The 72,089-nt window shown below is 47.4% G+C and overlaps 2 protein-coding genes and 1 long non-coding RNA gene across 3 annotated transcripts in view; 1 reads left to right on the plus strand and 2 right to left on the minus strand.

The window, feature by feature from the left end:
* The first annotated feature begins 18,128 nt into the window (after positions 1-18,128).
* Positions 18,129-21,141, plus strand: LOC133905237 (alpha-1,3-arabinosyltransferase XAT3-like). The gene is made up of 7 exons (XM_062347004.1): positions 18,129-18,735; positions 18,801-18,872; positions 18,975-19,082; positions 19,171-19,296; positions 19,375-19,464; positions 19,603-19,692; positions 19,825-21,141. The coding sequence occupies exons 1-7, from the start codon at positions 18,555-18,557 to the stop codon at positions 21,006-21,008; spliced, it is 1,851 nt and encodes a 616-aa protein (XP_062202988.1). The 5' UTR covers positions 18,129-18,554; the 3' UTR covers positions 21,009-21,141.
* Positions 21,142-55,874: 34,733 nt separating this feature from the next.
* Positions 55,875-57,854, minus strand: LOC133887456 (uncharacterized). Its single transcript, XR_009903577.1, has 4 exons — positions 57,123-57,854; positions 56,855-56,958; positions 56,702-56,775; positions 55,875-56,088 (listed from the first exon to the last, which is right to left on the minus strand). It is a non-coding gene; the product is annotated as an uncharacterized LOC133887456 (long non-coding RNA).
* An 8,465-nt stretch (positions 57,855-66,319) lies between these two features.
* Positions 66,320-72,089, minus strand: part of LOC133905317 (CDP-diacylglycerol--serine O-phosphatidyltransferase 1-like) — a 6,079-nt gene continuing 309 nt past the window's right edge. The window contains exons 1-14 of the mRNA XM_062347114.1: positions 71,725-72,089; positions 71,411-71,533; positions 71,149-71,333; positions 70,883-70,948; positions 70,556-70,615; positions 69,998-70,088; positions 69,275-69,329; positions 69,107-69,186; positions 68,869-68,985; positions 68,692-68,776; positions 68,070-68,161; positions 67,253-67,506; positions 66,825-66,913; positions 66,320-66,738 (exon numbers count right to left, since the gene is read on the minus strand). The exon at positions 71,725-72,089 is cut by the window's right edge and continues 309 nt beyond it. Of these exons, the coding sequence (XP_062203098.1) occupies positions 66,611-66,738; positions 66,825-66,913; positions 67,253-67,506; positions 68,070-68,161; positions 68,692-68,776; positions 68,869-68,985; positions 69,107-69,186; positions 69,275-69,329; positions 69,998-70,088; positions 70,556-70,615; positions 70,883-70,948; positions 71,149-71,333; positions 71,411-71,434 (1,326 nt within the window). The 5' untranslated portion in view covers positions 71,435-71,533; positions 71,725-72,089 and the 3' untranslated portion in view covers positions 66,320-66,610. The remainder of the gene's footprint in view (positions 66,739-66,824; positions 66,914-67,252; positions 67,507-68,069; positions 68,162-68,691; positions 68,777-68,868; positions 68,986-69,106; positions 69,187-69,274; positions 69,330-69,997; positions 70,089-70,555; positions 70,616-70,882; positions 70,949-71,148; positions 71,334-71,410; positions 71,534-71,724) is intronic.

The following is a 72,089-nucleotide window of genomic DNA, read 5'->3' on the forward strand; positions in this document are numbered from 1 at the left end:
AAGGTGGCTAGCAGCGCCCAGGGGAGAGTCCAGCACCAGCACTAAAAGCATGTCCAGCTGGCTATAAATAGTAAAATAGGAGAGACCCCATGGCTGGATCTCTCTACTACTTAAAAAAGTTGTAAGGCGTGTTCCATCCGCCTGAACAATTCCTTTGCCGATTCCTCTATCCGCGTCCTTCGTCCGTTTGTCCACTTGTTCGCTCACCCAATTGGACGACCGTGCCTTCATCCGCTCGCCCGCTCGGGCCACCCCTCCCCTTTCTCTCACCCCCCTATGTCTTTCCCGCCGCTGAGCACCCCCTCCTCCCGATCTCTCTCGTTGGCCATGCTCGCCGCCCAAAGCCCCCTGCCACTCCCAGAACGTGCAGGTGAGGTGCGGTGAGCCGGTGAGGAGCGTGTTGGATTTGGGTCGGGGGGTGCTAGGGTTTCGCCACCACTCCAGGACTTATGCCTTCCATTTGCCCCGCCGGAGGAGGAAGCAGAGAGCCACTGCGCACAGTGCCCCCACCACCGCCGCTGCTAGCACTGTCCCAGACGGCTCAGTCCCGGCGGCAGGCACCACAGAGGCCACATCGCCGAGTCCAAGATCCCCCACCTAAACTCCCCGCCCCATCCCCAACTCCTCCCCAAATCCTCAGATTCGCCTCCTCCTCTTCACCCTTGCGCTGCGCCTCCACACCACACCCACCCCGCCCCAGATCTAGATGTGCCGCCACCACAACTACCTCCTTCACCACCCGAGGACCAGCAGGGCTGCGGCGGTGGCATGTCGAAGTCGGTGCTCCTCTCCTACTGCTACGTCGTCGTCTGGATCTTCCTCTCCTTCACCGTCATCATCTACAACAAGTACATCCTCGACCCCCAAGATGTACAACTGGCCCTTTCCCATCTCGCTTGACGGCGAGGCACGATTCGATGTCCGCGGGGTTGCGCTGCACCTCGCTGCCGTCGCCTTCGAGGCCACATGGCTCGTGCTCATCCAGATCTTGCTCACTTCCAAGGGTATCTCACTCAACCCATCACCTCGCTATATTACGTTGCGCCCTGCTGCCTATGCTTCCTGGTTGCTGCTACCATGATCAGTTTGTGTATGTCTTCTCGTCAGGCAAGTTTTACCAAGAAACTCCATTGACGCTACAGTTAGAAGAGAAGGAAGATGGAGCTTCTCGGCATCATCCTAATTGTGTCTCTACTCCCACTTTTTGAATCTGATCGTTAAGGTTATTCACGTGCCTATTATTTGTGTATTTCATTACAATAAGCTCTAAAGGTTTCTGAACTTTAGATGGATATTAAAGAAATATCTTTTTTTTCCTATGCCACTAGCAAAGGGAGGCTTAACACAGTTGAAAAACTAATAGCACAAGGTGCAAATGTCAACAAAGAAAGACAAGGTATGTACTTTGTACACTTTCAACAATCTAAAGAAGATATGTGTGTATGTGGCCTGCTTTGGTGGTAGAACTCAAATGTGAAAGAGGTAAAAGCTTATATGACAGGGTCTTGTTTATTTTTGGACACAAGATTGATCATGGTAATGATATAAAGTATGATGTTTTCAACAATTATTGTTTTTTGTTAAGCATTTGCTTTAGTAGAATTCTTGTCCTGTAGAATCTGTTTGCATTTCCGTAAAAGCATTTAGTGTTTGCTCTAGGAACCGCGCGCACAACTATCCTCCCATTGAGTGCAGCAGTGCGGCTCCATGTGTGCTGCACGAGTCACACTGAGTGAGGACATGAGGCTATCTTCAGGGTTTTGTGAGCAACAACGGCGATGATCACGGAGACCACCCGGGTTAGGTGCTCTAATTCGTGGCCACTGGCTAGTGGCAGCGAAGCTATAGCTCTTATCAGGAATTGAGATGATATTATGTGCCTCAACAATTTTTACATGATCATAATTGAGTGTCCAGCAGGTAATTTTATATCATAGTTCTATGACGTCATTGCATACCGATACAGTCAAATTAATTTTTACTCAATGATCATGTAATATCTTTTTGTTCTTTTTCTGATAATGACCATATTAATATGTGCAATGGAGCCTGAATCAAGCTTGCAAATTTTGCCCATATTGATTCATGTACTACTACTTCAGGCGCTTTATCTTCTACATTCCGCTTTGGGAGAATATGTTGCTGGTAACTAAAATATTGAAGATGTGAAGCGAATTTTTTGAACTGCTGCATGGATATTTTTTATGCAGGTAAAATGAAGGAAAGAAAATATATGTTTTCAATAAACTGTCATCTATTACTTCTCTAGCAACCTCAATGCGGAGCTTGAGGTCACCAATACTGCTTTTTTTTTCCAACACTTAATGGCCTTTGCAGTTCTATTGAGCTTGATGTGGAAGCGCAACACGGCATCGGACACATAGATCGGTTGGGCCCAGGCTTTTTGGACGGCCTCAAGAAAACCCAGAACGGCTGTCCAGGAAGACTTGAAGTGGAAGGAAGTTGAGTGGTGCACTAGCGCTTCCCCCGTTAGAAGAAGTGGCACGTGGTCTGAGTTGCTAGAGGAAAGCGCTTGAAGGTGCGTGGTAGGGAAGAGGACATCCCAACTTGTGGTACACAGGAATCTATCGATCCTAGTCATGGTCGGTTGGTCCTGCTCATTACTCCAAGTGAATCTCCGGCCATGGAGTTCTATATCTTTTAGCTGGAGATCATCTATCGTGTTCCTGAAGCTTCGCATGAGACGTAGATTCAGCCTCTAATTATTTTTGGCCATTGCTGAGTAAATTATATTGAAATCCCCCGCAATCAGCCACTCTTTTTTGACAGCTGGTCTCAACTCACTCAATTCCCTTAGTAACTCTAGCTTTTCTATGTTTGATTGTGGCCCATAGACCGACGTCAAAGACCAGGAGAGTCTGTCAGCCAACATCGTCAAGCTAACTGAGATAGTGTGATCTATGGAATGCGGGTGCGAAAGAGTGAAAAGGTTCTTGTTAGTGGCGATCAGGATGCCACCGCTAGCACCTCTCGCAGGCAACTGAGCGAAATTGTCCACAAAAGCAGGGTCTAGGGTGTCAATGATCAGGCTGCTACTCCAAGCTTGGATTTTGGTTTCTTGGAAGCAGAGAACTATTGCCACACATGATGTGATAAGATTTTGAACGCTGGAGCATTAAGGTCGCGGACATTCCAACACAATATTTTACAGTTGTGTTATGACATGGAGTTCACGGAAGCCCACTGACAACAAGTTAACACTGAGGAAACATAGGTACAGAGTAGTGGAGTAGCACATCTTGGTCGGTCCGGTGATGAGGAGTGGAAAGCAGAGCCAGACTTTGCAAAGTCCCCCCCCCCCCCTAGGCAAAAGCAGATGCCAAACCGTAGAGCGTTGAGTGTAGGCTGAGCATGGAGAATGCTGAACTATGCCATGCGGGATGTCCCTAGAGTACACAGGCACAACACAGAATAGATAACACGAACTGAGATGCCATAGGAATAGAAAATACAACCACAACATGGGTCCAACACACAAAGAAGCTTCTAAAGATGGGTGATGGACTAGCCGTCGCTTCATGGCGTAGGTTGACGATGACAGGGGTGCTGGATGAAGAAACATTCATGTTGTGCCACCCGCCTTCGCGACCGGCTCGACAGGCACGATCTTGGTGCCACCTTTCTTCTTTGGCTGCCAGTTCCCTCTCTCGACGAGCACCTTGATGACCTCACATGCCTCCTTGGTGAGCGGTTGCTGGAATTTCTACATATAAGAATTCATACGATCAGGTACGGTTAGCTAGGCGGGCTCCAGAACTCCAAGCCATTTAGCCATGACTTCTTGGGCTAGCTGGAGATGATCTTTGCCTTATGTGGCTAGCTTGTTGCTGCATCTTCAAGTGGCAGAGGTGTTCGATTCAGTGGGGATGGCGGGAGCAGAGCAAGTGGAAGGAGCTGGACGGAGGATATGGGTTGAAGAGGTGCGGTGATTGAAGCAATGAACTCAGAAATGGCAGAGACCTCGGTTGGTACCTCCGGCTGTGTGCTGGGAGTTGCCGCGCAGGCCTGCTGTCCATCACCCTTACTAGCCTCCACCCCAAAGACGACGAGGTCTCTGCATGTCGTACCAAAGACAACCATGTCACGTCGAGGGTTGAAGGTGTAGGGGAGGTTGCTGGGGAAGCCGGTAGTAGGTTGTACTGGGAGGGTCGTCGGCTGTTAAGACCTATAAGAGTGGGGATTGAAATAGATTCATCAAGCATTGGGTCGTAGACATCAAGCCATGCCGAGGGAGAATAGTTGAGCGTCGTGCTTGGGGAGACATCAAGTCGGGCCACATCACCTCTTGGAGTCAGAGACCGGTATGCAGGATGGTGTGACGAGCAAACTGTGGAACAGGTGATGCGAAGGAGACCTTCTTGCACCATTGCTTCTTTTGGACACCTTGCTGGCGATGGCAAACAAGCCTTCGCAGAGGTGAGGCAGACAACAACTGCGCAGCACTGTTCCTGTGGCGCTCGTACCGCCCACGATGCTCCCCAGCTTGGACGGCACTGCCCTTGTGGCAACAAGGCCTCGAAAGCTGAGACTAGAGGGAGCGGCTGCAGTTTCGGCGGGGACTGCATCGGTGTCGATCTTCATCTACATCTCTATCCCAGTCACGGCGGTCGTCACCATTGCGCTGGTAGGGACAGTTGGAGATGTGGTCCGCCTGCACGCCCCTGTCTGGAGCATCGTACTACAAGTCTAGGACCCTTTTCGAATGCCTACAGCTGCAGTGCGGGTCAGGGTGGTTGTTGATGAGGAAAGCTAGGTCATGGATGACCTCCAAGTGGATGAAGATCCAGTAGGTCTAACCTCCCTTGCGATCGGTTGGCTTGTCATGGTGGATCTCCACCTATGGTAGGGGAATGGAGGTAGGCGACAGCTCTCGGCCTGTGATTGAGATGGACAACCAAACAACCTTTTGGATGAGGCTAGAGTTGTTGTACCAAGCCCATAGATCATAGGTCCTAGTGCGCTCTCTCCTCCTTGACTGCTCCTCGACATAGTGAAGACTGCATCTACTCCCGATGACTAGAGCCGCCACCTCTTCAAACCACGTGTGAGCCAAGAGACCTTCAATGCGCAAATGCACATGGAACTCCCAACAGGTGGACTCCGTGTACCTGCGCTCACTCCACACCGCAAAGCAAAAATCCCGACCGCTGTAAGGAAGCCAGTGAGCATTGACAATCGCGTCCCTGGCGTGTCTGCTATTGAAGATGATCATGAAGTCCTCGGGGTGGTGCTTCACGTGCTGACACTCATGAACAGCAACGCCAAATTCTGTCATCAGGGCATCGGACATGATGTGGGGGTTCGTCTTCGGTCAGCTTCCGGCTAGCCAGTAGACTGTGGCTCTATCCAGAAGCATGTCCTTCCACCTCTCAATGTTTCCCGTGGCTGAAATCACCGCAAAATCTTCCAGCAGCCTGGCCACCGGGTCACCAGGGAAGCTGGCCATCACTGGGAAGGGGTGAGGGACATCGGGTCGGTAAAATGTGCTTAGAGGGGTGGGTGTGGCGCTGAGGGATGGAGGTGTAGGCTGGCAGCTTTGAGCAGGTTGTTGTGGCCTGTGGAAAGGCTTGGGAGTTTGCTACCTACAGTCACTAGAGTGGTGCCCAAAATGATTGCATCGCTAGCATCTCGTTGGATCACGACAGGAAGCAAGCTTGTGATCGGTTGCAAGGCAATTGAAACACTTCCCTTGCACTCTTCTTAAGTAGGAGGTCGATTGCAGGCGAGACTTTGGAGTTACAGCAGAGCTACAGGCAGGTAAGGGCTTTGAATGTGCACTTTCCTTTCGCCACCTAAATCTTGCTTTCACCGTGCTCCATTCCTCTGAAGCAAAAGCACTCTCTCGAGCCCATCACCCTTCTTCAATGGACGTAGCATGAGAAGACCTTGCATGTGGCTCCTTTCTGCAGTGACGCGAGTAATGGAGCACGTCACTGTGAAGGCGTTGAGGTGGAAGCAAGGATCCATGGAAGTAACTCTGATGGTCAGCATGGCTTGCCGCACCAACCAGCTTTTGCCTGTTCTGATCTTGAAAGCAAGCAGCCATATCCCCATTGTCACTGCAATGAAGGCGAGTTATTCGAACAGCTGTAGAATACTTTCCCCACGGCGGAGTGAAGACATCTGACCTGGAAGGTGTTTCTGTTGGGCTCGAGGACAGAGCAAATGCGCCACATAGGCTGGATTTCCTTAGAGCATCAGGCTTCCTCGTATCCTCTGTACCTAAGGAGTAAAAACCTCTTGAGAAGGAGGGACTTGACCTACAGGTATACCTCTATCCCCATCATTGTAGCTTTTGGGAGCGAGTCCATCAGATCTTGGAGGAGGGCTTGTCGGGGATGCAGAACTCACTTGAAAGCCGTGGCTGGAGGTGCCAGGGTGGGGACTCGGTCCTTTCACTACCTCTGTGTAACTGCGGTGGATCTACTCTCTAGATTTTGGCTGTGGATTCTGCTCACCAACGCTTCGGCCCTGGCAGCCTATGTTTTGGGCAGTGGATCTGCTTGCCAGAGGGACTTTTGCTTGGATCTAAAGGTTGTTCGGTCGATTTGAAACGGAAGAGGCGGAGGGAACACCAACCTCAGCGAGAAAGGCTTCATTTAGCTAAGAGTGGAGGGAAAGAGAGAAAAGAGGGGTTCCTTGCACTGGGGAGGAGCAGATCTGCGCAATGAATGGGGAGGATGGAGAGGATTTGGAAGGGAGAGGCGGGATCTGTGGATTTTTTAAGGAAAAAATTGGTGTTTGGGTGTTGTCGCCTTAGGGGTGCTCGAGGGAGCGCAGCAACAGTTCCATCAATGGTTTCATAGTTTTGCCCTAATCAAAAGATTACTGCTCCATTCATCATGTTCCACAACAGTGAATTAATCAAGTGTTGTACGATGACGATGTACATACCTGAGCCGACGGATGAGCGCAGGGTCTTGGCGGTCGGCGTGCGCAAGAGGCGTTCAGGTTCACTGCATGACATCAGGAGAGCAATGCACGTTCAGAATTCAGAAATGAGGCACACAGATTCGTAGAATATCAATGTGCATGCACGACCGCACAAGTCGAGGCCGAGGGGGAAGTAGTAGCACTTATGGGTGTTAGAACAAGACGGCGCCATAGTGGCGGGAGGAGAGGAGGAAGACGAGGAAGACGAGGAAGAAGAGGAAGCCGACAACAACGTACAACAGCATGAAACGCTATTACGACTCCAACAACTGCGACAACCTGCTCCTCCCCTGCTTGTTGCTGCCGCCTTCTAGGGTCCGACTAGCCCGGTGGATGCGTATATTTTAAGATATAAGTGTGTTTGATTGCTCGCATGTATTATTTTAGTCTAGTCTGGTAGATGCAAATGTACGTCTACGATCTGATTAGGATAACAATATGATCTGATAGATGCAGGCTCCTGTTTTCGTTCATACTGTTAGGCCCATTTATTAGTATCATAAAATCTTCATACGAATAACTGATCATAACTTTAACCCTCGCATCCGCTCATGCGATCTTAAATTCGATCAACTAAACAGAAACTCATATCAATCTATCCAGATATATACAGCTAATTAAATACTCTTCTTTCCAATAAATATAACTCTCTTTAATATAATTTTCCCCAATCTATTTTTAGGGTTCATACAGAAAACCAACCACAACCTATTAGTTTCTTGTCTTAAGAAGCTCCGAGCATAAGCTAGCTTCGTCCAGTGCTATGTACGATGCAAAAGAAGTACTACCGATTGATACAATGAAAGTCAGAGCAGAGCTTAATGGCATCCGATCGAAGAACTAGCTATTTCTGTCTCGTTATAGTAATATCTTCCCTAGCCTAGCAATAAATGAAAGTCAGAGGAGAGGATATCTGAGCTGCTTATCATATCCTACTAGTGGAGACCGGCGCGTCTTGCACGCCACTGGCAGAGAATAAAACTGGTAAAAAGCAAAGTTTAGGATGTTAATATACCAGTCAGTGTTATACCGCTAAATTTTAATTTAGGCTGATTATAGTGTGGATCGTAAAATATATGATAAATATGAGTGTATATTTTTTTCGTTTTTTAGATCGATAGGTTTGTCTTGTTACTGATTCGTATGGTACTATAGTTGTGTCTTGTCTTAGATGGTAGGAGTATACATTTTAGCGATGATATGAAAGAGTAGATTAAGCAAATTCACTATTTGTTGTGCTGGTTATGGGTATAATAGTCTTTTGTTTCTTCAAAAATTAGTGATCTTCTGTTTCTCTAAAAATATTAAAACTTTTGTACGTGTTTTATAATTTATATACATGCAATTTTAATGGGATTCACTCAAAAAGTCTACGTAAAATTTAAACTAAATTCTTTCAAAAAATATTACTTTTATAACTTCTAACAACTGTTAGGGCATCAAATAAAATTCTAAAAAATCTAGGAAAACACACTTATATTCTTGTTATGTGATGAACTAATTTCTAAAATTATTTCAAGCCCTAAGTTATATGGTAAAAAGTGAGTTTATCTATAATACTCTATTTATATTATATGATAAAAATGCATCATTAGTTGACTAGATGTTGCTATGAGCGATGATCTGTGATATAGTATTTGTGAGCGAAATGTTAGGATAGTTTAGGAGCTACTTGGGAAGCTAGTGAACTGACCTTGAAACATGTCTTAGCTGGTTGGAACTGATCTAGAAACTAGTCTAGGTTGATCGAAACTCGTCTAATTGGTCTTAAAATGGGTCTAACTGGTTTAGGACTTGTTCTAAACCGGTCTAGACTAGTCTAAATCAATATGCTATAAGTGATGATTTGTGATATATTATTTGTGGACGAAGTGTCATGGTAGTCTGTGAGCTACTCGAAAAGCTAGTGAAGTGGTTTTAGAATAAGTCTTGGCTGGTCAAAATTAATCTAGAAATATGTCAGAACTAGTGTAGAAATTAGTCTAACTGGTCTAGAAACTAATCTAACTGGTCAAGGACCTGACCTAAACCGGTCTACACCGGTCTAAACCAATCTAGCTGGTCTATTCTAGACTGGTGTAGAACCTAATCTAAACCGATCTAAACGGTTCCTAACGGGTTTAGACCAACTCCTAGACCATCTAACCAATTTCAAGACCAGTTAGACCAACTAAAACAGTGCATAATAAGCAAGCAGAATAAATTGCAACAAATGCAATGAACGTCAAAACGTAGAGACAAGCAATTGAGCAAGAGGAACAGAAAAAGTTTTTTGACATCCAAAGAGCACAAGCCATAATTACATTTCTTGATGAAAGTACCATGGATAGCCAAAATTCGGAGGCATATATACAGGTACGCATACATATACATAGGCATATATAGTGCTACTAAAATAAAAGGCGAGTAAAGACTCCACCACAACCAACTGTTTGCCCGCCACTAACAAAACAAGACTACTGAAATTCTAAAAGGTTTCGAGTGTTCCATAGATTGTAAAGATAGGCGAGTTTGATCATACATACGAGCGAAACCTGCTCCTATTTTCTAACTTGTATTCTCAGCTGGTACTGGTCCAATGTAATTGAGACCAAGAAATTCTTCTGTGCCAACTGATGAATCGAGCAGGTTAAACATCAGATAGAGATTAGCACATTCAGAAGCACAAATATCCTAAATATGAGCAAGCAAGTCACAATAGAGAACTAGGAAGCCCAACCATGCACCAGTGTCTAAGGGACCAATAGAAAAGCCTGCCTCAACGGTCACGGTGTACAGAGCGGCGAGGAGGAGAGTGTCGATGCAGCCCTCTAGTCCCGGAGTAGACGAAGTAGTCGAGGAGGAGACTGCTACATTGGCAACAAGGTTGAGCTGGACGAATGTGATAGAGGGAGGTGGAACCAGCGGCCTGGAGTGGCGACGCCTATGTCCGAGAGAGCATGGTGGCGATGCTCGAAGAAGTCGATGAGGAACACCCGAATGACGTGATGAAGACTAGTGCGTCGATGACTAAGGCGATGATGCATTGAGAGAGGCGGTGTCGATGAGCCGAAGTGTCATGGATCACGAGAACAGTGATGAAGGGCGACGGCAGGATGCTCCGTTCGACCGAACCACGCCTGGGAGGGCCCGGCGGAGCTGTGGAGGCTCAGACCATGGGCGGCAGCACTGCAGCCCGAAGGTGACACAGCGGCAGCCCCAGTTCTCGGGAAGAGGGTACGTGCGTACTTGAGGAGGATGGGAGTCATTGCCAATCAGCCAGGAGGAGCTGCGTGTGATCAGCTGATCAGATTGAGGACGTGTGAGGCGGTCGTAGTGGAGGCATCCCGGTTGGTGGAGGCGAAGATGTACTGGCGTGGAGCGCCGTTTGGACAAGCTAGGCACTGTGCTCCCATTCATGCCGCACAGGTGGAGACGGGGACCAACGTTGTCAGACCAGTGGTCTAACATGGTCGGAGGTGGTCGACGTGGTGAACCAGTAGGACCCGTGGAGACGGGGATCGGCAAGATGCATAGAGATGAGGTAGCTTGTGCATAACCCGTGGAGACCAACGGGAGAATGGGCAGGCGGGTGCATGTCCGGTTCAGCGGTGCCGAGTGAGGACCAGGTTGATGGAGGCATGGACAGCCGCGCGACGAGTCGATGAGGTGCGACTTGTCAACACGAGGCGCAACGTGTCAACGCAGGACGAGCTTTGGTCGAGGACGCTCGAGAGACAGGCGACATGGTCCAGGACGTGCGGGAGACAAGCGCGACGTGGTCGGAGGAGGTAGCTGGGCGCACACATGAGGTGGACGTGCCACATGGTTGGACATGCCGCACGCCGCACGGGAGGCGTGTCCAGACGCGTGGACGGAGGGCGGATGGATTAAGGCGCGGAGATCGATGTGAAGTCAACGAAGAGCATTTGGTTGTGCCGCACATGGGTGGAGGAGCCGGTGTTGCCATGCCGGGGTCAAAGTAGAGGCGCGCGAAGATCGACGGGCGACGGGCGATGCAAACCGATTTTTATCGGAAGAAGCAAAGAGAAACGTCGATCAACGACCGGTAAGAGAGAAAAACTTGATCAACAAATCGGTAAAAGACTCTCTAAGGTGGCCAATCAACACGAGCGGCGCCGTCTCCGGCAGAGATCATGGAGATTGATCTTTCTAGGGACACGTAGTGCGGAAACTGGTAGCGGCTAGGGCTGATAAGGAAAGGTGAATAATTCACTTATTTTCCAACGGAAATGACAACTGTAGAGAGAAAATTACAAAGTGCCAAAAAGGCATCCGAATTAGCTTCCGACGTAAGTCCAGATCGGAGAAAAAAAATGACAACTCTAAAGAGGATACTACAAAGTGTCAAAATAGACGTCCGAATTAGTTTCCAACACGTCCAGATCTGAGGAAAAGAGATAAGAACTCTAAGATAATCGCAATCCTATAGACCAAGTAATAGCTTCATGGTAGAGTCACGTTAACTATAAACCTCAACCTCAACATTCTCAGTGTCCTTGGCCGTATAAAAGCATCAGCATCATGCGTATCTGAGCCTCTAGACCATCTCACAGTCGGAATTGCTAATCTGCGACGGGGATGCCCATCGCACAAAGCCTAAAGACTCCGACACTCCGGAGGTGCATGCTTACATTACATTCATGGAGAGTTATCTGAATTCAAAACACTCTCGAAACTTTGCCCCATGAGGAGCTGAAGTGGGCCCATGAGTTGCCATGGGCATGCTTCACGTCATGTGCATGGCCAATGAGTAGTCAACTAGCCACGGCCTTGGCAATCGGTTTTTTTTATTCATCGACCCGTGCATCATGCCGATCAGTGACATGACGAGCAGGGATTGGCCGGCGGGGGATGATTGAGTGGGTTGGTGGGATGGAATTTAGGCATTTTACAAACCTTAAATGCTTTTTCCCTCTCAAACTGGAGGTCCAATTTGAAAACCGGAAGAAACTCATGGTCTTTGCACGTAAATAATGCAACAAAATAAGATATAATATAGATATAATTTACTTTTTGAAAAATTCAACATCTCGAACGTGTATTTCTTCAAATACACTACTTCAACAAATCTCAAGCAAATGTTGAACATGTTATGACAAATTATTGAACATTTCTTTTTAAAAGGTTGAAGTTCGTATTTAAATTTTTTGAATCAAGTCTTTTGATTTTAATTTGCAAAATTTCCCACAATGAATCAAGTATAAGGTTTAGAAAATACCTGGCTTATTGGACCGCGCCCAGTCTACAGTGGGCCGAACCTGGGCTGACTGGTCTCACTCTACCGATCGGTCCACTGCCATATACGTGGCCTCTCGACATTGGCTTGACGTGGACCATGGCCGCCATGTCATCACTTTTTTTCCTATTCTTTTTTTTCTTTTCCATTCATTCCCAATTTGCTGACAGTCATTGCCCACTTTGCAAGGGCATGAATGGGGCCACTTTGCTCCCTCTCACTGCAGTTGAGGAACAGAAAACATACTATCAATAGTTTGTGTCTTTGTGATACAATCGATGCTAAATTTGTAGTTCTATGATATGCAGCTTAAATATGTAGTTTGCAAAATTTACTTAATAAAAAATGGTAAAGAAAAAAGAACCAGAAAGAGAGAGAAAAGTGCAAAAAGAACTAGGGGATGGAGAGGAAGGAGAGGTATGATGGAGGGGGAAAAAAGAGGAGGGTGACTAGAGGAGAAAGAAGGAGATGAGTCCCATAGCAGTCTAGTGGTCCAGCCTTGACCCGCTCACTGGGTGAATACATGAAGAGATCATATGTGAATTAATGGATGTATATAGAAGATGTGTATGTCCAGGTGAGGTCGACGGGTTTGTTTGTAATCATACAGCAGATAGCAATACAAACATTGTGATCATGCACGCACGTTATTATGCAATAAAAAAACATGCACAATGGAATATACCGTAGCACTAGCTTAGCAAGCGATCAACGAGTTCCTCCAACAACAAGAACATTCCAAATTCTGGTATATTTGGATTTTCTTCGGCGATCGGTCAAGTTGTTCATTATTAATCGTTCAAAAAAAGTTGTTAATTGTTAAGCCGCCCCAGCTGATCTAGCTATGCCACCAAACGACCAGTGACAAAGATGTTATTGAGTTCATGCTATGAACACGGTTCGACACAGTCGGCAGTAGCATTAATTTGTAGTGTGTGTGCTACAAAAAAAGGGAACGAATAATTATAGTAATGCATGCAACCAAGTTGAGTCGAATCAATTGGCTTGAAAAAAGAAACGAAGAGAATTTACTCAAAGCAATTATCGATTGATGGAGTCTAAAGTAAAAACAAACAAAAGCTGGTACGTAGTACTGTGCAATATGAATTTCCCAAGAAACATTTAATTTTGGGGGAAATTTTCCAACAGGGCAATAGTGGTGCTACATACATGTCTAGCACATAGATAGACCTTTCTGCATTCCCCGACCACTAAATAAAATAATCAGAAATGGAGCGAGCGGAGAGGCCAAAATTTTTTGATAAAAGGAAATATAACATCCTGTCTCCGTACTAACAGAGGGTAAGACGTCAGTGACATTTATATATATATATATATATATATATATATATATATATATATATATATATATATATATATATATATATATGTAAGCAAGCACTCGTGTTGAGTTTTAGACTTAAATTCGAGTGAATAAGTTCCACCGCAACGACCTTAATCATAGAGGTCAAATAAGGATGATTTGGATGTTAAAAAAAACTCGATTACGGAGACAAGGCATCCCTCAGCTTTGTCTTGACAGGAGAGTATTGAACCCTTTAAAGAGATACTCATACAACTTGTGAGCACCTATGTTCAAGCTCGGGTGAAATACCTTTTAACCGAAGGTTCTACCAATTGAGTGATATCCCTCAGTTCTCAGGATGATTTGGATCTTGCATGTTAAAATATACGGATACATGGCTTATGTAATATGATGGTAATACTAATGATGATTTGATAATTAAAAATTTACTAAAAATACGAGTGTACCATCATACATATATTTGTTACCTTTTGTTGTAGGTTTAATAATCACCATGAGATAAATAAGACATATAAAGATATTTTAGGCAGTTCATGTTCTACCTAGAAACTATCATCAGATTAGGAATGAATTCTCCAGATAATACAATTCAGGAAGTTTACGTTTAAGACTCCGAGTATGGTACACCTCCCTAACCCGACCATATAAGGAGGGACGGAGTCTAAGAGGTGAAGGAGAGAAGGAGGAAGAAGAAAGGAGGCAGAGGTTAGATAGAAAGCAGAGACAATCTATTAAGATCTATAATAGATTTAAATAATGATCAAATTCATCTGACAAGAGTTTTAGGATCTATAATATGAGAGAACTCGCTGAGATTCGTAGCAGTAGATCTAAACACACCCTTATTGTAATTATCTTCTCATGAGATTAGATCCCATTACAGCTCTAGATCCAAAATTTCTTAGAGCTGGTCAAATCTAGCTTCAAGATCTTAGATCTGGAGCTATGGGTGGATTGAGGATATTTAGTTGAGTCATCTAATTTTTATTTTAAACTAAAAATAAAAGTTTAAACTATTTTATATTATCATACAAAACTCCAAATCTAAGGATCTCAAAGCTAGAGCTGCCAAATAGACTCTTAATAAAGACAACACATGACCTAGTATTATTATCTAAGACTTAAATATGTATAAAATATCATGTCTTTTTTCAATATGCACAATTAATAAACATGTATTCCTACATTAAATAAGCAGTGGCACAATCGATTTTACTAATAATTAACTGATACAATACTAGTGGTTAGTGCTGCGTCACTATCTGATCTTCCCTGGACAAGAAAGAATATCACTGTCCTCGGGTAAGGACCACATTCATAATTCATGGCAAGGCGAGGCGTGTGTCTAGGCGTCGTGATGCACGGAATCTGTCCCCTTGTTTGTCCATATTAAAACACGGAAATTTTACAGAAAAACAGAATAAAACCCTTCAGAATTAATCTAGGTCTGCAACATTGTCTTGCTCGTCGAATCATCTTGCTCGTCGCGGTCTATAACATCTTTCATATTGTCTGCTCTGTGACCAGACAGATGAAAAGGTGCAACACCTATTCACGGTGTGTGTTTTTGTCAGAGAGGTGTAGTTCAAGGTGCTCCAATATGTCGACTTGCATAATTTAGCATCATATGGGCTTGAGTGTGTCTTCCATGATTGGTGGCGGAACCCGTAGCGCCGAGCTTCCAAGGATATTCTTAAGGGATTCATTTTGTTGGTTATCCAGTGGCTTAGTCCATTTAGAAGCTCTGTAACTGTTGCATCTTTGACCGTGTCCTGGGGTGACAATACTTCTGTGAGATATTTTTGAGGAGGCTCGTCTATAGGGGGAGTGAAGGAGTTGCGTTCACTATTAGCGCGAGCGTTCTGTTCGGTGTCGTTCGCTTTGTATGTAGCTCGTATATAACAAAAACCTAATTTGACTGTTGGTGCGGTAATATAATCAGACGGCTCTTTTTCTAAATATAATAATACATAGCTCTTATGCGTGTTCGAGAAAAAAATTAATCTAGGTAAAAAGAAGAGCTTAACATTTATCGGCCAAACATATATATACACACATATACTCCACGTCTATTCTGTATTTTTCCGTGTATGTTCTGTAAACACCGGATTTTCTCAGGAATAAAATGAGTATCTTAATGGAACACAGCACACAGCGTATGCATTCGTGTTTCGTTGCAATTTCCCGTTCGTTCTGTGGCTTGTGGCTCGATAGAGGAACGTGTTGGGGAGCAATCAGACGTTGCCACCGAGTCTGAAACGTGCATGTCAGGATGTTATATCACTTGGACTTTCTGTTAAGCCATACCATCATTTTGACACTTTGGAATCTTGTGTTTAGAGTTGTTCTTTTCTTTTGAGATTTGGACGCTTCTTATCGGCACAGACTGGTTGCTGATCCTATACTTGACACTGTCGGTACCGGAGAGAATGCAAATACTCATGAAGTCATGATCCTATGGCGCATTTGGCATGTGAGAAATGATATTGTACACGGCAAAGCCCTGCTCCGATACAAGCTTCTGTTCAGTTAGTTCATTGAGAGCTACCTGAGCTCACTATTCATGGTTCGAAAACAGTCAGATTTAGAGATTGTGGAAGCTAAACAGTTGGTTGGACAACATTGGCTCCTCTCTGACACAACAAAATCCTCTTTGGCACCATCATCTCTACCTGTTCCTAAATGGATTTTGCTCCGACTCCTGGATGGGTTAAACTTAATGCTGATGGTTCCTTCGTGTCGGCAACGGGCGATGCAGGAATTGGCATGATATCTAGAACGTCATTTGGAAGCGTTATTTGCCGTTCTTGGAGATTTCTGTTTCACTGCTCAGATGCTCTTGAAACTGATTCAGGGCCATGCTAGAGGGACTATGCATGGTTGGCTTTGCAATGGTCTCATCTTCTGGTTACTGTGGAGACAGACTATTTGTCGGCGATTCATATGGTCGATTCAACTACTGAAGATCGCTCCAGGTATTCCTTCCTGCTTCGCTCCAGGAGATTCATATTGAAAAAATGTAATAGTGAGATTCATATTGAAAAATGTAATTGTTCACTCGGTTATGTGTTTGAGTCACTATCCAGACTTTATACCAAAATTGATCTGTGAGGATTGTAATAACCTCTATCCTGGGCAGTACATCTCTCTATTCTGTCAAAAAAAAGTCCGCTTCGTGTGCTTAGATAGTTTTTTTTTTGTGGTTTGTCCTTCTTTTTCTGAAAGTCTTTTGTCAGTAGATAGTTAAACCTTGTTTCAGTGAAGTTGTCAAGCACCCAGCTACTAGTGGCACAAGAGTCCGTCACCATACGTATAGTATTGCATTATTTTTTTCAACAAATAATTAGTACAGCATTAATAGTTCCTTTAAGAAAATAATTAAGATGCGGACTGACATAGAGTACAGTAGCAAGATAAGCTGAGCCCGTCGGGCTCAAACCCCAGGCGCCGCACATTTCCCATCAAATAGCCTCTGTGAAGGGTCCGGTTCTAAAAAAAGAAAATAATTAAGATCATATGGTATCTGCCAACTAATCGTAAGAGTAATGGTCTTCTTGTTCGGTTGTCAGATTGAATATTCCCAAGAGCTTTATTTATGAATATATTTACCCCATTTGGCACTATCGTTCATTCAATATGGGTTTGGTGGATGATACTACTAGTTGACACTCAGAATCGATCGGGACAGACGACGCAATTAGTACTAGGCAGAGTGATTTGCAAGTATTTGACCCCATCAATTGATCAACCGTCTCATGCGGTGCACATTGATTTCTGCATCTATCTTACTATCTATGCACCCCTCGTTGACAGTATATTTGGCTTGACGAGGTAACGTGGAGAAAGGAGAGATGAGGAAGAAACTCATGATCTTGGTATCAAAGTCACGAAGGGACTCTTGAGAGAGAAAGCCAACATGCCATCCACCACAGTACAGTGCAAACTGCAAGAGAATCACATGGATTTTTTCAACAACAAAAAAAAAAAAAGTTGGCCTCGAGAAAAAGATGCATGGGTTGGTCGTTATGTTAGGTAGAAATGAAATTATTTTCATAAAAAGAAACATTTAATCATATACATGTTATATATACATGTACAGATTGTTTCTGTACTTGGTCTGCGTTTCAGTAGTCGGAAGCTGGAGAATTGACTACAACAGCATGTACGTGTTTGGATAGGGTGATTCAGGCTCTATTTACTCGGCATGGTTGGGGTTTTAGACAGCAGATTTTAAACCCACTATATTATTCTGTATAAGGTTTTGTTTACACTTTTTGTTTATAATATTTTATTTTTAGTGCTTTAGTTTGTGTGCGTCTCAGTTACGCAAAGACTAAAAGTGTATTCTTATACAATTATATAATCTTAATGTAATGATGAGAGTTAATAAAAACTCTTTTTATTGAAAAATATCTAGCACTATGTGTGGGCTAGAGAGAGGAGGAGAAGAGAAGAAGAAAGAAGAATATGTTTGTGTCATGCTCACGCATCAACCTCGAGGCACGCACTCACACTAAGGCAGGCAGCGCCTGGTCCATGGCCATCGGTCCAATCAACACGACGCGAGCGAAAGAAAAGAAAAGAAAGGTTCGACTAGGCTGGCAACATTCGAGTTGGATGCGTCGTCACCAAACGGCGCCTCGTGCACGCACCGCGCGCGGCACAAAGCACGGCCGCGCACAGGCCTAGAGAATATAAGCAGCTCTGCTCAGCTCAGCCTGCATTTAATTTTTATTCGTAGCTAGGGGCTAGGCTACTGGCAGAGCAAGTTGTTGGATCGGAGGACTTCACTGGCGGATCCGGATCCTCTCTTGCGAAGTCAGAGGCGAGCGGTAATCCGTGAGGCGTGGATATTTTTGAAGTCATCGTGAACTCCAATCTCTCTAAAGTCAGAGAATCACGATTCGCCGCTGGCTATCTAGTCGCCCCCGTCTTCTGCATCGTCACGCTGTCGGAGGAAGATTAAGCTCTGAGCTTTAGGGGAACAAATAAACTAGACGTGCGGTTTGTTTTGCGTGCGCGCGCAGGCCGGCCATGAAGGGCGGAGTAGGCGACAAGGCCGGGAGGGGCGGCAGGCTGCCGCCGGCGCTGCGGCTGGAGTCGCAGCGGTTCAGGCTGCTGTCCATCGTCGTCGGCTGCTTCCTCTTCTGCCTCGTCTTCCTCCTCTCCTCCCGCCCCGACGCCACCGCCTTCGTCATCAGCCAGTCCAATCACGGTACGTACATTCGGCGTGCTTCGCAAGCCCGTTGCTTGCTCTCAACTCTGAACATGTGTATGCAGTGAGCCCCAGGGCGTCGTTGGAGGACGCGCGCAGGCCGGCCGTCAAGACGCTGCGCTCGTCCGCCGGCTTCGGTACGTGCGTCGTCCCACGATGCAACGCTAGCTTGCTTGATTTACTCGCCGTTGATTGTCCTTTCCTTAGACTCGCCGGCTCAACGTGCGCTTTTTGATCAGGTCGGGATTTCCATGTGGACATCCTGCCGGCGCAGCAGGGACAGGGGGAGAGCCACGGCCACCTGCGGCAGAGCGTCGAGCAGAACAACGACAAGGCAGTCACAGAATGTACGTTGCGAATGGTGCCAACCCAAACGCAAACTAGTCCTTGCAAGAATATTGGTGATGAATTGTTGTCTTGGTTTTTCTTCTTCAGGGGTTAGAGACACGGTGATCGTGGAGGAGAGGAGCGACGTCGAGGGAGAAGCAGAGCCAAACGAGGCAGAGCGTGGCAGCAATGCCGCTGCCTCTACGTCAAGCTCCGACGAGCACGCCGCACCAGGTACGTTACTCATGCGGGGACGAGGCCTGTTCCACAAGTGCGAGGGCGCGAACTTGACTAGCTTGTGGAACCCAGCAGGTGTCGAGAAGGCGGCCGAAGACGATGCCGTGCGGACCACGGCCGCGCAACCAGCCGTCGAAACGACGTCGACTCGGCTCGACCAGCCAGGTGAGTGAAGGCTCCCTGAGCCTAACTGATAAAGCCACCATGTCGTGCACGGCGAATTCCAAATCCAACGGACAGTAACACTATGTGCGATGTAATGTGATGTACTGATGTTTTTGTTTTGATTTGTATCTTGTGCAGAGGAGAAGCACCAAGTTGGCGGTCAGATCAAGCTCCAGGAGCAGCCAGCTCGGCCGCGGCAACAGCAAGAGGAGAGCAAGGAATCAACACGTACGTGCAAGGAAACGGCGAAAGCAACAATGCCGAACCAGTCCATGTCAACTAATTTAATCATCGACTTGTCGAGCAGTGCAAAACTGTGGAGCCAACGAACTAACAAACGTGACATCACGACGCATGCAGGCCCCGGGGACCAGAAGACGCGGCCGCCGTTGTGCGACTTTGCGGACTTCCGCTCCGACGTCTGCGACTTCGCCGGCGACATCCGCATGGACGCCAACGCGTCGGCGTTCGTCGTCGTCAACCCAGCGGGCGGCGCGAGCGGCCAGATGACGCACAGGGTCCGGCCGTACCCTCGGAAGGGCGACGAGACGTGCATGGGCCGCGTTACCGAGATCACGGTGCGGGCGACGGCCGACGCGGCGGCGGCGCCACGGTGCACGAGGACGCACACCGCGCCGGCAGTCGTGTTCTCGATCGGGGGGTACACGGGCAACATCTTCCACGACTTCTCCGACGTCATCGTCCCGCTGTACAACACCGTGCAGCGCTACCGCAGCGACGTGCAGCTCGTCATGGCCAACGTGGACTCCTGGTGGCTCGTCAAGTACGACAAGCTCCTCCGCGAGCTGTCGCGCCACGCGCCGCTCGACCTCTCCAAGGCCGGCGCCAGCGGGGAGGTGCACTGCTTCGGCCACGCCGTGGTGAGCCTCCGCGCGCACCGGGAGCTCATCATCGAGCGTGAGCGCAGCCTGGACGGGCTCTCGACGCTGGACTTCACGCGGTTCCTCCGGCGCGCGCTGTCTCTGCCCCGGGACGCGCCCACGCGCCTCGGCGACGGCACGGGCCGCAAGCCCCGCCTGCTGATCATCTCTCGCCGCCGCACCCGGATACTCCTGAACCTCGACGCCGTGGTCCGCGCGGCCGAGGAGGTGGGCTTCGAGGCCATCGTCAACGAGTCGGACGTCGCCAACGACATCGCGCAGGTTGGGCGGCTGATCAACTCGTGCGACGCGCTGGTGGGCGTGCATGGCGCGGGGCTGACCAACACGATGTTCCTGCCGCCGGGCGCGACGATGGTGCAGATCGTGCCGTGGGGCGGCCTGCAGTGGATGGCGCGGGCGGACTACGGCGAGCCCGCGGAAGCGATGGGGCTCAGGTACATCCAGTACGAGGTCGCCGTCGGCGAGAGCACGCTCAAAGACAAGTACCCCAGAGATCACGAGATCTTTACCAACCCAACGGCGCTGCACAAGAAGGGCTTCATGTTCATTAGGCAGACGCTCATGGACGGCCAGGACATCACCGTCGACGTCAGCCGCTTCAGGGAGGTGTTGCTCCAGGTGCTCAACAACCTCGCGCAGTAGCTGCCCACCTGTGTGCCGAGCTAGCTAGCCGTTACATGCAGCCGTGCATGTACAGTGCTACTTCTACTTAGTATATATACTGTTACCATGTTTGTATGTAGTACATTAATTTAGTTGGAGCTCTGTATCGTCACGCACGGGATGCACACTTTCATTGGCAAATGCTTCTCATGTGCCTCTTAAAAAAAAGTCAGAGGATGAATTTAAGCCGTCAGATCATGATCCAATGACCTTTGTGCATCTCAACCTCCTGCCGTCTTCAACCGCCACCCGCCTCACCATGTTGATGCCTTCTGTCGTTGGATTATCGCTCCCGCCTCCCGCCCTCCTCCACCCGGTTTCGACAGCGCTCGTGCCACTAGATCTGCTAGTGGCGCCGCACTAACCCATCTCTGCTCGCCCCAGCACTGCCCACCAGCCGTCCTCTGCCTCCCGCAATCAACGGCGTCCCCGTCGCCTCGTCGCTCTGCCTCCTTCGTCAGGCTAGCTTGCCGTTGCCGACCTTCCTCTAGACCTGTCGCCCGTCGGGAATCCACCACCGACAACCTGTTGGGAATCCACCACTAACCCGTCACCTGATCATGCTCCTAAATTTCAAACATCTGAAATTTAGGAAGCATGACTTTCATTTATATTTTTTCCTAAAATGTTTGGTCATCATGTGACTAAAATTTGAGAAGATCTCAGTCGAGCTCCTACAATAGGTTAGTGTAGGGGTTAGGGCTTTGGGTTGTCTGGTGCAGAGATGGCCAAATGGGCCACTCGGGCGGCCCAGCACGGGCCCCGCACGGCACGCCCGAACGGCCCGGCTACTATAACAGGCTATGCCGTGCCGGCCCGCGTGCCTCCCCCTCGGTCCACGGCACGGCCCGTCGGTCACCGTGCCGTGCCGGGTCGACCCGGGCACGATTACGGCCAGGCGGCACGGTCGGCCCGACGAGCACGACAGGCACGGGTGGCCCAACAGCACATGGGCGGCCCGTCGGCACAGCCGACCCGATAAAATAAAAAATAGCTATAAAATTAAAAATATATATAGAAAATAGATAAAAATATGATAAAAATAAAGATAATAAATAAAAAAATATCTACAAATTAAAAAAATAGAAAATAGTCAGGCCCATGTGTACCGGGCCGGATTGTGCCTAGCTGGGCCATACCCATGCTGGCCCGACTCAGCTAGGCTGTGCCGTGCCGCGCGCTCGGCCCAGGCATGGCCCGTGGCTTGTGTCGTGCCGGCCCGGCCAGTCTCGGCTTGGGTTGTACCGTGCCTAGGCTGTGCCTACAGTGTCGTGCCTCGGGCCAGCCCAGTAGGCACAACCCATTTGGACATCTTTAGTCCAGTGATTGATGGTCGTCGGGCTTAGAGAGAGGCCATTGGCTGGAAGCAGGCTAGGCGGAGGCGGCAGGGGTGTCAAGAAGAGAGAGGTTAGTGGCAACGGATCTGGCAATGTGGACGCTACTAGAGATAGAGGTGGAGGGTGCGGCGGGGGAGCACGACGAGCTGTGATGGAGAAGAGAGAAGTTTGCATAAGAAGCAACAACGGGAGAGAGAATATGAAGAGGATGTTGTCCATTTTTTATCATGTTGTGGAACGGGTTGGCTACGCTAGTCTAAAAACAAAATTTTTCTACTGCATTAGATCATGACCACTTGACACGCAGTGTAGCGATAGAAGAGTTAGAGTAGACCGATCCAACATTGTGTGCATCAAACTCCTCGAGTAGCTTCTTGATCAGCTCCACGACCAGCCCCGCGTAGGTGGTCATGCTCCTCGACCAGCTCCGAGTAGGTACTCATGCTCCTCGACCAGTTCCTCTAGCAGGTGTATCGCGTCCTCGACCAGTTCCTCGAGCAGGTATGTCGACCAGCCGGATAGAAGCGTTGCAATCTTCACACTGAGGAGATCAGCACCGCAATAGCAGGAATGCCTCTACGGTATCCACACGTACTGGGCAAGATCGCGGAGCACCGATATGCTAGCACCACGCGCGTGGTTAGGGTTTTAGGAGATCATGTGGAGGGTTGCGGCTAAGGTTTCAAAGTGACTCACCTCACCATGCTCCACCCCACGCCTCTCCTTATATAGAGCTCACTAATGGGCTCCCACGTTGAAAGCCCTTTAGGATTCTAATACCTCATAGATCACAATCCAATCAAACTTAGACGTGAATCCAATTCGTATATTTTGTTCCAACCCATTAAGTATGTGACCTGTTAGGTTCATGTACAAACGGCTACGACTCGAAAACTCTTTCCAAACTGAAATTAATAGTGGTCCTACGTAGGACATGTTGACTCTTAATTATACCCAAAGATCATATCGGCTGAATTTTGATATACACATGCACCGATCCTTTCGCCTCACGATATCAGTCAAGCTCAAGGCGAGATATGCGTCACCCTTGTGATAGCTCGACCATTCACTCGATCAAATAGTGGATTCATCATGATTAACTCTTTAATCGTATTGGCATGACCATTCACTTTCTTAATCCAACTATCTCAAGGAGCTCAGAGATATCTCTCCCATTATCAAGGAGGGCCAAATTCCATCTTGATCACTCACAGCCTACGATATGTTTCATGACAAACCCGAAAACTACCTTTATGACTAACTAGTTACGGAATAGCGTTTGACAGCCCCAAAGTATATCACTACATTCTGGGAATCAATAACGATCTTAAGTCTAAGGGTCCTGCAGGTACACCATCTGAGATAACAACTAATGGCACATCATAAATAGCAACCTCAGCAGTATCTCAAGGTGGATATATCCAACATCATGTTCTCTAACATAAATATCCACATTATTGATCTGATATCTCTATGCCTATGATCCGTAAAACGTGATCATCAATCAATACATGTGTTGGTCTTATAAATCATCGCAATGATACGTGATCAGAGATCAATTTAGAATAACATCATGATACAAACAAAGAGTTCTATGAGCAAATTGCATACTTGCCAATCAATATAAATTATAGTTATTCTTAGAATAATATATTATTTAAAAATATATAAACATAAACGTGATACAATCATCTCTATGATTATCTCTAAGTCATATCACCTTCAGATCTGACAGCAATAGTTCATCGACTTAAATCCGCTCTGATTTCAGTAGACTGACAAGGAGCCCCCCCTTTTTTCCATGTCAAAGATTACCTAGAGGTCTCCAGTTCGTCCATGCTGCACGCTTGCATTAATCACCACATCACCATAGCGGCATATATTAATATGTATAGTGGAACAAGTGTATGATACTTAGTAAAATTCAGGAGTCCGATTTGAGCATTCAGTACTAACTATTCATTTTCAGAGAAAGGAACGTAACAATATTTCCAAACTCTGCATCCGGGGATACACGCAGCAGACCATTAACTATTCAGAAGGTGAGATCTATTACAGAAGAAAAACGATAGATGGTGAATTCATCCAAGGATGAGCTTAAAGATTGTCTTTGATATGAACTTGTATACGAAGGACAGCTAGCTCGCACGGCACTGTGTGTCCAAGGAAAAAGAACTTGATGTGAACTTGTATACGAAGGACAGCTAGCTCGCACGGCACTGTGTGTCCAAGGAAAAAGAACTTGATGTGAACTTGTATACGAAGGACAGCTAGCTCGCACGGCACTGTGTGTCCAAGGAAAAAGAACTCTGATCAGAACAGCCAAGAAACTTGTGCAAGGCAACAAACTGATCTTCAGGGCCCTATAGTCCTTGACATTAACCTGCTGTTGGTTCACAAGTAGAAATCTTGAACACTGTCGTAAGTCGTAACAAAACAAATCTTTGATCTTTAATTTCAGAGTGATAATGATACCTGTCAAGATTACTTGCGTCAACTGGCACAAGTCATAGCGACTGAAACTGAAAGGCAATGATGTTTAGCCTATTGTAGGGAGGATCAAATTAGCTCTGGAGCCTAGAGCTGTAGTTAGTTTGGCAGTTGAGATCATAGAGTTAGATGGTGCGTCGCCGTGGATACAATCTCTGCATATCGTGCACACATTGGTATCGACCAGATCATCAGAATACTTTATTGCATTTCGCGCTTCGGTGTGCGTCTGTTTAATCGTTTTCGAGAACGCATGATTTGCTTCTGTTAGGCCTTCGTCATTGCTGATGAAACCGGTCGCCAAGCGGAAAGCAGCCGCCGACACAAGATGAGAGTTGACGAGTCATCCCAAACGCATTCTGAACATTCAAGCTTCGAAACAAAAGGAAATTTGGAAATAGCAAAACTGTTAAAAATGTATTTACTCTCTCAAAACGAATGTAACTTATCTATTATCTTTATATTTAAGGTGTAAAAGGAGCCACCATGTTTGCTCTCAAAACCATGAAATTACCACGTTAATTAAAAAAGATCTAGATCATTTATTGTTATGAATATCTAATGGTCTAGATTTGTCAAAAGAGGCAATATTGAATTGGCAGTTCAATGATCGATCTTTCTATATTTTTTGATCGTACGCACATATAACTGGAAAGGAAAATTTGTAAACAAAGAGTTCAAGTTCGATCTTGCTATATTTTCAACCGGTACACTCATGTAACCAAATCGGTTTCAGAGCATGACTTGGTGGTACTCACGTATACATGGTAAGGAAAATTTGCAAATAAAGAGTTCAAGTTAGATATTGCTATCTTTTTGGACGGTAAACATATGTAACCGAATCGGCTACAGAGTATGACATGGTCCAAAGGTATACTCGGTAGACATGCCTATATATATCTCAAAGTACATTACGAAGTTCTGGATTGGTTTTATTTTTCTGTCAATCTGCATTGGTGCCGCAATTTCTTGCTGGGATTTCGTAATCTTCGTAGATTCTGCCAGTTTGGCTTTCTTGCTAGGTTTTCGTAATCTTCGTCGATCTGCATTGGTAGTTCATTGCAGAAGAGTATGTCAATTTGTTTTCATCAGATCGGTTTTGATGACGTTTTTTTTTTTTAATCTTACCTTCGTCGAAGTTCTTCGTAGGGATCATCTTGGCTGCACAACCAACATCTGGCTGCTGTGGTACAACATTCTGATCAGCTGGCCTGCCGTTTTCTTTTGGTGGTTTTCAAGCATCTGACCGTTTTCTTGTTACATAATGTTTATTATGTAACAACAAGAAAAGCCAACAATATCACATGGCGAAAATGTAATGCAATATATATTCAAATACAAGTGTTGAGAAGTAGAAGTAGAAGAGAGACAAAATTTAGCTGGATAAATGACTTCTAAAATTCTGTTTTATTCTCTACCTCCACCAACCCTGGATTTTCTTTACTCAACAAGTTGACAAGAAGAAAATAAATATATGGCAATCTGAGATGAATTGATAATATTTCTGGAAACATTTAAAATGTGCATATATATATATATATATATATATATATATATGTGTGTGTGTGTGTGTGTGTGTGTGTGTGTGTGTGTGTGTGTGTGTGTGTGTATGTATGTATGTATGTATGTATCCAGTGTCACTTATCAAAAGAAAACATCAAGAGGAAGAAACAATGCTTCAGTTAGAATTCTCTTTAAATCCTGGTATATTTTGGTAAATCAAAATGGCTCTGATGGGATCTGAGAAACATGTTAAAAAATCTATACCGTAGTAGTAAGGCATGCCCAATGTCAATATGTGATTTAAACACATTATCACGAGTAAAACAACCACCTTTTAGTGTTACTACACATATTGAGATAATCAAATCAAATCGCAGTCTTAGCACATCACATGTACCTACCCAACAAAGCTTCAATAAGGGTACTACTCCAAAGTTAAAATCAACATACAGCAGAATCGTCTTTTTCAGCACATATTTTCAATGGATTAATGACAATTCCATGGTTCCATTTCATAAGCCTAGAGAGCTAAATAATAAACAGCAGAACACTTAGGATGAAGCAAAACATATTCTGTATATAATAGCAATTGGAAAGTGGAAAAATATATACTGCAGCAGCAAGGCATGCCCAATATCAATATGTGATCTAAAACCCAATATCACGAGTAAAACAACCACCTTTTAGTGTTACTGCACATATTGAGCTAATCAAATCAAATCGCAATCTTGGCACAACACATGACAAATCAAAGTAAATTGGGAGCACAGCTCACCTTCTTGGGGACTTGAATCACCTCCCTAAGCCTTGGTGGCTGCACTTTAGTGCTTATCTGCGTCGGCCTGTTCAAAAGTGCCTATCTCCATCGGCCTGTTCAACAAACACACGAACTCATCAGCACCACCACGAACATTTTGTTTAGCTGTAGTATATTACAAGAAATCTATATGAGTTTTCACTGATTGAAAGCTGTGTACAATACTACAATAAATCACTTTATGTAATTCTTAACATGTTAAGGTTATGAAGTAAAGGCAAGCTCATAACTGACCCCAGTCCCTGATTGCCTCTTACTCCTAATCGTGACATTGCTGATAATTAGATCAACAAAGGAATAATTTAATTTTTGTATATTTAGCAAGCAAGATTAATGACAACTCCATATCTAAATACATGCTACAACCAGATATTATAAGTTTATGCTCTATTCACAACATTTTCAGTAATTTTGAGAAATTCTTTATATTTATTGAATTTGACTTTTCACCATAATTTTTACAGCCCTAAAAAAGTTTGAAATTACAAGCTTCCTTACATATTACCATAAGTACAAAAGTCAATCAGGTGTCCCTATGGCAAACCAACAAAAAGAAAAATCATCACTTAGTAGAAAGAGGAGAAAAGAACAAATTGGCCTGAAAAGGAGCAAAAAAGAGCTATGATTATAGATGAAACAAGGAAGACAAAGGCAGACAAGCAAGGATGAAGAGAAAACAAATAATCCAACAAAATAGGGAAATAAAACATGCAAGAAGAGAAAACATGAAGATAAATCAAGAGATCAACAGACAAGCATCTAGCAGCACCACGACTTCAGCAGAAGTTTATAGTGAGATATGTAACTTTGGAAAATCAACAAACAAATGCCAATACTGCAACGCTCTGCTATGGTACGAGGAACGACTAATACCCAAAAGAGCAACTAAAAAGCATCTTTTGGAATCTGCTGCAAACAAGGAAAAATCAATCTGCTTCCGCACAAGAAGCCACCTCCTTACCTCGAAAACATGTTAACAAGGGAAGGAAAAAAGTAAAAAAAAACTCAATATTCTTATTCACATCCACATGAGGAGTTGTGGACAAATATATAAACAAAGGACACGGGTCATACATTTTTCATATGCATGGCCAAAACTATCACCACATTGGAACTCTTCTACCTGAAGAAGGCACCAAACTAAGCTGGGCACAGCTATACATCGATGACATAGATAATGAGGTGGAAAAAGGATAAATGCATCAAGGGACGGCGAGGGGAAAACACCAGTTGATCCTAGAATCATCACCAGCCTTCAGAACATGCTAGATGAGAACAATGTCATGGCTCAATCATTTCGAATTGCAAGAGACATATTCCAAATCCTTAACTACCGTGACTACATCATGAAATTAATAGCACATCCAAATAGAAATGGCACACAAGGTTTGCCATCAGTATCTAAGGTTGCAGCACTGGTCGTGCAAGATCCCACAAACGAGACCGAAGGACGTGATACCATTATGGGGCCTCAGAGGATATCAGAAACCCATCCAAAGTTCATGTCATTGCAATACCCACTGTTGTACCCATGCGGAGAAGATGGGTGGGTTCAAGCTTGAAATACTGTGAGGAACCGTCCAAACAGTATTCTAATTAATCATTAGGAGGATTATTATTCATAAATACCACCTCAACGATTAACCAGAATACCATCTCGGTAGTCCCAGCACGTGTTTTGTGCCCAAGATCAGAACACATGCCTTTCCAACATGTACATCACAACATAGCTTAAGAAAGAGAGAGTAACTAAAGTTATATTACAAGTTCTTAAGCATACAACCATTTGCAACAGTTTACACAAGGAGGAACTACGCATCAGAAAAAAATAAAATCTTAACAACAACAAAAGGAGAGTGGTATTATATGCCCTTAGGCTCCACCTCAAAAGCTATGCCTCACCAGAGTAGGATGCACTACTCTTGCCCACCACTTGCATCGGCGGGCACAAAGTAGCCAAATACCGCATCACCCTCACCAGCAGAACCTGAAAGCGCAGGCATGAGTACGAAGGTACTCGTAAGACTTAATCCATATAGAGCACATATACTTAGCTCAACTCCAAGGATTATGCATTGAGCTGTTCATAAGAGTAGGCCACAAGGTTAAGTAAAAGATACGCGGTAAGCAACCTAGACACATATGTGTGAGCATCTATACTTAACTCCAAAAACAACTATCTTTCTACCCTGTAAACCACAACTTGAACATATATGTATAGTAACCATAGTACCTCCTCAACAAACCACCAACCAAAACCATCACACCATAACCTTATTCCACATTCGTAAACTCTACGACTGATATAAATAAAACAATAGCATGCTCATGACCGAGAGCGCGGCAATTCAAATTGTTCTTACACCCTGCAGAGGGGTACAACTTTATCCACATGACTTGAGGACCATTCGGCTTGTGCTACTTGCGAAAGTACACACAAGGGGGTACTCGAGTCAACATTTCTCATACTCGGAACCACCCACTTGCAATGCCCCTATGGCACCAGGGTTACCGCGAGCGTGTCCCGGACACCTCCGGCTCCCCGCCACCTTGCTTCTCCTTTTCTTTTTATCTTACGCGTCATAGAGCGGCAAGGCAAGTGTTGGCACGGCATAAGATAATCAGATTACCTTACCATTAGATCAACATGTGGTGAGTACGGTAAGTGCTAGAGTCAACTGTACCGACGGACGGCCTTAAACGATGCAAGCGGTCTATGGCATTCGGGCTTTTCTCCCGAACTACCCAGAGGACTCCTCCTAGGCAGAAGATACCCTAACACCACCCACATCTCGCCTCAATCTCACATCTCAACCTCATCTTTGTATCTGTAAACAGTGATAAAGCCCTAGGCTCGCGAACAACGGCAGCACCGTCATTTGACTTCTACCGAGGACCCAAGCATTGCTAAGCATTTCGAATAAACCTTGAAGCTAGACACCGACTATATCATCAAGGCTACAAGGATAAGGATTTATCAATAAGTCAAGGTAGAGATAATGCATCAACATAGGTTCTACCCATATCAGCCCGGCACTGGACTCAACACATGCAAATATACATAAAGCATAATTTATCAATTTTTTACTCCATTTAAATTGAACAAAGGGTGCAGTATGCTTAGATGCTTGCCTTGCTGCTCTGAGGTTTGCCTGATACTTCCCGAATAGAACTCGTAGAAGTGGTGTGCCTTGGTGTCACCCTCGATCACACTCGCATCATGCTTCGGTTCTTCGTTCACTACTGAAGAACATATACAATGATGAGCACGAATGACATGCAATGATGGATGCTCTACAGTGCATGATAAGGTGGAGATGAAATGCATCACGACATGAGTTTTAAAGCTCAAAATTTTCTTAATTTGGATAAATGTTAAGCATCTACTCATTTTCCTGGATTAATTAAGCTTAACACAAAGCTTAACACTAAGTAGGAATTTAATCACATCTAACATGAGGGTGATTATTTTTAATGAGCAGGGAATCAATTAATAAGATTTACCAAATTGATTTCATCAATTTTGGAGTTACCAATATTGAATTATGGATTAATGAAGCTCAAACCTATTTTATTAACCCAAGAAATTTAAATACACATTTCATAGTTCCCAGTATTTTTAACATGTAGATTATGATCATACAAATATAACAAAATTAAATAATGTTTCAGCCGATTTATCAACTGAACAACAAATCTATTTCGCGATTTTTGAATTAACCGGGTTATTCAATGCTCTAAATCCTTTTTGCACCCATGTTGAGCTAGCCACAGCCATGACCGGTGGGGTCGGACTAGTTGACTTAGGTCAACATGACCTTGAGGCCATGGCGCATGGCCGGCCGGCTCGGTTGGCTTCGCCGGCGGCGAACAGCGGCGGACTCCGGCCAGCTGAGGGTAGCACTAGCATCAGCACGCCAAGGGGAACCCGCCGGTGGCACATGTCACCAACGGCGAGGTCCAGTGGGCGGTGAGCGGCAGCGCACGACGGAAACAACACGACGGTGACATAGTTCAGCGAGCCGACGGCGAAACGGCGGTGAAACCCGGATAACCGAGGGCACCAACAGCTTCTACACATGACGGCGAACGCAATGGCATGACTGGTTGCCGATGGGCCCGGCGGCGGCTCGGCCAGCGATGTGCGCGGCGGTTCGGCGGCGCACGATCATATGACGGGAGGCACGCTAGTCGCGTGCTAAGCCCAAAATAACACGCGTGGAAGGAAGAAGAGAGCTTGGGGAAGCTCAGCGTAGTTTCAAATTGGATGGAGGATCTGCGGTGAGGCGAGTCAATGGTGAGCGGCGGAGGAAACACGCTGGAGAAGAGGAAGGAGCGTGGGGAGCTCGGTCCGGTGGAGGAGAAGGCGAATTTGGCCGGGGAAATCGCGTGAGGAGAGCTCAATGAAGCTCCTTCGAGCTTCTCGGCGGTCGGGTGGGCTCAAGACCGTAGAGCTCCGGCGAATTTGAGCGGCGGAGTGCGTGCGCGTGCTCTGCACTGCTCGGCTCTGCTCTGGGCGCGCGTGAGAGGAATGAGGGACAGTGAGCAGAGAAAGGGGGCCGGGGGGAGGGGTAAGGACGAGACTGATTGCTTCTCCTCGAAGGCTCAGCTTTAGTGACTCAACGGCGTGCTGCGTTTGCTGGCCACCGAAGTCAGCAAGCAGCAGCCAGAGAAAGCAGAGAGAGGGATGACAGGTGGGGTCGATGAACAATGGCCGACTAAAGAAAATATAATCTCCACTTCTTCTATTCAAACAAATATCTTCCCATGGTCCAAAAATCATGGGACAAATTTTGTGTGAAACTATAATTCTTGTGCAACCTATTTTAACTAGTCTAACCCATAATACCAAAGCCAATTTCAAACTAAAATTCTCCAAACATGCAACCTTTTCTAACTTGTGGTAATTTTTATACCTTCAAAACCATCTCCAAAAATTTGGGAAAATTCATTTATATTCTTCATATTGCATGGACTAATTTGTAAAATTGTTTCCAACACTATGTTGTGTAGCAATATTGTGAGTTGTCTTACAATGGACCAATTAATATTGATTTTCACAATTTATGTTTAATTGAAAATGCACGTTCATAATTCACCAAAACAATTAAGCATGATGCCAATGATGTTTATGATGCTTAATGACATGCTTAAACCATCTAGTCTATTACAAGTACCTTAAAACAAAAGGAAAGAGTTACTTACAAAAGGAACTATGTAACTATGTTTGAACACTATGCGTATTTCCTTCATCATCGTCGTGGACAATCATTGCGCTGCTAATGTCAGGACACCTATCTCTACGATTCTGGGTAGATGTTTTCACATGCATAGAACAAAAATAACTAAATTGGATATGACATAATCAAGGAAAATTAAGAACAGAACTGTAAATGGCTTACAAGATGCAATCGAAAGTGGGGACACTCAGACAAAACAAGTAGGAAAGAGGATAGTACTACCTTCAACTTTCACAGGAAGTATAAGAAACAAGTTACAAAACTTCCAAGATGCAATGGCAATATGTCGTTGGGCGGGATACCCAAACCTTTTTATATCATTCACATGCAATGCAAATTGGCCAGAGATACAATACATACTAATGAAACTAAGGGAGCTTCTAAAATATATAGTGCAAGGAAAACAATTCAGAGAAACTACATCAGGTGAGTGCCATCTATGAAATGTAAGTTCATTCAATCCAAATTAAAAAAAACATGAACTAAACGAACCACTCTGCAATTGACATTCAAATGCAATCCTCTACACAACTAAGTTCCAGAAAAGAGGACTCCCACATGCCCATATATTGGTATTCCTTAAACACAAGAGCAAATGCCATGATCCATCAAACATTGATGATATAATATGTGCTGAAATTCATACGTGCTAGGCAATAGACGCAGTAAGCACTTTCCAAAAACATTCAACTCTGAGACTACAGTCGATGAAGATGGTTTTCCAATATATAAGAGATAAGACAATGGGAGAGAGATTAAAAAAAGGAACTACAACATTAGACAATAGATTTGTTATCCCCTACAATACGGATCTGTTGGTCAAGTTTCAAGCTCACATAAATATCGAGTGGTGTAACAGGTCTAGGTCGATCAAATACCTATTCAAGTACATTCACAAAGGGGATGATTATGTAGTGACTAATAAAGGAAACGGATAAATCAAACAATGATATTGAAGAGATCAAAAAATACCTAGAGAGGAGATACATATCAACAACTGAAGCATGCTGGCGGCTATTCCAATTTGAACTAAGATATTGAGATCCACCTGTTGAGAGGCTAAACTTTCATCTAGAGGATGATCAGCAAGTTATTTTCCCAGATTCGACTGATATTGATAAGGTAGGTAATTGTCGGTGAATCAGGAACCAGGGGTCCCCGAATCCCGAGGCCAAGCCAGCAATCCACCACGTGGCGCCATCCCGCGGGGTCACCTCCGCAAGGTAAAAAAGACTAAGTCCTGGGAGAGGGCGCTCGGGACCATAGTCAGTGGTCCCCGAGTACTCGGGTTCCCCAACGATCTGCGAAGACTAAGTGACGGGAAGAAAGTGCTCGGGGAGGTAAACAGTGACCCCCGAGCACCCAAGTCCCCCGACGACTAGGAGAACCAAGTACCGGGAGGGGTGTGCCCGGGGCTGCGAGCAGTAGCCCCCCGGGCACCCGAGTACCCCGAGGGCCCACTGAAGGAAGTTCCGGGAGAGAGTGCTTGGGGCTGCGAGCCGCGGCCCCCCGAGCACTCGGTTCCCCGAGGATCCGTACAAACATGCCCGGGAGAGAGTGCTCGGGGAGGTGAACAGTAGCCCCCGAGCACTCGGTTCCCCGAGGACCAAGGAAGGGCATTCTCGGGAGAGAGTGCTCGGGGAGGTGAACAATGACCCCTGAGCACTCGGTTCCCCGACGACCCAGGAAGCCCCTCCGTCAGTGGCCCCCACAGGGGTCCAGCGATGAGGTGTCAGCAGGTGAAAGGCCCGAGGCCGCATTTAAGAGCGCGCATGGCCTGTCACCTCCAACTGCTCCCGCCACGCTCAGTGTCAGTTCCTGCCATATTCTGGCAGAAGGGCGTGGGGACATTAAATGCACGATCCCATCACGTGCTATCCGGCGCGCCTCGGGATAACATCGCAAGGGCCGAGGCATTCCGTCTACCGCGCTGCTGTGGCAGGAGAACAAGACAGGGCAGGCACGCTGGGCCGCTCTGTGGCTGCCCGGTGGGCCCTCTCCACGGCGCCCGTTGCCAGTGCCATTATGGCGACTGATGACCGGGCGCGGGGCGCGTTTTCAACCCCCGTCACTTTGCACAGAGGCTATGATGACGCCCTTTCCATTTATGGTGCCTTGGAACTCGTGCCCTCCCATTCGGGGCACGCTACTGCCGGCGGGTATTTAAAACGGCCGGCAACACGGACAAAGACAAGCTAATATCTCTCGACAAGCGAAACAAGTCTGAAAAGTTGAAGCGCTCAAGCTGAAAAAGCCCGGCAAGCTCTGCACGATTGAAGAAGTTAAGGAAGTAGAGAAGATCGAGAAGTCCAAGAGCCCCCAAAGCCAACAGATACACACAGACCGAAGAACAAGGAGCCCCAGGCTCTAGGATAGACAAACATTCTTGTAACTAGCACATTCCTGAGAGACATTCTCAGGACATTTATAGCATCCATACAGGAGTAGGGTGTTACGCATCCGTGCGGCCCGAACCTGTCTAAACCCCCAGTGCATTTACTTCATTTCGCACTAGATCATTCCACCCTGCAGCCATCGCATTCATATCCATTCATTTCTCTGGCAAACATATTCAGAATCATCCCCCCGGCCAAATCTCTAAAAAGGGGTCCCTCAGGATCCCTACGATAGGAGTTAACCCTCCGACAGCTGGCGCGCCAGGTAGGGGGGAAGCATCCCTGAATTTATTTGTTTGTTTTCTCCTGCAGAAAAAAAAAGAAATGGCTGGCGGTCATCGTCTCCAGCGCTCTGGCTCCAGCTCCAGTGAGGAAATGGAGCCCTCGCTCAGGAGGCCCCAGTCGCTGCTGCGTCCCAGCAGCAGCTACGATTTGCACGCACGGCGTTCCCCTCTCAGGGGGACCATGGTGCTGGGCCCAGCAGGGCCGCCGTCGCCGGTGCACCATCCAACCCCCAGCAGGTGGCCGAAACTCCTACCGCCAGGTCCGCGTCTGGACAGCGCCGGGCGCCGCTGCGGCGTAGGCTCGCCTTCAGTGAGGCCAGTCCCGGGAGCGCGTTGCTTGTGGCGCAAGCTCTCCTCAGGCACCTGCCAGTCCAAGCGGCGGGGGAAACCCCGGAAGGTCGTTGGCTCCAGGAAGTAGCCGCCTTAGTCGGCACGGCCCACCGCCAGGTGCTGGCCGAAAGTTCCAGCGCTACCTCACACCACGGCGCAGCTAAGACCGGCCCATCATCAGGTGGCGGTCGCACTGGCCGGGGGGCCTCCAAGCGGAGTGCAGCCCCCCTGGCCACTACCGGAGCCCAGGACCTCTGCTTGCACCTCAACGAGCGGAGGGGCATCGAAGACGCGCGCGTCACCCTCGAGTGCTAGCGGGAGACCCGGCATGAGGCTGAAGCCGAGGACCAGGCCTCCTCTTTGCCGGCCCATGATCGCCGGGGCTCCCCGGCTCGCTGGCGTTCACCACCCAAGGGCGCTGCCCGCGCCGCAGGGTATGGCACCGGTTGCTGAGCCTTCACCAGTGAGCTCCGCCGGGTCAAATGGCCCACCAAGTTCCGCCCCGAGCTGCCGGAGAAGTACGACGGGTCCATCGACCCCGTTGAGTTCCTCCAAATATACACCACCGCTGTCCAAGCGGCTGACGGGAGTGAGAAGGTGATGGCCAACTACTTTCATATCGCCTTGAGGGGCTCTACCCGCTCTTGGCTTATGAACTTACCCCCAGGATCTATTAGCTCCTGGGATGATCTTTACCATCAGTTTGTGGCTAACTTTCAGGGCACATTTACGCGCCCCGGCCAGGAGTGCGACCTCCACGCCGTCAAGCAGCAGGAGGGGTAGACGCTGCGGTGCTTTATTCAGCGCTTCAGCCAGGTCCGTAACACCATTCCGCGGATAACCCCCACGCTATCATTGTCGCGTTCCGGCAGGGTGTCCGCGATGAGCGGATGCTCGAGAAGCTAGGCACGCACGAGGTCGAAACCACCGCGGAGCTTTTTGCGCTGGCCGACAAGTGCGCCAAGGCGGCGAAAGCTCGGGCATGGCACGTTCCGCGCCCTGAGCACCCCGCCGCCAATCAGCCAAGTCCTTCCCGCTCCGACAGGCGGGAAAAGAAAACGAGAAGGAGGCGGGAGGCTGTCCCCGTCGAGCCAACCCAGGGCCCTGCCCGTGGGCCAGCCTAGGAACCCGACCGCTGGCAAGCACGTCGGGCAGCCGCCGGCAGACGGCCTGTGCCCGCGAGGGCTTCGGCTCCCGCGAGGGCTCCCGCTCTGGCAAGAGCCCCCGCTCCCGCGGGGCCCGAGCCGGCGAAGTGGTGCTCGATCCACCAGACCAGGTGGCATGACCTCACGGAGTGCCGCACGGTCAAGGGCCTCATCGAGCAGCACCAGAGGGACCGCGAGGAGCCCCGCAGGGGCGGCGACGACGGAGCCGCCCCCAACAACCCAGAGCTCGGCTTCCAGGAACCCGAGCACACTGTCACCTTCATCGACGGAGGCGCGTACACGCCCTCCTCCCGCCGCAGTGTCAAGACCATGCGGCGCGAGGTGTGCTCGGCGACCCCGAGCGAAGAGGCCGCAAGGCCCCTAAAGTGGTCGGACGCCCCGATCACGTTCAGCTTGGCCGACCACCCCCCCCCCCCCCAGTACTGTAGGCGTGGGGCGGCTACCCTTGGTAGTGTCCCCCACCATATGCAATGTGAAGGTCAGCAGAGTGCTGATCGACGGAGGCGCATGCCTTAACCTCCTCTCCATGGAGGCTTTTGAGAAGCTGCAGGTGCCCTCCAGGCGCCTAAAGCTGTCGCTCCCCTTTTACGGGGTGACACCCGGGCACTCCCTGCCCCTCGGGCAGGTCGAGCTGCCCGTGACATTCGGGAGCCGGGACAACTTCCGAACGGAGAACGTCATCTTCGACATCGTGGAGCTCCTCCTCCCCTACAACGCCATCCTTGGGCGCCCGACGCTTGTCCGGTTCATGGTGGCCACACATTACGCGTACCTCACGGTTAAGATGCCGTGCCCGGCGGGCCCCATCTCCGTGTCTGTCGAGACCAGCAGCGCCATCTCCTGTACCGAGCAGTTATACTCGGCCTTGGTCTCAGCTCGGGCCGAGGTAGAAGGTCGTCCAGGGGGCCCGGGACCCTCTTCATCCAAACCCCGACTCGCCGCCAACGCCTCTGTTTCTACGAAGGAGGTCGTGGTGGGCGAAGACGCCTCCCAGGTTGTCCGAATCGGCGGTGACCTGGACGGCAAATAGGAAAGCGCGCTCGTTGCCTTCCTCCGGGCTAACGTCGACGTGTTTGCATGGCAGCCGTCCGATATGCCCGGGATCCCTAGGGAGGTGATCGAGCACCACCTGGCTGTGCGCCCGGACGCACACCCGATAAAGCAGAAAGTCCGGCGGCAGGCGCCTGAGCGCTAGGAGTTCATCTGGGAGCAAGTCAGTAAGCTCCTTGACGCCGGATTCATCCGAGAAGTCCTCCACCCCGAGTGGCTGGCGAACCCAGTCATTGTCCCGAAGGCCAACAGCAAGCTCCGCATGTGCGTGGACTACACCGATCTAAACAAGGCTTGCCCAAATGATTATTTTCCTTTACCCCGCATAGATCAGATTGTAGATGCAACCGCGGGATGTGATCTTTTGTGTTTTTTAGATGCAAACTCTAGTTATCACCAGATTCGCATGGCCATAGAGGATGAAGAAAAAACTTCTTTTACCACTCCGGTGGAGACTTATTGCTATGTATCGATGCCTTTTGGTTTACGCAATGTTGGGTCTTCTTTCCAGCGCGCTATCCGTATCACCCTTGACTCGCAGGTTGGCCGCAACGTCGAGGCCTACATCGACGATCTCGTGGTCAAATCCCAAGACTGCGCCACCCTGCTTGAAAATCTTGCCGAGACTTTCAACAGTCTCCGCACTACCCGCCTGAAGCTCAACCCCGAGAAGTGCGTCTTCGGGGTGCCTACGGGCAAGCTCCTCGGTTTCTTGGTCTCGAGCCGAGGGATCGAGGCCAACCTAGAGAAGATCCGGGCCATCTAGCAGATGCGACCCCCGGCTCGACTCAAGAAGATCCAGCGTCTCGCCGGCTGCATGGCGGCCCTCGGGCACTTCATCTCCAAACTTGGGGAGCGAGGACTCCCCCTCTTCAAGCTTCTGAAGAAGACCGGTCATTTCAACTGGACGCCAGAGGCCGAGCAGGCCTTCCGCGATCTGAAGAAGTACCTCACCTCGCCGCCCATACTGGTGGCCCCCTCCGAGGGCGAACCACTACTGCTCTACATCTCGGCCACTCCTCAGGTCGTGAGCATGGTACTGGTGGTGGAGCGCGATGAGTGCTCGGGGCAAGATGCTGGGTCCAAGCTCTCGGCCGCCCCCGAGCACTCCCAAGTACTCTCGGCTCCTCCCGACCAGGGAGTCGAGCCTGAGCACTTGGCTCCCCCCGAGCAGGGGGTCGAGCCCGAGCATTTGGCTCCTCCCGACCAGGGAGTCGAGCCCGAGCATCCGACCAGCCCCGACCATGTCGTCGAGCTCGGGGGCTGTGACAGGCCCTCGGGTGAAGCCGCGGTCCGGGCCCGCCGTGAACAGCGACCGGTGTACTTCGTCAGTGAAGTCCTCCGGAATGCCAAGACAAGATACCCTCAAGCCCAGAAACTGCTCTACGCCGTGCTCGTTGCTTCCCGGAAGCTGCGCCACCAAGAACACGGCGCTCCAGTTTATCCGTGGTTTCACTAGTCACTTCGGTGTCCTGAACCAGATCATCACCGACAATGGCACTCAGTTCACAAGTGCCCTGTTCGGGGACTACTGCGAGGACCTCGGCATTAAGCTCTGTTTCGCCTCTGTCGCTCATCCTCGGAGCAATGGGCAGGTCGAGCGCGCCAATGCGGAAATACTGAAGGGGCTCAAAACCCGTGCTATGGGCCAATCGGACCACGCCATGTCGCGCTACCAGGGAGACTCCTTTCTTCCTTGTGTACGGCGCTGAGGCGGTCCTCCCCTCCGAGCTCACTCTAGGCTCCCCTCGGGTGCATGCCTACTCTGAAGGCGAACAGGAACAGCGAAGGCGCGACGACGTCGACTATTTGGAAGAGCGTCGGTGGCGTGCCACCGTCCGAACAGCCCGCTACCAGCAAAGCCTGCGGCACTATCATCAGTGCCACGTCCGGGCCTGGTCTCTCGAGGTGGGGGATCTAGTTCTCCGACGTGTCCAATCGCGCTAAGGAAGGAATAAACTGTCCCCTATGTGGAAAGGCCCCTTTACCGTGATCGGTGTCCCGCGAGAAGGCTCCTTTCGGCTGGCTGCGGAGGATGCACAGCTGCTCCCTAACGCGTGAAACATCGAGCATCTGCACAAATTCTTCCCGTAGATGGCATGTATGCGTGCTCAGGTCAACCAGGCCGGGGGCTTCCCTCCCACCCAAGTTGACCGGGGGCTACCACTAACCGGGTAAGTCACCCAGTCTTATAAAAATTGTCAATACAATATATATGTTATCAATGTGCAGTTCTTATGTCAAATTTTATTTTTCCGGAAACCATATGTTTAATCTGTCTGGTGAGATGCTCGATTGTGCGAGAAAAAATTTGCTCTCTCATTTTCCCTGTTGATAAAAGAATCCCGATCGGTATGAGCGCGGGTAGTTGCCGCTGACTTATGTCTGTCTTGGTAGGCTGTGGTGTTCGGTGTCGTGGCAGTCCCCCGGGCATCACCGAGTCCCTGGGGCTCTCGGGTAATCCTATCGCTCGAGCAAAGAGTAGTCCGTAGCCTAGGCCCCAGGGGCGGGCTGTCGGATCTCAGCCTGGTCTGTCATACCCGGGCGCCACCGAACTATAGGACCTCTAGATTATGCCTCTGCCTGTATAGTCCGCCGGTCTGGGTATTCGAGAGGTCTTGGGTCAAAAACAAGAGCAGCCTATAATGAGTACCGCACTAACAGAGCGCACCAAGCAAAGAATCTTTCTATTTTTCTCGAATCACAGATCAACAATCAAAAGCAAAAGCAGCTCGACCACGAGAGCCTCAGTGCCCAGGTCGCTGCTCGGGCCTAGGGGTCCTCGGGTGGTCCTACTGCTCAAGCGTGAGTGGTCGGGATCGCCTGGTCCCGGGCTCCCTATCGCGCTCCCCAGTGCTCGGGCGCTCCAGCCGAAGGAACCAAGTTCCAGGGCACCCCGAGCTCGGAGCGCATACCTCTCCTGGATCGGTCGGCTGAAAAGCTGATAGCTGTCCGGTGAGTGGTTAAATTCATACGAATCTACAGTCATTAAATATATTGTTCCCGAGTTATCCTCGCGGCCCTCGTATCCTAATCTGTTCGGCGAGATGGTCTCCTCGCGCACAAAACCCTGCCACGTGTCCGCTTTTCCCAAAACGATAGAACGGACAGTAGAAAGGTGTACCGTACGAACGGCGATGTCGGACTGAAGTCCTTCATGGTGATTGTGGTGTTCAGTCCGCTTAAAAGGCCCCGGGCACTACCGAGCCTCTAGGGTTCTCGGGTAATCTCACCGCTCGAGAAAAGAGCGGTCGGGAACCTAGACCCTGGGGGCAGGCTGTCGGTGCTCGGTCCGGTCCGTCCTAGCCCGGGCACCACCAAACCGTGGGGACTCTTGGTCGCATTTCCGCCCGCACGTGTCTCCAGTCTACCTGTTTGAGTGGTTGCAAAATAAGGCCTCACTGCTCGGGCGACGTGTGGTCGGGGCAACTTCGTTCTCGGTGAGGGAAAGGTCGGGCTTGGTCTGACAGAGTACTCCTCGGGACATCAAGTGAAAAGAACAGAAACTTCATCAAGCACTTGGAAGAACACTGGAGTTGAGACCCCAAAGAAAGGCTTCAATTATATTCACAAGAAAGGACAGCTATTCTGAGGGATCACTCCCATATTTACATCAAGTCAAAGAAAAAGAAAATTACAAAAGCCTAATCTAAGTCAGAGCCGTCGGGCTTAGAAGATAGCGGGGCCTCCTCGCCGGTGCTCCCCGAGTCCGGAGTCGGCAGCGCCTCCCGCGTGAAGCAAGCTGCCACCTCAGTGGCGACGCCCCGGACTGCTTCCCGGGTGGCCTCCTCCTCGGCCTCGACCACCCCTTCCCGAGCTGGTTCCAGCGAGAAGTTCGGATCCCGGCTCCGGTAGCAGGCCAGGACGTGCTCGGCCACCGCTTGGGCCAAGCCACGCCCTTTCCGGGTAGCTAGCTCCTGCACGACCTGGGGAAGCGCATCGAGTCGCTGGCTAATTTTCTTGAAGCCAAGGGCGATGTGGCTGATGCCCGTCCCCTTCGCTCCCACGTGGACTCGACCGATCCCGGCCACCCTCACGGACCTCCGTGCTTGCCGAAGGATGTCTTCCATCATCAGCTTCACATTGGTCCGTTCGGCCCTGGCGGTCTCGAGCTCGTCCTTCATGTTCTGCAGCCGCTCCTCGAGGCTCAGTCCCTCAGCCGTGCTGGTCGAGGCGGCGCCGGGCGCCGGGGCTTCGGCCTGCTTCACCTGCTCGGCAAGGGCAGAGAGGGCCTGCTCACGGGGAGTCAGCTCTAACTCCCACATGGCGGCCCGCTCCTCCCGAGCAGCTGAGGCCACCAACGCATCGGCAGCCTCCGTTTCCCGGCGGATCAGCAGCTCCTCCCGGGCGTCCAGATCCGTCGCCGTGATGCCGACGTCGGTCTCGCTGATTGCGACGTCCTCCTCCCGACGCTGGAGCTCCTCCTCCCGATGCTGGAGTTCAGCGCGGCTCTGCTCAACCCCGTCCTTCTGGCGGGCTAAGTCCGCCTGGGAGGCCTCCACCGTCCTCTTGCGAGACAGGATTGCCTCCTCCCGAGCCAGCACCAGCCTCTCCCTGGCGAGTACCTCGGTGGCTCACCGCCGTGATGTCTCGGCCAGGCGGGCGGCTTCTTCTTGCTCCTGCATGGCCTCCGTGCATATGCCCTCCAGGGCCTCCTGCTCCGCCTCTATTGCGCGCCGCTCATTCTCGTTGATGGCGCGCGCCGCGGCGACGCGGGCCTCAAAAAGGCGTCTTCCCTCGGCCAGTCGCTCCCTCTCCTTGACAAGGGCGGAGCGGCCCGCCTCAAGCTGCATCCTCTCCCCCACCACGGCCGGGCGCTGGGACCCCTGCGAGCCCTCTCCGAGAGGCTTGGGTCCCCGAATACTGCCACGCAGGCACCGCCCTCGACGAAGCCATCCGCCCCGCACTCGATATGCTCGGGGCGGGCTCCGCCGGCGCTGTCGCTGCCCCACTACCGGCGGCGCATCCTCCACCAGCCTGGCGGCTGCTGCCTGCAGCAGCCCCATGGCTGGCCTGCGGCCAGCCACCCGCGGCGCCCGTGCCGCCGGTCTGCGTCGGGCCGCCTGCGGCCCCCTCGCTGCTCGTCTGCGGCCTGCTTCTGGTGGCATCCCCACCGGGGGCACTCGGAGCGCGGCCGGTCGCCTCATCCACCCCGGGAATCTGGATGGTCCCAGGGTTCCAGCCCCCTAGCCGGTCGACCAGCCCCTGGGCGTCAAACTCTGGCAGCGTCGCTTGCAGCGCCACCCGGTTTGGGTCGGCGCAGAGCGCCAGCTCCTTCCATGGAAGCTCTGCCCGACCCACGTCATCCACTCCGGTCACCACCCGGAGCAGGCCCCTCAGCGTCGCATCATCCAGGTCCCACTCCGCGCCGATCTGGGTCCTGGTGATGTCCTGGGGGCCCGTGTACACCCAGCAGGGCCGGGCCCGCTCCTGCAGAGATGCCAGGCTGTGGCGCAAATAGTCCGCCACCACCATCACCGAAGTGAGCCCGGCCTGGTGCAGGAAGTCAATGCGGTCCAGGACTGGCTCCATCTGCTCGTCCGCCTGCTGCGGCGCCTCTCAGGTTGGCTTCTGGGGCTCCACCGCCCTCTCCAGCAGCGTCAGGCGGTTGTGGGGGCTGACGTCGACGTAGAACCAGTCGTGTCGCCAGTCGTCCTATTTGCTCCGTAGCACCTGGGGAATGTACTGCTCCCCCAGGCCGTCCCGCAGCCGGAAATTGCAGCAGCCAACGACGTCAGCGGTGGAGAAGCCCCTCTTCTTCCCGGTCGGCCGCATCACGAAGAAGTGTCGGAAGAGTGACACCGACGGTGGCACCCCCACGAACATCTCGCAGAGGTGGGCGAAGACCGCCAAGATGACGACGGAGTTCGGGCTGAGATGCACCAGCTGGATCCCGAACGTGTCGAGGATCTGGAGGAAGAAGGTTGAGAACGGCGGCACCAGCCCGGCCACCACAAAGGAGGTGAAGAGGATGATGCACTCTAGCCGGTCCGTCACCGGTGGGAAGCTCACCGGCGTTACCACCGAGGCCTCCCGCTGGCCTTCGGGCACCATCAACTTCCGCACTTTGTCCGCCGCCTCCTTGTTCACGAGCCGGGACTCCGGCAGCACGCTGTCGGGTGTCTTGTCGCGGTGGCTTCCTCCCGCTCTCGTCATCCTGTCAGGGTGGGGGATGATTTGGAACGGTGGGGGAAAAGTGGTGCTCTGATCGCCTAAGGGAGGATGAGGGCTCAGGAGCGCAAGGAAGAAGAAGGCTTGTTCGCAAAGACGGCGTAAAGAGGAGGGTGGTTTGCTCCCCTCCTCCTTTTATACTCCAAAGAAATTCAAACGTCGCTTGCCACTACGCACTCGGCGAGACGGTATCCTCGGCCAGCGCAACTGTCAGGCGAATCTCCCTCGGGCCGCGCGGTTGTCAGCGGTTGCCAGGCGCACTTTCCTTGATCTGCGCGGTTGCCACGCACGCCGCCTGCCCCGTTAACGCGCGCCGCCTGCCTTGTTATCACGCGTCTCGGGAGTCGGCTAGACGCGCATCCGTTCAGCTCCCCGTTGGGCCATACCAGAAGCCCGGACCGGAAGGGCCAGCGCCTAAGAGCGCGTCGCGTGGCGTTGGTGCTGGGTTCGGCCTCGTTGACGACGAAGGGCCCATCCGCAGTCTCTGGGCCATCGCCTGCCAATGAGCCCGGGGGCTGCTGTCGGTGAATCAGGAACCAGGGGTCCCCGAATCCCGAGGCCAGGCCAGCAATGCGCCACGTGGCGCCATCCCGCGGGGTCACCTCCGCAAGGTAAAAAAGACTAAGTCCCGGGAGAGGGCGCTCGAGGCCACAGTCAGTGGTCCCCGAGTACCCGGGTTCCCCGACGATCTGCGAAGACTAAGTGACGGGAAGAAAGTGCTCGGGGAGGTAAACAGTGACCCCCGAGCACCCATGTCCCCCGACGACCAAGAGAACCAAGTACCGGGAGGGGTGTGCCCGGGGCTGCGAGCAGTCACCCCCCGGGCACTCGAGTACCCCGAGGGCCCACTGAAGGACGTTCCGAGAGAGAGTGATCGGGGCTGTGAGCTGCGGCCCCCTAGCACTCGGTTCCCCGAGGATCCGTACAAACGTGCCCGGGAGAGAGTACTCGGGGAGGTGAACAGTAGCCCCCGAGCACTCGGTTCCCTGAGGACCAAGGAAGGGCGTTCTCGGGAGAGAGTGCTCGGGGAGGTGAATAGTGACCCCCGAGCACTCGGTTCCCTGACGACCCAGGAAGCCCCTCCGTCAGTGGCCCCCACAGGGGTCTAGCGATGAGGTGTCAGTAGGTGAAAGGCCCGAGGCCGCATTTAAGAGCGCGCGTGGCCTGTCACCTCCAACTGCTCCCGCCACGCTCGGTGTCAGTTCCTACCATATTCTGGCAGAAGGGCGTGGGGACATTAAATGCATGGTCCCATCCCGTGCCATCCGGCGTGCCTCAGGATAACGTCGCAAAGGCCGAGGCGTTCCATCTGCCGCGCTGCTGTGGCAGGAGAACAAGACAGGACAGGCACGCCGGACCGCTCTGTAGCTGCCCGGTGGGCCCTCTCCATAGCGCCCGTTGCCAGTGCCATTATGGCGACTGATGATCAGCGCGGGGCGCATTTTCAACCCCCGTCACTTCGCACAGAGGCTATGATGACGCCCTTTCTATTTATGGTGCCTTGGAACTCGTGCCCTCCCATTCGGAGCACGCTACTGCCGGCGGGTATTTAAAGCGGCCAGCAGCACGGACAAAGACAAGTTAATATCTCTTGACAAGCGATACAAGTCTGAAAAGTTGAAGCGCTCAAGCTGAAAAAGCCCGGCAAGCTCTGCACGGTTGAAGAAGTTAAGGAAGTAGAGAAGATCGAGAAGTCCTAGAGCCCCCAAAGCCAACAGATACACACAAACCGAAGAACAAGGAGCCCCAGGCTCTAGGATAGACAAACATTCTTGTAACTAGCACATTCCTGAGAGACATTCTCAGGATATTTATAGCATCCATACAGGAGTAGGGTGTTACGCCTCCATGCGGCCTGAACCTGTCTAAACCCCCAGTGCATTTACTTCATTTCGCACTAGATCATTCCACCCCACTAGTCATCGCATTCATATCCATTCATTTCTCCGGCAAACATATTCAGAATCATCCCCCCGGCCGAATCTCTAAAAATGGGTCCCTCAGGATCCCTGCGACAGGAGTTAACCCTCCGACAATAGTGAATAAAACTAAATTTACAAAGTGGGTGGATGCGAACAAAGAGTACGAAGAAGCAGGAAGATTAACATATGCAAATTTCCCTACTAAATGGGTGTGGATCGCCAAAGATAAAAAAAAATAGAAAAAGAGGTAAAAAAATATGCAATCGGAAGGATATATTACACACATCCCACAACTGAAACATACTATCTCAGGATGCTACTCAACCCCGTAAAAGGATGCAGAACATATGCGAACATAAGAATAGTAGATGGAGTCATGCATCCAACATTTAAATCAGTGTGTCAGGTGGTCGGATTCCTTGACGATGACAATGAATGGATTGAGTGCATCAATGAGGCAGCTATATGGGTAGCCGGAACACAACTACATCAGCTATTCACCACCATATTGTCCAACTGTGAAGTTACAGAACCCAAAAGATTATGGGAATCTACTTGGGAAGCCCTGTTCAAAGACATCCAACACAAGAGAAGAATAATTATAAACTTCCCAACATTACGATTGATAGAATCCCAGAAGAAATCATATACTTTAATCAAAATAGAGAAAATAATGTGACAAGCACAAAAGTCACTAAAGGACTACTCAAGAATTAAACTGCCAAACATAGATGAGCTAGAAGAACTTTGGAATCAATTGATAAACGAAGAGCTTAACTACGACAAGAACAGCTTGAAGGATCAGCATCTAATCATACTAAACAATCTAAATCTTGAGCAGAAAAAAGCACACATGACGCAATAATGGAATCAATTGACATAAAACTAGGAAAGAAAATATTTGTTGAAGGCTACGGCGGTAGAGGTAAGATATACCTATGGAAAGCTATCATGAGTAAGCTACGACCTGAAGGGAAGATAGTACTTGCATCATGCGGTATAGCTGCTCTTCTGCTACATGATAGAGGAACAACACACTCTAGATTTTGTATTCCAATTAATGTAACAGATGATTCCATGTGTGAAATCAAGAAAGTTTCCCATCTGGCAGAGCTCCTAAACAAGACATCACTGATATTGTGGGATGAGGCTCTGATGTTAAATAGAAATTGCTTCGAGGCGCTAGGCAAAAGCCTCAGGGGTATTCTCAGATTTAACACCAATAACAGCAACAAAAAACCATTTGGTGGCATGATTGTAGTGATGGGAGGAGACTTCCGACAAATCCTTCCAGTTGTGACATAGGGAAGGAGAGAACACATAGTGAATGCATTGATAAAGCGTTCATATATGTGGCTTCACTTCAAAATATTCAATTTAACAAAAAAACATGAGGCTCAGTTGTACGTCTAGCAACATAACATAATATCAAGATATCCATCAATTCGCTAAGTGGATACTAAATATCGGTGATGGAAAAACAGCATCGGATGAAGAAGAGTGGATCAAAATCCCTAGAGACCTATTGCTATAGAAAGGAGATGACACCAAAGAAGCAATCGTCAAAAACACGTGCCGAAACTTACTAGCCAACTACCGAGAGCCAAAATTCTTACAAGAAAGATCCATACTATGCCCAAGAGACAAAACAGTCGAGAAAATAAATGAGTATATTATGATACAAATAGAAGGTGAAGACGTAACATACTATAGCTCTGACACAGTTTGCAAAGCAACAACAAACATCAATGAAATAGAGCATATGTACCCTGCAGAATTTCTCTATAGCTTGAAGTTCACTAGGATACCAAACCATGAGCTGAAGTTGAAAGTTGGCTTGCTAGTGATGCTCCTTCGAAACATCAACGCTCAGCAGGTTTATGCAATGGAACAAGAATGACAATCACTCAACTTGGAAATAAATACATCGAGACAAAAATAATTATAGGAACACACGTATGAGAAAAGGTATACATACCTCGAATCATCATGTCACCAAGCGATTCTAAGTGGCCACTCATGCTAAAAAGAAGACAATATCATGTATCCATCTGCTTCGCGATGACAATCAATAAGAGCTGGAGTATTGAGTAAGGGGGTATCCTGACTAACGGGTCCCATGAGGGATATGGCGACTGGTGGGGGATATTTCTGAACCCTAGCCCATCGTACGACTAGGTCAAGACTCGCTCGACCAGCTTCCTTGCAATATATTGTGATCCCAGACCAATCCTTGTTGGTCACGGGACATCCATACCTAACACGTCTAATCACATTTATTGATTTTTACTCAAGTGTTTTCCTTCCGAGGCACCTCCTTCAGCGAACAAAGGCACGGCCGGCGTAGATAGACAGTGCCCCGTCCTGTAGCATCAAATGCTATATAGTGGGGTTTTGCGGACTGACTTGGCATCGTGCAACAAATAGGACAGGGCCAGCGGAACAACCAGGCAAGTGGATGAGTTTGCATGTGGGCTCACAGGGCTTGGACGGAACGGCTTGGTAGATAAGTGTCGGTGTATCAGGAACCAGGGGTCCCCGAATCCCGAGGCCAGGCCAGCCATCCGCCACATGGCGCCATCCCGCGAGGTCTCTCCTGTAGGGTGAGAAAAGGCCAAGTCCCGGGAGAAGGTGCTCGGGGCCACGGTCGGTGGCCCCCGAGTACCCCAGTTCCCTGATGATCCACGGAATCCAAGTACCGGGAAGAAAGTGCTCGGGGAGGTGTACGGTCACCCCCGAGCACCCTAGTCCCCCGACGATCAGAAGAGCTAAGTTCCGGGAGAGAGTGATCGGGGCTACATGCGGCGGCCCCCGAGCACTCGGTTCCCCGAGGATCCGTACAAGAATGCTCGGGAGAGAGTGCTCGGGGCTGCATACGGCAGCCCCCGAGCACTCGGTTCCCCGAGGGACCGTGCGAGAGTGCTCGGGGAGGTGAACAGTACCCCCGAGCACTCAGCACCCCGAGGACGAGGAGAGGCATTCTCGGGAGAGAGTGCTCGGGGATGTGAACAGTACCCCCGAGCACTCGGTACCCCGACGACCCAGAAAGACCCCCGAGGGGCCTACCGATGAGGTGTCAACCGGTCGAAGGCCTGAGGCCGCATTTAATGAGCGTGCGTGGCCTGACGCCTCCAACTGCTCCCGCCGCGCTCAGCGTCAGTCCCTGCCATGTTTTGGAAGAGAGGCGTGGGGTTATTAATTGCACGGGTCCCGTCCCGTGCCATCCGGATTGTCTCGGGATAACGATGTAAGGATCAAGGCGTTCCGTCTACCGCGCTGCTGTGGCAGGGGAACAAGACAGGGCGGGCACGCCAGGTTGCTCTGCGGTTGCCCGGTGGGCCCTCTCCACGGCGCCCGTTGCCAGGGCATTTATGGTGACGGGTGACCGGGCGTGTGACGCATTTTCCACCCCCGGTCACTTCTCCCAGAGGAAATGATGATGCCCTTTCCATTTATGGCGTCTCGGAACTCGAGCCCCCTCCTTCCGTTCGGGGCATGTCGCAGCCGGCGAGTACTTAAAGCAGCCAGCGGCACAGAAGCAAAAAAGACGGAGAGATAGAGAGAGAGAGGCAGGAAAAAAGACAAGAGACGAAGAATAGCGAAACAGAGACCAACAGCCGACACGAAGAACACAGCGTAAGAGAACACTGTGAGGAAGGCTGAGCCCAGTCCCAGCCGAAGAACAAGGAGCCTCAAGCTCTTAGATAGGCCAACATTCTTGTAACTAGCAACATCCTTGAGGGACTTCCTCAGGACAGTTATAGCATCCATACAGGAGTAGGGTGTTACGCCCCCGTGCGGCCCGAACCTGTCTAAATTCTGGTGCATTTACTTCTTCTTGCACTAGGTCAACACCCCCACCACCGGCCGTTGCATTCATTCCCATTTATTTCTCCGACGAACTTATTCAGGATCATCCCCCCGGCCGAATCTCTAAAAAGGGGTCTCTCGGGATCCCTGCGACTGGAGTTAATCCTCCGACAATAAGCTTGCGACTCACGGTGAAGGGACAGGCAGGGCTATCGAGGTAAAGTAAAAGTGTATGTGTCTAAGAGGATGGGATGTGCCCCACAGTACCACCAGCGCAAGGTGCAGCGTGCACGCTCGGCGTGATGATGGCCTGAGAAAATAATATCTAGCTAGGTATGGGTCCACCAAAATAGGCCTACTTGTAAGTTCTTATTCTCTTGTATATAAAGGGGGGAGGAACGGGTATAGATTGGGGGGAGTCATCTGCAACTAGTTCACAAACACTCATAACAAAATACACAGGACGTATGGTTGTTATCCTTTAGAAGGCCTGAACCTGGATAGCCCATTGTGTTCTTGAGTTCATCACACCGTAAGCGTTGTTCACGCGTCCATCGATCGACACACCATGGAATTATTGTATGAGATTAACACACGACAGTTGGCGTGCTAGATAGGGGGTGTGTTTCTGCAGTTCGGTAAGTGTTGAGATTAGATTGGGCTACCCATGGCTGGATCCACGGCAACTGCTGAGTCATGATCTGAGGACCCCGATCATTGTGAGGTATTCATCATGGGATATGACTCAGATGAGCCCGGTGTGTTCCAGGTATGGGACACCGAATCAAAGTTCGAAGGATCTGAGGCTCAACAGGAAGTTTGCATAATAGTTCATGTAATGGGGGGCAGCGGAGGCTCCCATGTTCCGGGTGCCGGCGATGATCCTCAGGACATTCGCCCAGAGGGGAAACAGACTGGCATCGGGCAAGATCTCAAAATAGGTAAGACAGTACCCTAAAACTAATCGGGTGTTTATCCTTTTGGGTAGGGTCATCTCGAGGATGGGAAAAAGGGTCTTCCGCTCTTCAAGTTTCTAATAGAAGGAATGACCACTTACAGCGAATACCAGGAATGAGAGCAACTTTCCAGGATCTCAGCAGGTGACGCTTTTCTCCTCCTATATTGACCACTCCTCGACCAGACGAGGAGTTGTTGCCCTATTTTGCAGCTACCCCCACCAGTCACGAGAGCGGTACTGGTCGTCGAGCGGTGAGGGTTTCTACGACCAGAGACGAACAGGCCCATGACCAGACATGCCGATGGGCCGTTCAAGTTGAATGGACTGGGGGCTTGAGCGATCTCGACCTCACAAGCTAGCGATACCTTTAGGTACACATTTCAATTAAATTTTCAGGCCATCAAACAATATTGCATAGTATGAGGGTCTCTTATCTGGAATACAAGCAGCATCCATATGAGGGGTAAAATGCCCATTAGCGATGAGGGACTCGTTACTGGCCATAAACTGAGTGCGAAGGGTTTCCTGTGCTTGGACCAGATGATGGCGACATACCTCTCCGAAGTGAGAAAGCTAGATCGATGCTTGATCGGTTTTGAAGTCAAGCACGTCCCTCGTAAGGACAACTTCCTAGTCGATGAGCTGGCCTGTCTGGCCTCTTCTTGCACACCTATCCCAGTCGGAGTCGTTAAAAAAAGATTCACATGACCACCCACCATGGTCTAGGGCCAACATGGAAGGGATGCTCCGCTTAGAATTAGAGCATCAGTTAACATCTTTGGAGGCAACGCCTCCTACGGTGTCGTTGACCTCGGGTGGCCATCATGTGGTCCCCCTACTCGATTTGGGTATGGTCTGGATGGATCAGATGTTGGACTACCTTCAGAATCAAGTAGCCCCTGACGATGATATGTTAGCAGAAAGGGTCATGTGGTAGGATCACAATTACTCTTGGGTAGAGGACTGCCTCTAACGCCAAAGGAGCAACATCACTAGGGAAAGGGGAGCACATCGTTCCTCAACAGCCTCAGAGGCATATATGGTAGCCGCCCTTCATACTGCACTTTGGTCGGAAAAGCATTCCAGTAAGGATTCTATTGGCCCATGGCCCTCTAGGATGCTTGCGAGCTTGTGAAACGGTGCGGGTCATGTTAGAACCATGGCCGACATAACAAACTAACGGCCCAAGCAGAGCAAATCATACCACTCTCTTGTCCTTTCACTGTCTAGGGGCTCGTTATCATGGGACCGTTCCCTAAAAGCCCCAAGCGGTTTTGAATTTACTAAAGGATCGAGGCCAAGCCTGTCAGGAAATTCGCTGCCACAGCAGCGATGAAGTTCACACGAGCAGTGGTAGTGTGATTTGGCCATCCAAACCGCATAGTTACGAAAAAACAAGACTCAATTCGCTAGTCGGAGAACGCACGTTGGTAGCCTCAAATGACCAACTACTCGTGAGACGATCAGGAACCGCGGAGAGAGGACAATACAAACCTGAATGAAGGGTCCCGCAAACTTGCTCAAAATTCGGGCAACCCGATACCAACAGGGCCTCAGGTGCTACCACGATTACAGGATGCGAGAGCGGATACTGGTCATAGACGACCTTGACCTCAAATGAGTCCAGAAATAGGGCAGGTCGTAATAGGCTCTTCCCTAAGGAGGAGGTGTCCTACAAAGTGGTCTGCATTTCCTAACCTGACGCAGTCGACTTAGCCACAGAGGCTAGCCACAAATTACACAAACTCATGGAACACGAGTTCTATGTGTAAGGCTGCTCGAAGATGAGCTTGATTTTTTATTTTGCAGGACCTTCCAGAAGAGCGTGGAGCATGACTTATAAGTTTTTTCAAATTCAAAAACCAAACTCTAATTTGCAGGATAACATGGGTATGAACGATCTCACCATGTTGTAAGTTTTATCGATTCATAGGCTTGACCACCTGGTCGACAGTTTTTCGACCGACCAGATGGTCGGGGGCTAGAGCTTTTAGGATATGTAGTTTATTTTTATGCAGCGTACAGGTTTGTTCGACCCGATCGATCATATGGATTGTGTAGGAGGCAAAATTGTTGTTCGCGCAGTGTCGAAGGTATGGACATCCAAGGAATGATGACCATGAGGCCACAAGTCCTAGGAACCTTGCTAGTGAGCACCCTGAACCTACTCACCACTCGAACACAAAAGAAATTTACATGAAGACTGGTCCTTTCATTATAAAGCGACCACCCAGGCAGCTCTCTAGGGCTGTTTCTAAATAGTCTATTCAGTACACACATGACCCAAAAAACAAAGGGCAGTGGTTCGAACTGAACAGACAAAAGAAAAGAGCGGACTACGGGCATATACGAATCGACGAGGTCGTGGAGTTCCTCCATGGTCTTCATGGATCTACCAAAACCCTTAGAGACCATCAGGATAAGGTCAATATCAGGAAAGTACTCGTGGACGCAGGCTAGGGCAAGACAGGCACCGATGGTTCTGACATCCAGCAAATGGTTGCCCACATCACACGTATCCTATCCTTAAGGCCATTCGCCTCCTTGGAGGTCGCCAAAAACGAGTCGATGTGACTGGTCATGGTGTCTCCGGGAGTGGGGCGAACCTGAACGCCGGTGGCCCGCAGCAGCGAGTCGAAGGGTGCAAAAGCACGGCTGAGGTGATGGTAGAAATATACTCGTCATTGGTCGTTGTCTCGGGTTATCCGCTTCAGGTTTCTCCATGTTGCGAACAGCTCCTCCCGACGAGCTAGTCAAGGAAACAAGTCGTAAGCCATGCAGAAGTTAGCTAATCAAGCCTCACTTGGCCAATAGAGGACTACACGTGACTAAAGAGTGGTAGGACTGACGCACCTCTAAGATCACTCTGCAAGATCTCTCATTCGATCGCAAAACCCAAGCTCACACTTGGCCGCAGCTTCCAGGCTACGCTGGTCAACAAGGTCATCGGTTGACGTGGTCGGGGGCTCTGTGCGAGTAGGTGGGCCGGTTGGTCCTAGCTGCACTCCATCTACAGGCGTGGTTGGTGGCTCGGAGCGAGGAGGAGGCTTGGTCAACTCAGGGATTCTATGACCATAACACCGTCACAATCTCATAAGAGAACTTAAAAGCGTCATTCAAATATATTACAAAACCTAAGTTACAGTCCAGTCTTTACTCCTCGGTGGCCTCCACCCTAAAGATAGACTCCATGTAATCCACCGCCCCTCGGCACTCCTCCTGTAGCCTCTCCTCCGCTTCTGGTTCGGTGACCGTGGCCCCCTCCGGAATGAGGTCGAGGTTGAAGTTAGGATCACGACTACAGTAGGATCGGAGAACGTACCCCGCCACATCCCTCACCATCTGCACCACATCCTCTACGCCCCTTGCAGCGAGAATACTCGGGAGCTCAGAAAACTTCTCCGAGAGAACCTTAATAACATAGTCTCAGCCCTGGGTTGTGCGCTGGTCCTTCGGTTCGATGGCCCCCAACCTGAGGCTCTCCAAGGGACCCTTCAGCGCCTTAAAGGCCTCTTAGAGAATATCGTGGTTGGTGCGCTTGTCCTCCTTAAACCGGGACTGCTCGGTGTTAAGCGCGGCCTATTCCCGCTGGAGCTCACCATACTTTTGCTGAAGCAAGAGCCCTGCTTCATTTTATTTGGCCAGCTGCCTCTCCAATTCGGTGCATCGGCTAGCCACCTCTTCCTTATTCTCGATCAGCTTGCGGATAGAAGCCAGGAAGTGGGTGACCAGGGAGAGCAGGTCAGATGCTGGAAAAGGCTCCATGACCGGCTCCGCAGGCACGGGACCCACGACCAGTGCTCCCGGTGTCAATGCTATTGTAGGCGGGGGAACCAGAACACCGTGCTGAGGTGCCGATGGGGGAGTTATGACCAGGGCCGAAGGTGTGGTCGAGAAGTTGCATCAACAACAGAATTACAAAATCATGAAGGAAAAGGAAACTCAAAGGGCCTGCGCCTAACCAGAGAACTTACCACGGCGACAGAGACCAGAGCATGAGTCTGTTCCTTACAAAGCCATTGGACTGGCTGGTTGTGGAGGACTGTCCTGCCAACGAGCCATCGGTGCTTGATGTCCCACGAGCACGTATAGACGTCTCTGCAATTGAGGAGTCCTCCTTAGGTCTCTTCCCCATGGACGCTTGGCCAGCGGTAGCTTGACAGCTCTGAGTTTGGTCGGGCGCACTTGGTTGAAGCGTGCCTGGTCAGAGCGAGTCTAGTCAGGGTGGTTCTGGTCGGGGCACACCTGGTCGAAAGGAGTATGATCGGGGCGTGCCTGGTCGAAAGGAGTCAGGCTGGGATGATGTTGGCCACTCTCGGCTGACCGGTGTCGTTCACGGCCACTACCCTGCTCTATAAAGTCTGGTCACATCCGCAGCCAGCTAGGCTGACATCATGAATAAAGTGGTGGCTGACCAAGGCAGCGCTAGGCAACAGACAGGGCATGCGAGCAGCAAGATCAATCTCATCGGCAACTTCTGTAACCTCGTCAATTACTGAAACCCTACAGTGACACAAACTGTGAAACCCTACACGGGAGAAGATTTGGAGATAGAAATCCTAAGAAAATGCCAAGCGTATCAGTCTGATCTAAGCCCTCTTCGACTGCAACTAAAATAAATAATATCTGTCATCAATGAAGTTGAAAAAAAATCGGCATACCTACAGTCATAACAACACCATAACCACATAAAAAATTGTGATAATCATCTAAATTTTGGTTTCCCACACTTATGCAACATATGATAACTATAGCCTGAATATTACTAACTGAATATTTGTTTCAAACTTGTGCAGAATACAATTCTCATAAATCCAGGTGAACAAGCAGAAAGACATACTTCTTATTTGGATACAGTAGCAAGAAATTTATTCAACTGTATAGCTATTACAAGTTTGGATACACAAGAAGGATGATCGATTAAAAGCAAACAATTAAGGTACCAATTACAATGGTAGATAACTTTCCGTTAGCACTAAAATAAATTATGTATGTCAACAATGTACTTGAAAACAAAAAGGTTTTGAAAACCTTCATCCATAACTATAACGCAAGCAACTTAAAAATGACAAAAATGATAGGTAATTGTATTACCATTACAAGTGACGGATATAACATCATGAACAATCTCATTTTCCTACCAGTTAGATGAAAATGCACATGAACTAGAGTAGAGCAGTTCAAAACTATCACAGGGAGGTAAGTCGATTTTAATTTCTGAATAAAACTTTGTGTTGTTTTACTTGTCATGAAATAGCTGCCTTCTGAAAGTATAAATTTAGTATGTTCAACAGACATACTAATATTAGCTTGAACTATTGACATCTCCTCATCTGGGTGTATAATGTGTTTCTTGGTTGAGTTGGGGGGGGGGGGGGCATTAACACCATTTTGTCAATTGGAAGAACTACCCATTTAAAAGGAAACTACATTGCTTCATATTGATGAACACATAATAAAATTTGAGTGCGGACGGGCTTGTAGCTCAGTGGCAAAACTCTATGGGTGGAGGGAGCCAGCGGGAGTTCGACTCTCGTTTTGCACCCAAAAAGGTCTTCAAAGTAGACCACGTAGTGGGGAGGTGCCTGTAAAAAAACAATTTGAGTGGCCATCCAATTGACAAAAGATATTCTTCACATTGTATAGCAGTGAACAAGAATACCTTTTATATTCTAAATAGGTAATGATTTAACCTTGCATCCAGTTTTCAAATCCATGATGTGATTCAACTTGAAAAAAGAAAAAAAGAATATCTTCCTTATGTTTTCCAAATCATCCAGTCAAGAAATTTACAAACCTATGAGCCATTCTGATACTACTATTTTTCAGAAACTGCTACGTTGAGGTTGGAATATCAAAAAAAAAAAGACATAATCTATAGATTGGTTATTAATATGCCTCAAACAACAAAATGGCAACAGCAAGCTTTGTAAATAGCGGGTTAAGAAAATCAGGTAGCCTGAAACTACCGTTCATTTATTTCATCTCTTTAGATTAACATAAAAGCACTCTGTACAAATCAGAAATGGCTGGATGCAAAGGCTGGAGAGAATTCAACGCTACCATGCAGCACATAACCTTCAGGCATCAGTTAACATGATTGAAACTAGATAGTTGTCAGATGCAACTAAATTCCAACAAAGTGCGATATGCCATGATAATTGACTAACAGTTAATAATCACTCTAGAGCTCATTACCTGCCAGTTAGGTGAAAAGGAAGGTGAGTTCACTGCAAGTTTGCTGCACAACTTTCTCTTCAGACCTTCAATTTCTGCAAATTTCAGTCACAATATTCAATAACTAAATAGATAAGATTATCATTATAATGGATCTCACAGAAGTTGAGCAACCAAAACTCATCATTTTCTCTGAGCTTCAACTGGTCACCAGGAAGCTTGCCAATTGTATTTCCAATTTGCAGGAGCAGTATGTGGGGGTGGTTGTGCCCTTGCACCTATATAGGATAGTGGCAAGAGAAGATTTCAGTTAGTTTTTCAATTTACAAAGTTCAAACCCTAATTATCAAAAATTACTTGAGTTTACCAACGATTTGATGTTCCAAGCAAAAAAAATAATAATGCATGTGGCAATAATCGTGGAATGAAAAGAGAAACGTACCAAAAGGATTGCTTTGGCACTTATGCGCATTCCTTCTTTCATGTAGCTGTCATTCGCAGAAGTAATAAGTGTTTAACATGCAATGCATTGGATTGATTAAATTTAGAAGAACATAGCTAGCGAAGGAGCCTAACTTTTTGGAAGATACTTAATATAAACATGTAGAATATAGAAAATAATCTTTGTTGTCAAAATGCACGGGCATGGGCAACCAACAATGGTAGAAAACTTTGAACTACAATACCAAATGATTGCAATTAACTGAATGAGAAAATCATGTTAACATTAGTTATACTACCCTGCCATCTTGCATCAAAACACAACCAAGATCTCGTCTTGATGCATCACAATACACCACAAAGTCCTGGTGAATGTTAGGTAAGACAAGTATTGGGACAATTATCAGCTTATTGTTTAACTCTGAAAACTCTTCTCACATGACTTTGTCCATTCAAACTTCTTTTCTTTCTTGAGTAGCTCGGTCATTAATCTTTCCATCTTGAAGAACCCTTCAATGAATCGACAGTAATAACCTGCCAATCCAAGAAAGCTTCTGATCTCGGACACATTGGTCGGTTGTGACCAGTTGGCGACTGTTTCAACCTTCTCAGGATCCACTGCTACGCCTACTGCTGTTAAGATATGACCAAGGAAGGCAACCTCTTCTAGTCAAAATTCACATTTACTGAACTTTGCATACAACTTATGGGCTCTGAGCCTTTCCAGAATTACTCTCAGATGTTACACATGCTTTTGGGCACTTTTAGAATAGATCAATATGTCATCAATAAAGACTATGACAAACTGATCTAATTCTTTCATGAACATTTTATTCATGAGGTTCATGAAGTATGTTGGTGCATTGGTTAAACCAAAGGACATTATTGTAAACTCATACTGTCCATAACGGATCACAAAAGTTGCTTTTGGCACATCTTCTTCTCTTATCTTCAACTGGTAGTAACCTAATCTTAAGTCGATCTTAGAGAAGAACTTAGCTCCTTTCAACTGATCAAAGAGGTCATCAATCCTCAACAAAGGATACGTGTTCTTGGTGGTAACCTCATTCAAAGATATGTAATCCACACACATGCTCATGCTTCCATCTTTCTTCTTGACAAAGAGAACTGGTGATCCCTAGGGTGATAAACTAGGTCTGATGTATCCCTTCAGCTAAAATTCCATCAACTATTCCTTCAGCTCGGCTAGCTTTTCGACTGCCATACGATAGGGTCTCTTAGCTATGGGTGCTATTCTAGGAATGAGATTGATGATGAACTCAATATCTCTGTCTAGTGGCATACTAGGTAACTCATCTGGAAAAACATACGAGTATTCCTCCACTACAGGTACCTCCTCAAGGGTCTTAGCCTCCAAGCTGTACACTATGGGGGTCGGCTTACACCCAAGTGTATGACAGGTTACTTGTGTGCCTTCATGGTTGATCGGGGTCACTGTCCTAGCTGCATAGGCTATGGTACTATTATGCTGAGTTAACCAATCCATTCCAAGAATTACATCTATCCTTTTAGACTTAAGCACTACTAGGTTCTCTAGGAATATTACCCCACTTAGAGTGATCCTTATCCGAGAGCATCCCAGCTAACACTTAATGTCTGCTTTGGGCGATCTAGTTACTAGGGAGTTTTTAAGCAATAATGTAGGTATATCATGCTTATTCACAAAACTTGATGTTATGAACAAGTGCGATGCTCCAGAATCAAACAGTACTGTTGTAAGAAATGATTCAACTAAAAACTCACCAAGCACAACTCCTGGTGCACCCTAGGCTTCCTGCACGTGTATGTGGTTGATGCGCGCTCTTCTGAAAGTCTGTTGTGACATTGTTGGCTGGTTGGGAGCGTGAGAGGTTCCATGGTTGGCTCCAGGCATTGCGGGTCGGGTCCATTTATAGTGTTGGACTGCACAATGCTGCTTGCTTGGATTTGCGGGGGTAGTTGATGATGAAATGTCCGGTGTCACCACAGTTGAAGCATGCCTTGCTGGTGTTGATCACTTGACTACCATTGTTCTGCTGGGTTTTAATGTTGCTCTGGTTGTGGTAGGAAGGATTGGGATGATGTGACGAAGAGGCTGGAGTCCTGTATTGCATAGTGGATTGTGCCTTCTGGCTAGAGTAAGTAGGACGCTTGAAGCTCTAGGACCTTTCTAGTTGTTAAGCCTTCTGGGCTGCAAACTTGCGCTTCTTATCCTTGTACAGTTCTATTCTGGCTTCTTCTACTATGGTGAACATGATGATGGTCATGTTCATCAAGGTGTTGAAGTATGGATAGATATGAGGAGTCAGTTGTGCCTTCAAGTTGCTTTTCATCCCTTTCTTGAACTTGTTTTGCTTCTTCTTGTTGGTGGAAACGTCTTCTGGTGTGTAGCGTGATAGCTTGACAAACTTGCGGATGTACTCATTGACACTCATGTTGCCTTGCTTCAGCCTTCTAAACTCATTTGCCTTAAGCTCCATAGCTCCTTCCGGAACATGATACCGGTGGAACTCCTTAACAAACTCATCCCAAGTGATCGTTGCAACATTATTTGCAGCCTCACGGTAGTTCTCCCACCATGCCAATGTTGTACCAGCTAGTTGATGGGATACCAAGAGAACTATGTCTCTTCCCACGCAGTTGATAGCATCTAACTTCCTTTGTATGTTTCTCAGCCAGTCATCTGCATCCATATGATTATCAGAGCCTGAAAAGGTAGGCGGCTTGATTCTCATGAACTCAGTCATCTTGTTAGGGAGTCCTTGTGGTTGCTGACGAGGTTGATTGAGTCCTTCAGCTAGAGCTGCTAGTATACGGGTATGTTGTGCCATAACTACCACCAAGTCATTGATAGGAGGATCTGGCAGTCCTTGACCATTCTCATTTTCTCCTTGGTTTTTTGCTTCGCTTTCACCATGATTCTCCCCTTCTGCCATGCGGTTCTCTTAATGTTGCTGGATCCTAGCATACTTCTTAGGTGTCATTTTCTAAGAGGAAAGGAGGGAAGCATAAGTTGAGAGCAGATACTAAGTTTGTTTTGTTTTAAAACTCTTTTTAAAGAAGGATCACAAGGCTTCAAGCCTTACTAGCACACAAGGGAAAACACACTCAAGGGCAAACAAGCACACAACGAGCTCGATTACTAAGGGAGGGAATGGTACAATACTCGCGACTAATACACACGACTATTCCAAGATATATAGGGGGTACATAAGTGTGACTTAAAATAAGATTAAACCATGATGCTTCACCCCCACTTCTTCCGAGACTCTAGACCTCTGCAAGGCCAGCGAGGTCTTCACTCTCCTAGGGGAGAGGGACTTCTGGCAAAGTGAGGGGAGTGTACTCTTTGTCTTCCTCTTCGTTGGGGGATTTCTGAGTCAGAGGGAGAGCTTCTTCTTCTTCTTCTGTGGCTTCATGGGGTGTGATGGTGGTGGTGCAGGAACATCCTCCAAGAACTTCCTCTTGAGACTTCCCACAGAGCAGATTCTCGAGACTTCCCATGGAGCAGATAGGAATTCCTTCAAGCATTGGGCGCCCTTCCAAGCCAAGGAGATGTAGGATCCTTCGGTTGGCACGACCAGTGAGGTAGGCTTCACTAATGAACCTATTGTGGTGTTCTTCTATTGCCCTTGACGCTTCTTTGGCTGCCACGATGTGGCTTTTGGCTTCTACAGTTTGGGCTTTGGCTTTCACGAGTTGGATACACAAGGACCTCCCACGTGTTTCTGCTTCTTCAGCTCGACGGAGGAACTTCCTTATCTCAGCTGCCTGCTGATCATATAGCTCATCCAGGGCCATTAGGTAGCGAATCATGGCTACCACAGTTGGATCATTTTCACGCATCCCCAGGCCTTCCAAAGTCTTCATCCTTGTCATCCAAGTAGGGCGATTGAACCTTAGGGATGTGCGGCCAACGGGCTTCTCGTACATTTGGTAGAGGTGATGCATGGCCTTGTGAGCGACAGATTGATAGGTGTATATGAACTTAAACCTTGTGGTGGACACACACCATGGCTTCTTGTCGGGGTAGGCATCGCTTGCTCTGACATAGATAGTGACTTCACAGCACTCGGTACCGTACTCTTCGTACTCCCTACCAACATACTCTGCTTTCCATGATACCCAGCCTGATCATGGTGGCGTACATCACTTTCTGGAAACTAGGGGTTTCTAAGCAGTACTCGGTTACCCAACTTTGATCTTCCATCTGTAGAGGGAAAGGCAATGGTCATCAAAAAGGTTTTCAATGGAAAAGGGGAAGTATGAGAAGTTTTGTAAAATAGTTTTAAGGAAATTATTCACGTCCAGATCTATGGTCTAGTCCTACAGCCAAGTATGGCTCTGATATCACCAAAAGCGCCCTAGGTTATTTCTTGTGCTTAAAACTATTATTATACCAATCTCTGAATCAGTCATTGGTAAATAAAAGTCTTACAACAGATGATATCATAGTCATACAACACGAGGGGCAGTGATTAAAATCCATCAGCCTAATAAAATATAAATAAACAACAGTGCATAAACAATAAGGTCCATGACATCAGAGTACACAACAAAGACAATATGAGGGACACGCCACTCCACATGCAACTTGGGTGTGGACGCGACCGAGCCTACTCGTCTGCTTCGGTAAAGCTCGGATCGTCCTCTGAAAGCATAAACAAGGGTGAGTACAAGAGTACTCAGCAAACCTCAACCCTTACCCTACGGTAGGGGTATAAGTACATGCATATGGATAGACAAGGAATAAGATGTAAGGTTATCTTTGCTGAAAAGCTAACTTTACTCATGCAAGGTTCATTTTTCATAAGGCAATTTTTATGAAAACATTATATCAACATCATTATATGAAGGGGGGTTGGCCATGATGGAAAGTCACCAGGGCCCAAGTTTTATTATTGCCAGACACCCCGTCCATGGTAACCCACGACACACGGTCAGACCTAACTTTTCAAAAATGGGCACATCTTGCCCACTCACACACCAAGGAAACATACATCCCAAGCTAGTTGTTGTGACTGAACCGTAGATCATCCATAACCGTGAACACGGCTATTGTATTAGTTTAACCTCTGTAGAGTGATACACTTTACCCACAAGCTGAGTTTGACAACATAACATTGTTGTGGAAGTACGACTCAACAAAGCCATTACCCACCATGGCATCATCTCACTAGTCACCTACAGGAGCTAACCAGGAGTTCATGACCTTAAACTAGGCCTCCAACCAGGTCGCCAAGCTTGCACCACCTGCATTTGCTCCATGGCCTCCCGTTGCACACCAGCCTCCAAATGACAGTAGACTAGATGGCGAGGTTTAGACTAAGTTCTACCCTTACAGGGTCGAGTGGTTGTACTGTAAAGACTAGGTATGATATCACATCAACTAGGTCCTTAAGCGAGCCAAGATAAACATCTTCACACAGAGCCTGCCACACAAGCAGCACTTCAACTCCCAAGGCATTCCCAACAGAACCCTGTTTGCCCCAGCTCTAACCAGATCTCTGTTGTTATCATTATCCGACAAGGTCTTTCCCATCCCATAACTCACACACACCAATCACCAAGTTTTACACATTTTGAAAAGCTAAACATGATTAAGTATGAAATACCATTAAAGATTATCATCCTAAGCATACTAGTAGCAAGGTAATCGTCTAAGCATAAGTAAAGCAGCTGAGATGAAAGTCCTAAGTTTGCCAAGTGGGTATACAAGTTGATCACAGAAAGGCTGGCTAATGTACATTAGGTCATAACTAGATCGATAGTTTAAAATATACCAACACGTAAAACTTCATGCATTATATCGGTGAAAATGGCTCCTACGGGTCGTGATGATAAAACTAGGTTCAGTATGATCAAAGGGAAACAGATTGAGACTTATCTTCGTTGAAGTCCTCGAGAGGGTCATGCTCAAACTCCTGTGTTCCGGGCTCCTCCTCCTCCTCCTCCTCCTCCTCCTCCTCGATGAACTCTCCAGTTTCTAAACATGGCACACAGCAAAGCAAACACACAAATAAATTCAATTAACATAAAGATAGATTTGAAATAAATAAGAAACTGGTATATATCAATGGAAGAATCGTTGAATTCGGGGTTGAAACGGATGAAATATGACCTTTGGAAGGTTGTCGGCAGATTAAATCGAGAAAAAGAAAAGGGGAAATATTCCTTGGAAAATCTGATTTTCAAAAATTGAGAAAGGCTACTATTCATGTGGGCTTGGCTTCGATGTATGGGCTTTGGCTATCGGGTCAACTTCCTAGGTCAAGGTAGCCTGTTTGGCCCAAGGGGAGATAACAGCCGGGGCAACCATGTTAGATTGTCAGGCCCACCCATCAGGGTTACACAGAGAGAGGGGAGACAACGACGGCTCGATTGATGGCTCTAGACGGCAGGCTCGCCAGGGCAGCGCGAGAGCGGTAGCACCAAGGGGACCCGCGATGAAAACTCACCGGAGAGCTCGCCGCCAACGGCTTCCAGTCTTAGTTTAGGAAGAGGCTTGGCTCTTAGTGATCCTTATGACACGGCAAAGGTGATGGTGGGGCATGTGGTCGACGATGATGGTCGGAGCAGTGCTAATTGCATGCCGAAGTTGGAGGTGACGGCGGTCGACACGGGAAACACACGAGGAAGCTCTTTGGCTCGGGTGTGTGGACTCTGGGAGCACGTATGTGGTGTGGGGAATCCTTCTGTGTGTTCGGTTTGGCCAGGGGAGCACCAACGGAGGTTTGCAAGGCGGAGGTACTCTGGCGGCCATGGCTAAACGGTGGTGGCTCAAGAGAGGGAGGGAGAGGCTAGGCCGACATGCTAGGGAGGTTGAGTGGGGCTCGATGAAGCTTGTCGTGAGGTCAATTTGACCAGCGGCAGCTCTGGTTAGCGGATCGGCAGCGAGCTTAGACAGTGGCAGAATTGAGGTAGGGGAGAGACAGGATTTGAGGGAGAGGAGCACCTTCAGCTCTGATGGGCTGCAGTGGAACGTGGCGGAGCTCAGGTGCGGGCTTTTATAGGTGGAGGAGGGCGGGCATCACCGGTGTAGAGATGGGGTGGTGAGGACGGCGAGGTATGGCGTGGCTCAGGCGGCGTGAACACGGGCTGCCGGGATGGGGTGGTGAGAACTCTGACTTCGTAAGCACCGTGTTCTCACATTGTGGCAAAACAACAAGAATACTGTGTATTTATTCACTAAATTTGTGATATTACGAAAGCATATTTCAGACCAAATTTATCCATATAATTTTAAGATTTTCAAACTAAATATTTTAAAAACTATTGTTAGTCAAAGTTTTGAAAGTTTGATCGAATCTTTTCTAAAATGATATATATATATATATATATATATATATATATATATATATATATAAAGTATATTTGGTACTCTTGGGAGTATATACTTTCACATATGTATCTCATAACATAGTGAGTATTTCATATGATAAATGGTATGTAAATGAGACATGTGAGTATATAAGATCATCCAAGTGGTATGTATATTTTTTTAGTGGTTTATACATATATTTTTAGTATATTACATTTTATGTACAAATATGAAGGTATATATATATATATATATATATATATATATATATATATATATATATATATAGTAAAACTATATATATAACAAGAAGAAAGGCCAAAATGGAGGAGGAGTGTCGGACGGGCAAGCTTAACTGCGACTAACGAGATGCCAACCATATAATTAGTGAGAGCAAGCAAGCAAGCAAGCAGCATAGTACGGGAGATTCGGAGAGGAAGGAGGAAAGGTGGTCGAGAGAGAATCCGGGATAATTAGGTTGTCTATCGGTATCGCGTCACATGTTCCAAGCTTTCTTTTCGCAACGGCGACGAAGACGCATCATAACAGATTAACAGTCCGTTTTGTATGGGATCGGGCGGACCACGCAAACGATACGACATGCGTTTCGGTATGCACAAGTGGTCGCGGCGCAGGCTATTTCACGGCTCAGAAATTTATCATCGGTGGCTATAGGAGCACGATAACAACTTAACAAGAGATCTGATGCTCCACTTCACTTTTTTTTTTTAAATCTTCCTCTCTTTTTTTCCTTTTCTTTTTGAGACCCACCTGAATTCAGGGGCCATATTAGACAAAAAGGAGATCCATGCAAACGCCGTATAGATGGTCCATGCGACCAGGGGGAAACTGAAAAGATATAAAACTTGCACGTGTCAGACCATAACAAAATGACTTGCATGTGTGTTTATAAAAATCTGTCATGGGTTTTTACAAAAAAAAATTAGAGAGAGAGAGAGGGGATGGTGCTCCACTTCACTTGGGCCGCCGCGCCCTTCGTCCACGACAGGAAAACAGATTGGGCCATCTACCACGACAGGAAAGAAAGGCCATTTACACCCGTGGGCTGGGCCTAGTTCAGTTCCTGATTAAGAAAGGAAATTTTAGCTCCCTTTTGATTACTCTTTCTCGCCAGTGTAGATGATCTGGCACTGAGCAATGGAGCAAACAGAACGAATCTTTGCATAGGCGTGAAAACTGGTAATACGAAGAATCTTTGCGACTTCTGCATAGGCCTGCTGTGGAAGGAGGGACCAACCTCAGACTGTCTCGGAAAATGTTGATCGAGCTGTGCTGTACATGAGCACATTCAGCAGGAGGCCAGGCCTACCCCCCCCCCCCTACCTTCACACGTCTCAATGGAACACCTGAATTACCAGCTCTGCAATGGGCTCACACCACACAATAGGCACAGTGCTGCTGCCACACTGAAAGGAAATGATGCGCAGGTAATTCACATGCCCACAGCAGCGTGCTGCCACCTGCAATTCTGAAAACCATATCGCTTCGCAAAAGGGAGAAGGCAGCGATCTTCAGGAAAGAGAGACATGGCAGTCGGCAAAAGCTGAAAAGGTTGGCTTGGGCATGCAGAAACTTTCGGGAGTTTAGAACCTCATATATGAGGTTTGTAGGATAAAATAAAATAGTTTAAGTATTTATTTTTCGTCTAAAATGGACACAAGATGGCTACAGCTTCATAAATTCTTAAAGCTCTGTCAAACAGCCCTTAGAATTCAAATTCACAAGTTACTAGTTTTTAATCAGGCAAAACATCAATCATCTTTCTTTTATTGCAATCCAAACATCAAATTGGAAGTTGATCTTCTTTCATTAGGCATAACTAAAAAACAAATAAAGCAAGGGTACAACCAAAGAGCTCATAGAACAGGAAAAGAAAGATCCACATCCATTATTTCATAGATTGCGTCAAGGGAACTCCACATTTCAGAGCTGACCGACAACGTACATCATTACAAAATAAAAAGCGGGGACTATCCTACTTTGCTGATGGAATAGGAAGGCAAGGCATAAAATTTCTCATGGATAATCCTCTTGATATCTCCAATGTTGGCTACTGCTACATGTACACAATTTGAATAAATATTTATGTACACCATAATGCTGAATGGAGCAAAGAATAAGGGCAAATAAATAATGTTGGTCACAAATCATAACCTTTTCCTTATCATTGTTCGGTAAATTTTGTAAGTCCACACAAGAAGGAAGATCACGAGAAGCAAGGTCACTGCCGTCCAGAATGTGATCAACCATGACGGCATTGACTTTGGAAAGAGGCCTGTTCAGGATCCAATGCAGTCAGCATGGTAGGAGGTAAAGATTCCTTGCAAGTTACAAGGACAGAGAAATCGGAGCGGCACTCACCATGTCCAAACTTGATGCAGATTAGAAGCTCTACAATGCATATAGCTAGGGAAAGCCAGCAGAAAGATCCCACCTTTTTAAAAGGTTTCCTGAAACCAATTATCACATAATTACTTATGGCAAGACTAATTGCTACAAGTATAAATTAACTTGTTAATTCCAAAATGTTATGATATGCGCAGTTCACATGCAATCAATGTCTAGTAGACAGTAGCCTTTTATAGCCAACATGCCAGCACATGTACACTGTCATGTATAGCATGTGAGCCTGTCAAATAGTTAATAGTCAGAAGACTGAACATCCAATATTGCTGCTCTTGGCACAGCAGTAATGTTGAGACGAAATACAGAGTAGGTTGTCCAAATTGCATACGGATTACTGTAAAGCAATCTTGTAAAGTCTGAGCCAAGTAACTTCAAAATTATACCTGTCTTGCAAGTAGGTATTGTACTCACGGATGGTTGGTATCGCAATCAACCACCAAAGAACTAGTCGATAGACAATCAAGGGGTTCCGCGGAGGAATCCAAAGGCAGAACTTGAGAAAGAATGTGTTCAGTTCAACAGCCATGAAAACAATACAAAGGCTCAGCACCTGGATGAATCTCCAAGGACCCAGTAAAGGGTACCACTCATCTTTGTCCCACCGTGCTGGTGTGAACTGGCCTAGTGTCCTTTTGACCTAAGGAGAAGAAAAGGCTAAAATAAATAAACTCCGAGAAAAGCCACTTATCAATATCACATCAAGATTCAAAAGCTGGTACTTTCTGAAAACACAGCCACGCATAGCTTGAAAGAAAATTACTGATGGAGAAAAATTATAACTTTGGAGTCTGTTAGTTTCTACGAACATGGAAGAAAACAGAGAAGGGAGAACCTGTCTTTTATCTATTTTCTTTCATGCTAAGTCTTATGAGGTGCAGTTAATCTATCATAAATATAAAATATATGAAGCATGAGCTGTTGCACTGAAAAACTTGAGATTGTACTCAAACAACACAAGTCCAGACCGGCTAAGGGATATTGTAATTGACAGAACATATCTTTGTCTTGGTTTCTCAGCACATCCCACATGTCAAGGACTTATCACCTTATCATGAGACTAAAGTACGACAAACATTATGTACAGTTGGGGAGCCAATATGTTCCCTCAAAGAGGAACATCCACCAAAACTGGGAAAAAGATCCAGCGCCGATGCATGCTTTGCAGCACAGCTCATTTGCCTAAACATCCAATGAACATACCTTACTGATAATGTTGGGTTGGTGACTCAAGCCAACCCATTCATATGTCCTCCCATCAAAGTATCTCACAGTCTTCATTCCAGCCCAAATACCTGAAGCATAGACAAAATGATCTCAGTCAAGAAAGGTTGAAACCTAGTAGGTAAATATCAATGCCTAAATTAGGCCACAATCAGTCTGAGATTTAAACAGAACATGTATATAAAGGAGAACCAACAAACTTAAGAGACACAAGTATAACCACCATGATTACCAAGATATGCACAGCAACACTCGCTAAACTCAGCATCTAAGGAAGTTGTTCATGATGTACAATTCTTACAAAACTCCACAGCTTTGCTCCTCATCCTAAGAACACCGATCTTTCCTCTTTGTAATCAACATAGTTCATCTATAATGTACCAAGGGCACACACACAACAAAAGCACTAAGGTATATTGAGATTTTCTGGACATTAGTGGATTCCACTTAATCGGCAATTATACCTCAGTAAACTTGTGTTTCTGATGATGCAATAAAGCCATAGAACAAAAGGTTCATTTCAGTATGTGCTAAATGCAAAACAAATAGGGGTATTTTCTACCATGTATAAGAAAACACTGAAACCACATAAAAATCTCACCAAACCAATTGCAGATCAATATGTCTAGGATAATGCTGTCCCACCAACACTCATTAAAATTTGGCAACATATGACGAAAAGTGAGCTGCAGTGCATATAACAACAATACATAAGGAATCTAAATTCAAAAGGCACAGGTAAAAAATAATTTGACCACATAACATAAAGAGTCCATACCTCCATAAGTTCAAAGCCAATTGATAACACCCACAAAAGTGGTTGGTTTCGTATCATTATAGCCTTACCCCACCAACCAAGGATATGAGCAATAACAAACTCATCAAAAATGATCTCCTAGAAAAAACCTATATTCAAATCAGTAACTTGAAGCATATTCAAGACTGCTCAGCCAGAAGTATATGAGAAATGAAATTGAACAGAAAGGAAAGAAGGTCGGTGAATGAAGTCTTCATACATAAACATTGTTAAACCTGCTTTTCGGATGATCAGGTACGTATATGCGACAGTCAGTTCCATAAGATCTTTCAGGCAATTCTGCTCAAATGCAGATAAAGCAAATCAGGATTTACTCAAGCACTTAATTCTACACTATTGTACCAGATTAGAAAATAAATTGCATTACCAACACCAAGATCAGGATGAAGATACTTCATGAATTGCCTAGCATCATCACGAGTCTGCAAAATGAAGTAAAAGAAAATATGAAATGCCATTGGACAACATTTTAATTATCTTTTCTATATTATCTTTGCCACTGAACTCTGATCTGCTAAAACATTGTTTTATCTTATTAGGATGATACACTGACCAATAAAATAATATAGCATCAGAGTAACGATATGGGGGAAAGAATCTGGGACTGCGATCGGCTGCACATGGTGCAAGCACAGGAGTGTGTAACTCCTGACCTGGTTTCAATCCTCAGCGGGAAGGGGTGAAAGCACCCCTATTAAAGAAACATATGGAAAATCATATTAAAGCAGTTGCACAATTGCTTAACAACAAATAAAATGATGCATACTAAATTAAATTTGGACTGAAATCGACTTCTGATGCGCTCAAAACAGTCAGAGGATTTTACTTTTTTTGTAAATATCATACGAGATTTGACAAAGTGCCGTTGGCATTTTGACTACCTACAGAATAGCCTCTGTCCTCTGAAAATTATAATATGCCATCTGGAAATGTCCCTACTGGCTACTGCATAAACAAGCTACCAGGATATGTCCCAACTCTCTTTAGTCACCCTAGTTTCAAACTAAGCTATACTCGTTGCACCAAATTCATGCAGTGGAAGAATCTTAAAAGAATTATTGAACAAGGTTAATAGAAAAACTGCACTCACCTGGAAAAGCAAAAAAGTGAGGGCAACAAGGTAAACAACTGCCATTCCATGGACCAGCCTCCAAATGGCAGGATGTGGTCTAATGAGTACACTAAATCATAATGGAAGTAAATGTCAGTAACAGTTTGCATAAACTCCAGTTACCACAAAACAAAATATATAGAGAAGGCTGCAAGGAAGCAATGCTTTTCTTTAGAGGAAATAAAGTAATTCCATGTTCGTTTCAAAAAAGAAAACAATCCCATGTCATCAGGGGAGAAGTATGAAGCGAGAAAGTATTATCAATTTATTATCAGAAAATATGACTTCACTCATAAAAGTGTACCATAAAAAAACATATGAAGCACTCTTTGAGTGCAACCGTAAAGTATACATCAAGGGGAAAGGTTTTTGGCTGAATCATATTAACAAAATCAAAGATATTCAGACGTTAAACTGAACATGGAGCATGCAGTAATGAATCACTTTTGTACCATACAAGTGTATATTATCCCTATTTATATCTATATGGCCATATAAACCATAATAAGACTTAGGATAAAGAATTTTGTAACTCACGTTGAAGGTGCCTGAAGACAAGAGTAAGCCAAAAAAACAGCGATCATTGCGAATACACCCCTATTGACAAGAGAGAAACATATTAGCAAGTACAAAAGCCCGCCTTAAAATAGTAATCAGCACATGAGGTGAAGAAAAATGGTGATCAGAAAATATTGAGTGTAGAATAGATGGATCTTCATAATATATAGAGATGCGAAAGGAAGCAATAGAAGATGAAAAATCCTTGCAAATTATTATCCCTACTAAGGGTTATCTTCTAACAGATTCCAACGGTGAGTGCTTAGGAGAAATAAACATTTTCTTAGCCTCGAATAAGAGGAATACCTTTTAACCGACAAAATACGATCAGCAGAGAAGCTCCTTTCTGGATCGAGAGCACCACTTGCCCAACTGATAAAGAGCATAAAACAATTCTCGTCAAACATAGTATTCTTGTGCAACTGTTAAGTATTTATTTAATAATTCTAACAAAGGTGGTTCAAATTGGAGAAAAGGTTTACCAAAAATACCACAGCGGGTCATACACTATTATTTCTAAAAAGCATGTTCCTATCCGAAAAATTTCCACTGATAAAAGGCTCTGAGCTCACATTAAAAAGCATGTTCCCATGAGCAAGAGCGAGATCGTTCGAGGTTTGTATGCCCATGCCATCCATGGATCGACATCAACACAATTATTGAGTGGTTTTACACCATTGCACTCGCGGCCATTATATTCTCTTCGAGGTTTGTGATGACCATTGACCTCCATTGTAACAACTTTGGCAAATACTATCTGCAAAATATCCATAGTAGCATATGACTATATAAGCATTCAAAATCTTACTGAACTTCAGGAACACTTAAATTCACCTCTCTTCCAGAAGAGAGCACCATGTAGTTCTAACACTTGCTACAGATTGAATAATGTACCACTAAGGCCAAGGAAATAAACCAGTAGCAACAAGTAGACATGTCATGAATGGTCCAGCATATCTATGAATAATCACTTGCTTAGAACAAAAATCCAAATCTGACATAATAACGTCAGGCTGTACTATTGAATCATAAAAGCCACACTTTTACTGGACAAGTTTATTGCTCTAGGCTCTAGCTGTACTACTTGCTCTACCATTTGCACGAAAAAGAGGGACACAAAGAAGCAATTCAAAAGAAATATAAAATACCTCATTATATAAATACTGTGGAAATAATTAGCCCAAACAGTGAGCCGTACACCGCCTCCAAATTAAGAAAACGGAAAAGCTGAAGGCAGCAGCTTTTGCAATGCTGAAAAAGTCAAGAATTGAAGATGCGAACATCAAATCGGATGAAATCTGTTGGCGATTCCCACGAACGAAAGGGCCCTCAAGTGCACATCAAGGAAAATGGAGTGCCCAGGTAAAGGCTGTTCGATAAACAGCAAAAAAAAAAATGGTATTTGCAGAGTAATGCAAACAAGCAAAGAAATCGAGGGAAAAATGCTTGAAACGGTGTTTGGGAAAGAAGAGCATAGGACAGACATCGGAAAGCTGGCATTTTGTTACGCTCC

This window comes from Phragmites australis, chromosome 1 (assembly GCF_958298935.1).
Source record: "Phragmites australis chromosome 1, lpPhrAust1.1, whole genome shotgun sequence".
In the NCBI taxonomy this organism is placed as follows: Eukaryota; Viridiplantae; Streptophyta; class Magnoliopsida; order Poales; family Poaceae; genus Phragmites; species Phragmites australis.

Bases quoted from the DNA above. Each gene is read 5' to 3' on its own strand.
- LOC133905237 (XM_062347004.1), top strand. From the start codon at position 18,555: ATGAAGGGCGGAGTAGGCGACAAGGCCGGGAGGGGCGGCAGGCTGCCG. The intron at 19,083-19,170 runs GTACGTTGCGAA...TTTCTTCTTCAG, and splicing joins CGACAAGGCAGTCACAGAAT to GGGTTAGAGACACGGTGATC. The intron at 19,693-19,824 runs GTACGTGCAAGG...CGACGCATGCAG, and splicing joins GGAGAGCAAGGAATCAACAC to GCCCCGGGGACCAGAAGACG.